The sequence below is a fragment of the Nicotiana tomentosiformis genome, chromosome 11, assembly GCF_000390325.3.
Source record: "Nicotiana tomentosiformis chromosome 11, ASM39032v3, whole genome shotgun sequence".
NCBI lineage: Eukaryota > Viridiplantae > Streptophyta > Magnoliopsida > Solanales > Solanaceae > Nicotiana > Nicotiana tomentosiformis.
This window is the reverse complement of record NC_090822.1, coordinates 81,881,873-81,953,961: the sequence shown is the minus strand read 5'-3', so window position 1 is coordinate 81,953,961 and position 72,089 is coordinate 81,881,873. Positions and strand designations below refer to the sequence as shown.

Below are 72,089 nucleotides of genomic sequence, written 5' to 3'. Positions count from 1 at the left end.
GACTATGTGTCTCAATTCACTCTGAAACCACTCTGAACCCGAACCAACTACCCCAGTATATCATAATATAGTTGAAGAACACAACAAGAAGCAGGAAATAGGGGAACATGGCTGTAACTCTCGAAACAATCGGCCAGGTCGTTACATCCTCCACCTCTTAAACAAATATTCGTCCTCGAACGAGTCTAGAAACATACCTGGAGCCTCAAATTGGTGTGGATATTTGGTCCGCATCTCCCGCTCGGTCTCTCAAGTGGCCTCCTCCACAGGCTGACATCTCCACTGCACCTTCACTGAAGCTATATCCTTTGATCTCAACTTCCGAACCTGCCGCTCCAAAATGGCCACCAGCTCCACATCATAAGTCCTATCACTATCCAACTAAACCGTGTTATAGTCCAAAACATGGGATGGATCGCCAATATACTTTTGGAGCATAGAAACGTGAAACACTGGATGCACAATCAAAAAGCTGGGCGGCAAGGCAAGCTTATAAGCAACCTCCCCTATCCTCTGAAGCACCTCAAAAGGACCAATGAACCGGGGGCTCAACTTTCCCCTCTTCCCAAACCTCAACACCCTTCATGGGTGATACCTTCAGTAAAACCTTCTCTCTTACTATGAAAGACACATCACGGACCTTCCTATACCCATAGCTCTTCTGCCTAGTCTGCGCCATGTGAAGCCGCTCCTGAATCAATTTCACCTTGTCTAATACATCCTGGACCAAGTCTGTACCCAAGAGCCTAGACTCACCCGGCTCAAACCATCTTACTGGAGATCTACACCTCTTTCCATATAAAGCTTCATACGGAGCCATCTGAATGCTCGATTGATAACTATTGTTATATGCAAACTCCGCGAACGAAAGAAAATGGTCCCATGAACCCCCAAAATCGATGACACAAGCACATAGCATGTCCTCCAATATCTGAATAGTGTGATCGGATTGTCCGTCCATCTGAGGGTGAATGGTTGTGCTCAATTCAACCTGAGTACCCAACTCTCGCTGCATGACCCTTCAAAACTGCGATGTAAACTGAGTGACCCTATCTGAAATGATGGAAATTGGGACACCATGCAGGCGAACAATCTCTCAGATGTAAATCTCAGCCAACTGCTCTGAAGAGTAAGTAGTACCAACTAGAATGAAGTGCGTGGACTTGGTCAGCCGATCCACAATAACTCAAATAGCATCGAACTTCCTCGAAGTCCATGGGAGCCCAACTACGAAGTCCATGGTGATCCGCTACCACTTCCACTCTGGGATCTCTAACCTCTGAAGCAAACCACCTGGTCTCTGATGTTCATACCTAACCTGCTAACAGTTGAGACGCCGAGCTACAAACCCAACTATATCCTTCTTCATCTGCCTGTACCAATGGTGTTGTCTCAATTCCTGGTACATCTTCGTGGTACCTGGATGGATGGAATACCGCGAGCTGTGGGCATCCTTAAGAATCAACTCTCGAAGCCCATCCACATTGGGTACACATATCAGGCCCTGCATCCTCAATACGCCATCATCACCAATAGACACATCTCTAGCATCACCTCGTTGAACCCTGTCCTGAAGAACGACCAGGTGGGGGTCATCATACTGACGCTCCCTGATACGGTCATAAGAGAGAAGACCTGGAAACCACACAAGCCAATACCCAACTCGTCTCTGAAATATCCAATTTGACAAGCTAGCCAGCTAAGGCCTGAACATCTAATGCCAAAGGTCTCTCTCTGCTGGAAGATATGCTAAACTCCCCAAACTCTCTGCCCGATGACTTAAAGCATCGGCCACCACATTGGCCTTCCCCGGATGGTACAAAATAGTGATATCATAGTCCTTGAGAAGCTCCAACCATCTCCGATGGAGAAAATTAAGATCCTTCTGCTTGAACAGGTGCTGTAAACTCCGGTGATCAGTATAGATCTCACAATGAAACCCATACAAATAATGCCGCCAAATCTTTAAGGCATGCACAATAGCTGCTAACTCAAGGTCATGGACATGATAGTTCTTCTCATGAGTCTTCAACTGGCGCGAGGCATAGGCAATCATCCTACTCTCCTGCATCAGAACACATCCAATACCTATCCTTGAAGCATCATAATACACGGTGTAAGAACCTGAAGCTGTCAATAGAACTAGAAATGGAGCTGTGGTCAAAGCAGTCTTGAGCTTCTGGAAGCTCTCCTCACACTCATCCGACCACCTGAATAGAGCACCCTTTTGCGTCAATTTGGTCAAGGGCAATGCAATAGATGTAAATCCCTCAACAAAGTGACGGTAATAGCCCGCCAAACCAAGGAAGCTCCTAATCTCTGTGGCCGAGGACGGTTTAGGCCAACTGTGCACCGCTTCTATCTTCTTCGGATCCACCTGAATACCCTCACTGGACACCACGTGCCCCCAAGAATGCTACTGAACCGAGCCAATACTCACACTTGGGAGAACTTTGCATAAAGCTTCTCCTCCCTCAATCTCTGTAATACAAACCTCATATGTGAGCATGCTCCTCCTGGCTATGAGAGTACACCAGGATGTCATCAATGAATACAATAACTAATGAGTCCAAATAGGGGTGTAATACGCTGCTCATCAAATGCATGAACGATGTTGGGGCATTGGTCAGCCCAAAAGACATCACTAAGAACTCATAATGGTCATATCGGGTCCTGAAAGCTGTCTTAAGAATATCTGAATCCCTAATCTTCAGCTGGTGATACCCAGATCTCAAATAGATCTTGAAGAACACCCTCGCCCCCTGAAGCTGGTCAAATAGATCATCAATATGTGGCAAATGATACTTGTTATTGACCGTGACCTTGTTCAACTGCATGTAGTCAATGCACATCCTCATAGTACCATCTTTCTTCTTTACAAATAGAGCCAGTACACCACAAGGTGACATGCTAGGCCGAATAAACCCCTTATAAAGGAGTTCCTGAAGGTGTCACTTCAACTCCTTCAACTCCGCCAGTGCCATACGATACGGTGGAATAGAAATGGGTTGAGTGCCCGGCACCAAATCAATACCAAAGTCAATATCCCTATCAGGCGGCATGCCCTGCAGGTCTACAAGAAACACATCCAGAAAATCACGTACCACAAGAACATAATCAATAGCAGGGACCTCTGCACTAACATCCTGCTTCTGAGACATCGCATGTGCGAGGCCACTTCTTCTCTTGCGCCTTGTTCTACTTATATGCCCAATGCTTCGCTTATGCACTTGCGATATGCGGCCAAACTCCGCACCTGCGGTCCTTCCCCTAGCTGACCTGCTCACTTCTGCGAACCCTGGGCCGCTTCTGTGGCCCCGTACCTTCGGCCAAAACCTCACAGGTGTGGTTACACCAGATGACAACAGCTTCTACAATTTCATAAGGCCAAATTCAATCCCTTAACCATCCAGAATCCACCCTACGCCCTCGAGACCTGAACCAAATATACCAACATGTACAAAAATATAATACAAACTTAGTCGAAGCCTTAAACCATGTCAAAAAATACCAAAATCATGAATCGTGCCTCGAATCAATCTAATAATTACTAAATTTCCAAATTCTATAACTTGTACCGGAACGCATCAAATCAAGTCCGATTGAACTCAAATTTTGCACAGAAGTCATATTAGACATTACGGACCTACTCCCACTCCCGGAATCAATATCCGATTCCGATATCAACAAGTCCACTCCCGGTCGAACTTTCAAAAAATTATCCAATTTCCAACTTTCGCCAATTGACGCCGAAATGGTCACAAACCTCAAAATCAACGTCCGAACACGCTCCTAAGAGCACAATCACCATACCAAATTATTTTCAGGCTCTGAATCCCAAATGGACACCGATAACATCAAAATCCACTTCAAGCCAAACTTATGAAATGCTAAAAAAATTTAAAATGTTAACTTTCCATAATAAATGTCGAAATGCTCCTGGTGATCTAATACTCAACCCGAACATATGGCCTAGTCCGAAATCATTATACGAACCTATTGGAACCTTCAATTCTCGATTTCGAGGCCGTTTACTCAAAAGTCAAACCTTAGTCAGTTCTCTCCACTTCAAGCTTCTGAAATTAGAATTTTCTTTCCAAATCAACTCTGAACTTTCCGTAATTCAATTAAGACCACATGTACAAGTCGTAACACCTAAAGTGAAGTTGCTCAAGTCTTCAAACCGCCGAACGACGCTCCAGAGCTCAAAACGACCGATCGGATCGTTACATTCTCCCCCACTTAAATATACGTTCGTCCTCGAACGTTCTAAGAACTGCCCCAGAGTTGCCCAAAATCATTATTTAACACCTCGTGCACCTGACCGTGCTGACACAACCCAGTTTAGCACATTAGCTCGAGCCAGACTGAAGATTTTCTCTTTTTATTTTGTCAATAAGCCTTAGAACCAAATTCCAACCTCCGAATTTCTCTATAGCGCCTAATTCTAACACACTAACGTTATGCCAATCACCACACACTGTACCAAAATATTATCATGCATCTACGCGAAAATCACACCACGCACCATATAAGTCGGTTTCCCATAATAGCATCCCTTAACCACAATAGCTGGAATTTTACGAATTAGATGCCCGCAATATACCTCATAATACAAATAAGCCTGGTTTATATCCTCACAATACTTCCAGGACATAGAAGATGTGTAGAAATCCATAATCACCTGCCGAATCAATCAAATCATGTAGTCGCTTGTCATGACAAGGACCATAGCCTCATTCTGAACCAAATAACGATATTCTCTCTTTAATATGCCTTATATAAATCTGATTGCACCGATTTCAGGTCAAATCACCTCGTCTCACCCAGTACAAGTTGTTCCGGTGATAGCAATCTCAAACGCTGCCAAGATCTCATATAACAATAACAATGCACCAACAAGCTATAAACTCTAATATAACTCACAAGGAAGAACGAACTTTGACGAGGGATTACCCAGCCCGCGTAATGAATAAAACGACTGAATAGGTGCTATGAACCTACCTCAGGGATGAAAACAAGGCACACAAAATAAGTTTAAAGAACCATGCTCAACATCTCACGGTTGCGGTGTGCAACCAGATCCAATGTGACACTATTGTGGTGTGAAACCCGATCCAATATGATATTGTTGCGGCGTGCAACCTGATCCATTGTGACACTGTTACGGCGTGTAACCCGATCCGCATAATATACTCGTGGTAGCGTGCCACCCAATACAAACAATACACCCGTGGCGACATACCACCCGATACGCACATAACAATCAAGAAGAAAACACACATCAAGTCGTAACACTTATACTCACGATATGCCCGAATATCAACCACAAGTATGCCAAATGCGTAATACAAATCATGGGGAGACAGGTAGCACCATACGCTACGAAACTAAAGCACAACCAAGGTGCGATATATGATCTGCATCTCGAGAACCACCCTACTCTGATAACACCACAACACCATAACACCCTACAAAAGCAAAATAAGATAGGCAACCCTTCTCAACCATCCGCTGAGCCTTCAAGTATGAAATCACTCTACTGGGGGACATAGTCTATAGAACCGCTCCACTCAACCGTCAGAAACCCCGACATCGCCAACATCACAGTCTTAGTGTGATAATGTAGAACAACATGACATGGAGACAACAAATCCATACCTAATATCACATCAAAATAGACCATATCGAGCAGCAAAAGATCCACTCTAGTCTTCAGATCCCCAATGGTCACCACACATGACCGATATACGTGGTCCACAATAATAGTATCACCCACAGGAATAGATACATGAATAGATAAAACTAAAGACTCATGGGGCATATACAGAAAATGAGCGAAATACGAGGAAACATATGAATAAGTGGACCTAGAGTCAAATAATATAGAGTCATCTTGGTGGCAAACTGAAATAATATCTGTAATCACAGCATCTGAAGCAATGGCATCTGGTCTGGCTGGGAGGGCATAGAAATGGGCCTGGCCGCCCCCTGATCGACCTCCCCCTCTCGGACGGCCCCTAGCTAACTGAGCTCCACCCCTAGCTGGCTGGGCGGGTGGTGGAGGAACTGGTGCTGAAGTTGAAGGCTGACTCCTCTACTAAGATGAACCTCTCATCAGGCATCCTCTATCGGCCACTGGGGACTGAAGGGAACCCCGAGCACTAGAATATCTGCTAGAAGGTCCTGACACATATGAACCCTAAGCTAATGGTTCATACGACGAACTATGAGCTGATAGCGCACAGAATGATGTCTGGCCCTGCTGATAACCATGGGGCCCTTGACCGGATGATGCACCGCGGTGCACTAGGCGAGCCGTCTGAGCATGCCTGAAAGGATGACCTCTACCGTGCTGTAACTGACCCATAGAAGGAGCACCAGTAAATCCCCCTATCCATGAGTCCTTTTGGCCTCTCTCTCGACCCACTCCTAACTGCGAACCACTTCAATCTGATGAGCAATGTCGACAAGCTCATCAAAATTAGAACCAGACACTCTCTCTGGTCATAAGCAATCGCAGCTGATAAGTGAGGCCATATATAAACCTCCTGATCCTCTCCCTATCTATGGGAACCAACCAGATAGCATGACAGGCCAACTCTGAGAATTGCATCTCAAACTGCATCACAGACATATTACTCTAACGAAGCTGCTCAAACTGTCTGCACAACTCCTCTCTACGGGACTGAGGCACGAACTTCTCCAGAAAGATAACGGAGAACTGCTGCCAGGTAAGGATCATTGTGCCAACTGGCCTACACCTCTCGTAAGCCTCCCACCAACTGAATGCAGCCCCAGAGAACTGAAAGGTAGTGAACGAGACCCCACTGGTCTCCAGAATACCTATTGTACGGAGTATCCTCTGACACCTGTCCAAGAAACCTTGTGCATCCTCTCCCTCTGCACCACTGAAAGATGGAGGCTGGAGTCTCCCAAACCTCTCCAATCTACACTGCTCATCCTCAGTCATAGCAGGCACCACAAAGTCCTGAGCAGATGTAACCGGCTGGGCTGGTGGTGCCCCCGGTGTCTGGAATCCCTGTACCACCTGCTCTGGTGTGCGGGCAGCGGGAGTTTGAGCACCTCCCCCGGCCTGAGAAGTGACCGATGCGGCCGGAACAGAGAACGCCTGATCAAGACTGGTACACGCAGTCAGAATCTGAGCTAAGGCCTCCTGAAGGCTTGGAATCACAATAGGCACAGGTGGTGCCTGAGCTGGTACACCAACAACTGGAATCTAGTCCTGATCTGGGGCAACTGGTGGATCTTCAAGTACTGCCCCAGCTGTTGTGCGGGCTGCACCTCTACCTTTACCACGACCTCTACTACGCCCATGGAATCTCGCGACCCTGGCTGGTAGTATTGGTGGTTGTCCATCCTGCCCGGTAGTACGAATCCTCACCATCTGTGAGAGAATGAAACAACAAATGTTTTGTTACTAGAATCAACAGATTCGCACGACAAAAATTTAAGAAAGTGGAGTTTCGTAAGGGTTCTGCAGCCTCTCGAAGATAAGTACAGACGTCTCTGTATCGATCCGCAAGACTCTACTAAACCCGCTCATGACTCGTGAGACCTATGTAACCTAGGCTCTGATATCATTTTGTCACGACCCAAAATTCATCGTCGTGATGGCGCCTATCGTGGAACTAGTCTAGCCTCAACTCAACAACCCAACACTAACAACAATGAGTTTGAAAACGTTAATGGAGGCATTTAACATTAAAGAAAAACTGTTTGAAACATAAGAAAATCCCAAAGTGATATAATCCAGCCCAAAACCAGGTTGTCACTGAGTACATGAGCATCTAGATCAGAAATACAGTCTACTATAGTGGCTAGAGATATAAACTGAAAGTACGACAAAGATAAAGAAGGAGAGTCAACGCCCGCGAATGCAGTGCAGCTACCTTGATAGTCTCCAAAACTCTAGGATCCTCAATCAGTAACAACCGCTACAACCGGTATCGCCTGGATCTGCACACGAGGTACATGGAGTAATGTGAGTACACCAACACAGTAAGTAACAAGTTCAAACTTTGGACTGAAAGGTAGTGACGAACTCAACCTCAATAGGTATAACAGAAATAAAATGTGCAAAAACGTAGGCATGCTTTCAATTCAAATATACAACTCAAACAGTAAAGGAAATACAGATCTAAACAGGGTAAGGTATACAACTCAGCAATCTCTACATGACAATGCACAGACTGTATGAAATGCACCATGTGCTCCACTCTCAAGTATTTAACCACTCGGTACTGTATATGGCCATCCGGCCCAGGGAAATCCATCCCGGAACATATACAACACTAACTATAAATCACCAATAGTGAGGTAAAAGGGCAATCCAACCCTGTGGAGAAATCCATCTCCAGGTATCAAGTACTTCAGACAAATCCATGTCTAGGGAAATCCACCCCTCAATAATATCATTCGCGCTCACTGAGGGTGTGTTACAGACTCCGGAGGGGCTCCTACAGCCCAAGCGCTATCATAATCATCAATATAACCACTGCGGCGTGCAACCCGATCCCATAACTGTCACTCATAACAAGGCACTTGGCCTCATTCAGTCATCAACCTCTCCAGTCTCACCATGGGCTCACAATGTTATGAAAACAACCCGGAACAATGATATGATGAATCAATAAAAAACTGAGACTGTGATATGATATAAAAATGCATGATCATGACTGACTATGGAATAGTAAGTTAAACTAGTGAGATGACAGAAAGAAATGATTGCTAAGGGTCCAACCAATACTGGCACAAAGCCTAAACATGATATCTAGCACAATCTACAACTCAACTACTTTATCACCTGATGAAAACATGGATATTAACATGATAGCGTCACTAAACGGTGCCATGGAATCACCCAGGTCACAATTCTCACGGTGCACGCCCACACGCCCATCACTTGGCATGTGCGTCACCTCAATACCAATTACATAGAATATAATATGGGGTCTCGAACCCTCAGAACCATGTTTGAAAATGTTACTTACCTCAAACCAAGCAAAGTCCTACTCCGGAATGCGCTTGCCTCTCAATTCGCACTCTGAACGTCCCGAATCTAGCCATAAGTAATACAATATGATCAATATAGGCTAAAGGAATCAATTTCACAAGAAAAATACCAAATTATAGCCAAAATCTGAAATTGACTCAAACTCTGCCACCGGGCACACGTCTCGGAATCCAACAAAAATCATAAAATCCGAAAGACCATTCACCCACAAGTCTAGTCATACCAAATTTACCAAAATCTGACCTCAATTACCCCTCCAAATCCCCAAAGTTCACTCTCCAATTCCCAAGCCCTAAATCCCCAAATTTCCAATTCCAATCCCTAATTATATGATGAACAAAGCCATAGATTCACGGAAATTAGACCAATACAGATTAGAATCCCTTACCCTATGTCCTCCTTGAAAACCTTCGAAAGATCGCCTCTCTCCCGAGCTCCCCAAGTCCAAAATTGAAAATGGAAGACAAAGCCCCGACCTGGGGTTTTCTGACCAGTTAAAACTGCTCCTACTGTCCTAGTTCCGCACTTGAGGAACCACATCTGCGAACCGGGCTCCGCTTCTACGGAAATTCATTAAAAACATGACTCCGCTCTTGCGATCACTTGACCCCATCTGTGGTCATCTCAAATACAGGACCCAAACCGCACCTACGATCTATCTGCGCATCTGTGCCTTCAAAACCATTTATGCGACCACCGCAGAGGCAGGATTTCCATCATACTTGCGGTCTGAGCCCAGGTCTCCCTTATCCACACCTGCGGCCTAGTACCTACGGTTTCCACTCCGCAAGTGCGGAAAACACCAGTAGCAACAACTTCAGGTGCACTTCTCTAACTCCAAACCTTCCGTTAACCACCCGGAATCACCCCGAGGCCTTCGAGACCACAACCAAACATACCAATATATACTATAACCTCATACAAACTTAGTCGAACATTCGGATCACTCAAATCAACATCAAAACACCAAATTACGCTCGAATTCAAGCCTAAGTACTTCTAAACTTCCGAATTCCACAAACGATGTCGAAACCTACCAAATCACGTTCGGATGACCTCAAAATTTACACACAAATTAGAAATGACACCACGAACCAACTCCAATTTCCAGAAATCCAATCCAACCCCGATATCAAAATTTCCACTGCTGTCCAAAATTGCCAAAATTCTAATTTTTTCCAATTCAATCCTAATTCTACCACGGACCTCCAAATCACATTCCGAACGCGATCCTATGTCCAAAATAACCTAACAGAGCTAATGAAACCATCAAAATTCAAATTTGAGATCATTTACATATAAGTCAACTTTCGGTCAACTCTTCCAACTTAAGCTCTCAACTAAGAGACTATGTGTCTCAATTCACTCTGAAACCACTCCGAAACCACTCTGAACCCAAACCAACTACCACGGTATATCATAATATAGCTGAAGGACACAACAAGAAGCAATAAATGGGAGAACGGGGCTATAACTCTTGAAACGACCGGTCGGGTCATTAAATTTCATTTATTAAGAAATTAAGGAGTAGAAAAATTTAGTAAATAAAAAAAAGGCAAATGAGTGGCAATCATAGTGATATAAATACTCCAAAATCATAAAGTCTACTAGTATGTGTGCCAAGACCTGGTGTCACAAGTGTATGAGCAACTAGTAGAATATATACAATACTCTAACTACTGTATGAAATAAAGTAGTCAGAAAAATAGATACAATATATACACTCTAGGTGCTGCAGAACGGCTCTGGAAGCAGCTCACCACTAGGCCTCAGGGTAACAGGGATGCGTGCCGGTATGACCGCCAGATGCACCTGCCTGAGATCCTGTACGGTTAGTGAAGAAGTGTACAGTGAGTATATAAATAACATGTATCCAGTAAGTATCTAGTCTAACCTCGAAGAAGTAGTGACGAGAGGTCGACATCGAGACTTACAATGGTCTAACAATAAAAATACATTAATTCTAAATAAGCATGGTTTGTGTAAATAATAATAATATATCAATAAGAAGAAGGAAATAAGTAATTCTTTCCCTAATGGTAAATCCCAAGTCTGTTTCTATCATATATAGTTCTAGCCTCATAAGCCATAAAATAATATCTAATATAATTAAGCTCCGGGTATTATCACGCACGATTATACCGAGGTCGTATAGCCCGATCCAGAATAATGTGTACATTGCCGAGGGTCGAGCGGCATGAACCACCGATGCATCTATTCTACTGCTGAGGCGTTCGGCCCGCTCCACAAGAAGAGAGGATACTTTATAAACATTCAGTTTAAAAGCTATTACAAGGCTAATACACAAAGAAGCACAATTTATATTAATGATCAAATATCCCGCCAAAACCCAAGTAATTGGAAGTCGGTATTTTACAATTCCTCTATCAAGTTTCAATATAATTTATGCACTTTAATTAACAAATAAGGTGCAAACATGATAAGTATTTAATGATTTGGGTCCTAAACTACCCGGACATAACATAAATAGTAGCTACGCACGGACTTTCGTCACCTCGTGCGTACGTAGCCCCCACAATTAGGAGCAAATAGTAATTTAAATCACCTATGGGGTAAATTCCCTCTTACAGGGATAGGCAAGAGACTTACCTTATCTCAAAGCTCGCCTGGCCCTCCTCAAATTCACTCTAAAGTCTCAACTCGGTGTCGAACAATCCGAAACTAGTCAAATGTTGTATAAATTAATTAATACATGTTCAAAAGTTCATAAACTAACTATTAGAGTGATTACCCAACCCCAATTGGAAGATTTCTAAAATTCATCCTCGGGCCCACGGACCCGGATTCGGGAAATTTCAAAGATAATTGTTACCCATAACCTCACAAATTCAAATATATAATTTTTACCCAATTCCATAACTATTTTCGTGGTTAAATCCCATTTTTATCAAAACCTAAGTTTTTCATCTAAACCCAAAATTTTCACAATTTTACATGTTAAAATCTATCCATAATCTATGTATTTAACTTACATTGGGTAGGAATTACTTACTTAAATATCTAGTTGTAAATCTCTCTCTATGAAGCTCCAAAATCACGCCAAGAAATGAAATAAATAAACCAAAAATGGCCTAAGTCCCACAATAAATGGACCTCACTGCCCAACGACTTTCGCTTCTGCGTAGCACTGGCCGCATCTACGGACATAGCCTCGCAGATGCTGTCCATGCCCCGGTCTGCCCTTCCCGCTTCTGCGGACAAAGTCTCGCATCTGCGAGCACGCTTCTTGGTCACGAGCGTCGCATCTGCGCACCAGCCCGATTCTACGATCTCTTCCTCGTATCTGTGTCTTCGTAGATACGGCTCCTCTCCTCACTTCTGCGATTACCAGGAAGCCCACACTAGGCCATTTCTGCGGCCGTTGGCTTTCTTCTGCGGACTCGCACCTGCGTATGGTCCTCCACAGGTGCGATTGCACCAGAACTCTGCTGCTTCAGCTATTCTTCCCAAGTCAAAATGAGTTATGTGCCTCGTTCGAATTGCATACGGGGACCCCGTGGCCCCACCCAACATACAATCAAGTTCAAAATCATAAAACAGACCTGATGGACCTCATGAAACACGAAAAACAACACCAAAACTAAGAATCACACTCCAAACCAAATCGAATCAACCTATGAACTTCAAATTCTTCCAATTTACTTCAAACGTGCTGAAACATACTCAAACTACTCGGAATGATACCAATTTTTTGCGTGCAAGTCTTAAATCACCTTACGGAGCTATTCCCAGGCTCGAAATCCCAAATAGGCCTCAATAACACCAAAACCTACTCCAATACCAAATTTAAAGAACTTTTAAAACCTTCAATAAACCATCTTTCAATTCTAGGTGTTAAAACGCTCCCGGATCATCCAAAACCTGATCCGAATGTACGCCCAAGTCCAAAATCATCATACGATCCTATTGGGACCATCAAATCCCGATTCCTAGGTCCTTTAGACCAGTCAACCTTATCCCTTTAAAGCCAATATTAAGGAACTGAGTATTTCAATTTTAACCTGAACTCTCCCAAACCCGAACTAACCATCCCCGTAAGTCATAAAACAGTAAAATCATATACGGAGAGTCTTATTTAGGGAAATGGGGATCTAGAAAGCAAAACGACTGGTCGAGTCATTATAGAAAAATGGCTTATTGGCTTATTGGTATCGGGTTATCAGGGTAACGATTGGTGAGCGGATTGAGATTTTATAACTAACGACTTAACAGGTTAGGGGTGGATTACTCAATTTACTTATTGGATAAACTGCTAACCCGTTAAGAATTTTTATATTTATACTTTTACCCCTATATATATAAAGTAATTTTTGAAATCGTAGGGTACTCTTGGGAACTTCAAGGCACTTTTTCTTGAATTCCCAACTATTGTTTATTCTTTATTTTGCAATCAAAACATGTTATATTTACAGTATATTGAAAAGCATGTATTCAAAATGATGCATGTTAACAAGTTACGTCCATCTCTTCTTTCTTTATCTGTTGTTGGTATACATATTCCTTGATTGTACGATTGTCCTGAAGAGTAAGGTATAAAGGGCACTTCTTTTTAGTGCTTTTTAATATAGTGATGGTAGGCTAGAAACTCGTATTTTATCCACAGTATTGCACTCTAATTACTGTATTTTACGTGTGTCTGAGCTTAAATGATAGTAAATTACACTTATTACAAATTTTATGCCTTGCAGGAAATGATCCAGAGCTATTATGGTAATTTGGAGATAAATCGAACAAGTTGGACCTTTGAAGTCTGAGTAGAAGCCCAAGCAATTAAGCGGGGATCATGTTCGGGGGTCAAGTACCAAGTCTGTATGTCAAAAAGTGTAACGACTCAATCGGTAATTTTGAGTATTTGCACTTCACTCGGTAGTTTGAGGGCATGAATAGCTCCGTATGATGTATTATGACTTGTGTGAATCATCGGTTTAGATTTTCAGGTTATTCAAAATTGATTTGGAAGAATGAATTTCATGACTGAAGCTTTAGGTTGGAAGGGTTGACCAAGTTTAACTTTTGTAAATTTGACCTCGGATTGGGGTTTTGATGGTTTCGTTAGGTCTGGATGGTTAATTTTGACTTGGGTGTATGCCCAAATTTGTATTTGGATATTTCTAGAAGGATTCGACACTAATTGGCGAAAGTTTAAAATTTGAAGGTTTGGAAAGTTCATAAGTTTGACCGGAAGTTGACTTTGAGGATATAGGATTCAGATTGTGGTTCCGAGAATTTGAATAGCTTCGATATGTCATTTGGGACTTGTGTGCAAAATATGAGTTCATTATGGGTTGATTTGATATGTTTCGGCGCGAGTTTTGGAAGTTGAAAGTTGAAAGTTCATTCAAGTTCGAATTGAGGTGCGATTCACCATTTCGATGTTGTTATGTGTGATTTGAGGCGTCGAGTAGGTCCGGGTCTGTGCTATGTTATGGGACTTGTTGGGATATTTGGACGGGGTCCAGAGTGGCCTGAGTGAGTTTCAGGCGAGATTTAGATCATTTTCGTTTCATGTTGCATTGCTGAAGGCTTAGTCCACAAATGCGGACAATTGGTCGCAGAAGCGCAAACATGGCTAGAGATCATCATAGATGCGGAGGAAGAGACGCACATGTGTGTGCGCATAAGCGAAATTCTTGGGCGCATGGGCATTCCTATGCGTAGATGCGCGTTCAGTGGTCGCACCTGCGATTGCGCAGGTGCAGATATTTTTCGCAGGTGCGAAGAGTCATTTTTCCATCTTTTTCTGCAGGATCAGGCTTCACGTCGCAGAAGTGACGCCGCAGAAGCGGGTCATTGTTTGCAAAAGCGAAGAGGACTATGCAGAAGCTTTAAGTTCGAGGGTTTGGTAATTTTATCATATTTGGAGCTTTAGAGCTTGGATTAGAGTAATTTTCTAGGCGATTCTCACCACGTGGATTGGGGGTAAGTGTTCTCTACTCGGTTTTGGATATATCTCATGAATCTATCCTCATTTTTGGCATGTGGTTGATGATTTCAAAATAGAAATTGTAGGGTTTGTTACTAAAGTTTCATAGAGCAAATTTTTGAGTTTTGAATACCGATATGGAGTCGGATTTGAATGAAACTAGTATGGTTGGACTTGTATTTTAATGGGTTATCGGACTTTATAAGTTTTATTGGGTTTCGAGGCGGGGGCCCAGGTTTAACCTTTTGGTCAATTTTGGGCTTTTGAATAAAGGATTCTACCTTTATCATTTGGAATTGTTTCCTTAGGCATTATTTGATATATTTGACTTGCTTTTGGCTAATTTCGAGTCGTTCAGAGTTCGGTACGTGCGGGATGGCATTTTTGGAGCATCATTTGGCTTGCTCGGTATCGGATTTGGCTTGTTCGTGGCTTGTGTTGAGTATTGCGCATGAAGAATGAGAATAATAGGGAGTGAGATTGAGTACACTGAGAGTGTGAGTACATGAGTTCATCACTGAGATGCATTGCATTTGACATGCGTAGTTGAGATACATGCATAGAGATGCATTTCCCTCTATTACCCGATTTTGGTGACATTCATGATTTCACCTGCGTATTGACATGTAGGTATAAAGATGTACTTTACTCATGCTAACTAAAAAATGAAACACCTTATTTATTGTTGAAATGTTTTTGGGAAAAATCAAAGTTTTCGAACTTACTCATATGTTTTTGGTGTTTTCGGTGTAAGATTTGGGATTTACTGTTATACTTGAATAGCATGTCTATTTTTCATAATTGTGAACGAGCTTAGCATCTTATATCTAAGTTATTTTCTCGTACCGTTTTTATTATATTATTATGAACCATGGCTGGTTATTGGAGTTGGACTCTGACCCTTGTCCCAGCTCGTCACTACTTTCAACCTAGGGTTAGGTTTGTTACTTATTGAGTACATGGGGCCGGTTGTACTCATACTATACTTCTGCACCTTACGTCCAGATGTTGGATGTTGATGTTGTTATGCACTGCAGGAGCTGGATTTGAAGATGTGCCTGCGTTCCGGTCATAGCTGCCTCTTGATCTTGGTAGCTTTAGAATTTTAATCTGTTCCTGTATATTTCAAATAGATGATGTACTTTATTTCATACCAGCTTTGTAAGTTCTAAATATTAGATACTCATGATTTTTACTACCAGTCTTTGGGAAATTCTCGTATAAAAGTAGTTGTATTATTATTTCTTCTCTTAATAAATCTCATTAAATTGGATAGTTGTTAATTGGCTTATCTAGTGGGTTGGGTTAGGTGCCATCATGACTAGTTGGGTTTTTAGGGCCGTGGCAAGTTGGTATCAGAGCTCTAGGTTCATAGGTTCTACGAGTCATGAGAAAGTGTCTAGTAGTCTTGCTGATCGGTAGGATGACGTCCATACCTATCTTCGAGAGGCTACATGGTATTTAGAATAAACTTCCCATTTATCTTTCCTTATCGTGCGGTATTGATTCAGCTTGAAGCGTAACTCTATGAATTCGTTCCAGGCATTCGTATGCGCATGTGAGCGCTCAGTATTAGTTGTGCATACACAGTTTTTTATTCCATGGATGAGGTACGAGATGTGATTTCTATGTACTGATGATGGGCCAGTCTGGAGGACTTAAGGTCGGGTTTTGACTGTAACTTGAGCACGGGGATTTCGGTTGTGTGAGCACGTGCTTTTGGACTTATATGTATGGTAGTGTCCCTATGAGTGGAATTTGTGGCTCGATGAGTGGCTGGATGGCTATATGACGAGTAGAATGTGACTACGAGATGTGTTCAGATGGGTTGATTGTGACGAGAAGAGTTTGCTTGGGATGTGAAAAGGACTACTGGGTGCCTGGTTTCTGTCTTGATGTGACGTATAGTCTCGAGTAATGAGTGTGTTGAAATATTTTTCATTTTGTTTAATTATGGAATGAAGTAGATTTTTATATCTTGTTGTGAGTTCAGACTCAAAGAGATTAAGCGATGGTGTAGTAGTTGTGGCTGTGAAAGGTTATAGAGAGATGTCAGTTTAAAGTTAAGCATGTCGGTTATAACATGCGAGGTAATCTATGGATGTGTGATACTTATGATGTTCTGTGGAGGCTTTCTTTTCTACTAGTGGGTAATATTTGTGTGATCTAAGATTGGATCAGTTGTAATAGTTGACCTGACTGTCACGAGGATTAATGCGAGAATTGCAAATGATTTGAGATATTAGATGGTTTGTGTTACACGAGCTTATGAAGGATTCAGTTGAATCTCATTGCGGTATTATGGTAGTAATTAAGTATGGGTGTTACGAGTTATCGAGTGTTTAGATCTATGGGTTTGAGCCATGTGGGGGAGTTTGCTATTACCGATTTGATTGCATGGTTATGTGTTGTGCTGGTTTCAGTTTAAGGCATACCTGTGAATCGGTTATGAGTTGTAGAGTCTGGTTTTGAGGATGACTTCAGAAAGGTAACTTCTGGATGTATGATGTATTACAATTTAGGGGTATATGGAAATCGTGGAATGATTTGAGTTTGTTATTCTTGACGGATGTGTTGTGCTTGGAGTAGGGGTTCACTCGGTTGTTGAGAGGTGTAGGTTACTTCTTTGGGTATTTTTGTGCTAATGGAGCACATATCATTTGGCCCGGTGGGGAGATGCGATTTAGATTTGAGCATAGTGGGTGACTCTCAAGAAGGTTCTAATAGATTCGAGATTTATAAGTAGCAATCGAGAATTTTGCAGATTTGTATATGACTAGAATCTGAGATTTAAGTTGGATGGTGTCGAGACTTGTGGCTTTCTATATCATTATGGATTATACATTTCAACATCAGGAAGGTGAAGGAAACGACTTTAGATTCACGAAAGGTCTCTTCTGAGTGGATGTCTCGGTTGTGGTACTTAGGGGTGCTTAAGAGGGAATACATCGACATATGTGCCTTAGGGCGGAGTTGTTTTATTCTAGGATCTTGTGGGGTGAGTTTTGGCTGAGGATTAGGGTATTATGGCGAGTAGGAGTGTCAACTTGAGGGTAATTCTGAAGGAACTCGGAGGAATAGGACAATTTGGTAGTAGGTTGGATCAGTATAATAATGGGTATGATTTGTTCCTCGAGTACCTATGATGTGGTGAGTCTCTACGAATTCTTTGTGGCAATAATCTTGGGTTTGGAGACCTGCTTGGTTTAGTTAGAGATATTCAGATCTGATGGCTTGGTTAGGTGAAAATGGTTTTCGAAGAGTTCTCGATAGTTCTTACCACGAATTGAGATGGATATTTACTACCAGCGCGAGGAGCATGTTGCGTATTATGATTTTCTCCTAGATAGGATCAAATGGGAGTTTTTTGACTGATCGGGTATGTATTCTGCTGGATGGAGAGTTGATTATGAGATTCTCATACTTTTCATATGATGGCAAGATATATGCGGTGTGTTGTGTGGGGTGAGATTTGCATGTGCAAGGTCACGGTCTGGAATTGGAGGGAAGGTCATGAATTTTGGACAGCATGGATAGTTTCAGATATTTAGATGAATGTTATAACTACTTGGTAATTCCTGAGAAGGGTGCGCATTTCCAAAGGCACACTGTGTGCTGACTTACGGATGCTTTATTAGTATTGTGGTACTTGCTTGGTTGATTAACTGCAGATATTCAAATTTTTGCTACGTGGCACGGAAATTTTTTAAAAGTATTCCTCGTGGGATGATCTTGTATGATAGATATGTTAGACATTCGGGAAATGGAGTTGGGATCAGATATGGTGAGTTGTGTGTTCTATGGATTTGGAGACCGGGAATTCTCAGAAGCAGATTGTTTCGTGGTTGTGGATTGTGAAAGTGTGGATAAAGCTAGCTAGATGATAGTATGTGTTATGGTTAGGTCATTGTGGACCTTCGTAGGGTTATTTATCTATTTAGGGATGACCAGAGTTGATTTGGGGCCCATTTGGTAGACCCAATGAGGATGTGTATTCTACACCAGGTAGAATTGGTTGATTCCGTACTGCTATTGTTGAGGGATGTGTCGTTCGGTTAGAGTTGAGCTTATTCGTTTTCTGATATCATCTATGTGTTACTCCTCTATGATACGAGGTGTTGTGATTTGTTGGTTATAGGCCCACATGGTGCGGTTCTGTTTGGGTCTTGTAGCGAGATTTGAGCAACATGGTTATTGGGGTGTCGAATGGTTGATTGCGCCTTGGTTATGTTCTCTTAGGACTGTGGTATATTGTGATAGTTGCTTCTCCATGGTTATGGTCATACACTTCGTGTATTTGATGTCGAATTGTGTGTAGTTTTTGATTTTGATCATGGTGGCTTGAGGTATTTCATACGGACTAGTGTTTGGATGGGGTCACGCATTATAGCGGGGTTATGTCGGGATATGATCCTTTGTGTTAGATTCGTTTGTCTTGGTTCTACTATGTATGATGGGTTTGTAGCATTGTGGTTGTGGTGGTACTTGTTGAGCTTGCGATGCGATTCTCTCATTTGAGTCATTTTCTATGTTTGAGCCCACTTGAATTGTTGCGTATTGGTGCACGGATTGCACGGTTTATGGCTTAAGGTTGTATTGGTGTGGCATGTCAGTAGGGCGGATGTATTTGATAAGATGAGATCATTGAGCCTAGAATGGATTCTATCAGATTTGATTGCGGTATATTTGGAAGGATAATATCGGGAGTCAGCTTAGAAATTTGGGTACAGTTCTTCTCGAAGGAGAGGGAGCTCCACGACTTGTTTATCTGATAAGTAGTTACGAGTTTCTGCGTGTTTCTTTCATCATCGACAGTGTATGAAAGTTTTAGAACGAGGTTTTTTGTTTGATATGAGGTTTATTACCAGTATTTGGTTGTCTTGAGCAGCTACTGTGATAAGAAGTTATTGCTATGAGTATTGGAGTTATGTGAAATATCATGTGATTGTGTCTTGGGTTATGGTTATGGCTTGATGCGGCTTGTTCAGGCTTATACAGTGTGTAGATGTGAGATTTGGGTCTTATAGAAATTCTGGATGTTAAAAATTGGATTCTAAGGTTTATGGGCTAAGATGAATTAAGGATTTTCAGTTAGGTTGCGTCGTCAGGCTTATATGGATTAGGGTGACGTGGGATCACCCCCGGGTATATGCATGGTAGGGTTTCACAGTGATTTGATGGCCTTGGAACGACTTTCGGCACGGTTGAGGATGAACGTATGTTTAAGTGGGGGAGAATGTAACGACCTGACCGGTCGTTTTGAGCATTTGCAGTTTGCTCGGTAGTTTGAGGGCATGATTAGCTCCGTATGATGTATTATGACTTGTGTGAATCATCAGTTTCGGCTTTCAGGTTGTTCGGAATTGATTAGGAAGAATGAATTTCATGACTGAAGCTTTAGGTTGGAAGAGTTGACTAAGTTTGACTTTTGTAAATTTGACCTCTGATTGGGGGTTTTTATGGTTCTGTCAGGTCTGGATGGTTATTTTGGACTCGGACGTATGCCTGAATTTACATTTGGTTATTTCTAGAAGGATTCGGCACTAATTGGAGAAAGTTTGAAATTTGAAGGTTTGGAAAGTTCATAAGTTTGACCGAAAGTTGACTTTGAGGATATCAGATTCAGATTCTGGTTCCAGGAATTTGAATAGCTTCAATATGTCATTTGGGACTTGTATGCAAAATCTGAGTTCATTCTGGGTTGATTTGATATGTTACGGCGCGAGTTTTGAAAGTTGAAAGTTCATTCAAGTTAGAATTGAGGTGCGATTCGTCGTTTAGATGTTTTTGTGTGTTATTTGAGGCCTCGCATAAGTCTGTGTTATATTATGGGACTTGTTAGAATATTTGGATGGGGTCCCGAGTGAGTTTCGGGCGAGGTTCAAATCCTTTTCGTTTCATGTTGCATTGCTGAAGGGTGTTGGTTCTGGTGGTTACGCATATGCGGAAGAATGGACGCAGATATAAGTCTGCAGATGCGGATAATTGGTCGCAGAAGCACAAACAAGCTTGGCTGAAGATCATAACATATGTGGAGGAAGAGGTGCACCTGTGTGTGCGCAGAAGCAAAATTCTTGGTCGCAAGGGCGGTCCCATGCGCAGATGCGCGTTCAGTGGTCGCACCTGCGATTGCGCAGGTGCAGATATTTTCTACATGTGGGAAGAGTCATTTTTCCTGGGTTTTCTACAGAAGCGGGCTTAACATCATAGAAGCGACGCCGCAGAAGCGAGCCATTATTCGCAAAAGTGAAGATGACTGTGCAGAAGCTTTAAGTTCAAAGGTTTGGTCATTTTAGCATATTTGGAGCTATGGATCTCGGATTGAAGCGATCGTTTAGGCGATTTTCACCACGTGGATTGGGGTAAGTGTTCTCTACTCAGGTTTGGATATATCTCATGAATCTATCCTCGTTTTTGGCATGTGGTTGATGATTTCGAAAGAGAAATTGGATGGTTTTTTACCAAAGTTTCATAGAGCAAATGTTTGAGTTTTGGACACCGATTTGGAGTCGGATTTGAATGAAACTAGTATGGTTGGACTTGTAATTGAATTGTTTATCGAATTTTATAAGTTTCATCGGGTTTTGAGGCGCAAGTCCGAGAGATTGGAGAGATTGATGATTGAGTGAGGCTAAGGTCTTGTTGCGAGTGATATTTATGGGATCGGGCTGCATGCCGCAGCAGGCTTTATTGATTCACGCCTGGATTTGGCTTATTATAGCGCTTGGGCTGGATTTGCCCCTCCTAAGTCTTCACATCCACAGTGGGTGCAATTGCTAGCAATCATTTATATTTGGGCTGGATCTACCCTGGTTCATTTGTATTGGGCTGGGTCTGCCCTGGTTTATTTGCATTTTGGCTCATTTGTATTGGGTTGGATCTTTCCTGGTTTTTCTTTTGCATCTTGGGATGGGTATGCCTTGGTTTATTTACATTTGGGCTGGATCTCCCCTGTACAGTATTGAGTGACTGAGTGTGCTGAGTATTGCACATGAAGAGTGAGAATGCACGACATTGAGATTGGGTACACTGAGAGTGTGAGTACATGTGTTCATCACTGAGATGCATTGAATTTGACATGCGTACTTGAGATACATGCATAGAGATGCATTTCCCTCTACTACCCGGTTTTGGTGACATTCATGATTTCACCTTCATATTGGCATGTAGGCATAGAGATGTACTTTCCTCATGCTATCTGTAAAATGAAACATCTTATTTATTGTTGAAAGGTTTTTGGGAAAAATCAGAGTTTTCGAACTTACTCATATGTCTTTGGTGTTTTTGGTGGAAGATTTGGGATTTACTATTATACTTGAAAAGCATGCCTATTTTCCGTAACTGTGAACGAGTTGAGCATCTTATCTCTGAGTTATTTTCTCGTATCATTTTTATTATATTGTAATGAACTGTGGATGGTTATTGGAGTTGGACTCTGACCCTTGTCCCAACTCGTCACTACTTTCAACCTAAGGTTAGGTTTGTCACTTATTGAGTACAGGGGTTGGTTGTACTCATACTACCTTGCGTGCAGATGTTGGATGTTGATGTTGCTGTGCACAATAGGAGTTAGATTTGAAGACGTACTTGCATTCCGGTGATAGCTGCCTCTTGATCTTAGTAGCTTTAGAATTTCAATTTGTTCATGTATATTTCAAACATATGATGTACTTTATTTCATACCATATTTGTAAATTCTAAATCTTAGAAGCTCGTGATTTTTACTACTAGTCCTTGGGAAATTCTTGTGTAAAAGAAGTTGTATTATCATTTCTTCTCTTAATAAATCTCATTAAATTGGATAGTTGTTAATTGGCTTACCTACCGGGTTGGGTTAGGTGCCATCACGACTAGTTGAGTTTTTGGGGTCGTGACAAAAAGTGGATGAAACAATTTACTTTGAGAAAAAGACACTACCACGCATAGGGCGCGGCACAGTAGTGTAAATTGGGTCTGACGGGCGTTTTGCATTCTCTTTGAATATCCTCACAAGCTCGGCACGGGGCGCAGTGTACCAATACAAATTTGTCAGAGGACCTTTGACCTACGAAAGATTGGAGAACCAACCAAGGCAAGAAGACTCAAGAATTCATCAAGATTTCGACAAACGATCGGTGCAATACGGGAGTTTGTATCGAATCATTAGCATTGATGTTTTCTTTGATTTTAAACCTTATTGAGATGACTTTTTCCATTGCTATGGAGTAAATTCCATTAGGGTGTTGACATATACGGTGTTTTGATAACTTGATTTGGGATTCGATTCTTGATAATTGTTGGAATTAATTGATAGAGTTTTAATTCATATTGTGGAGTTGTTTAATATTTTTCTTAACCAAAAGAGGACCTTCATATTAAATTTCTTTACATCTTATGCTCTAGTTTAAATTCATGATTCAAATAGGTAATCGAAAGACCCTCTTGAATTGTTAATCGAACTAGAAAATAGGAAAATATTCATGAGAAGTTACCTTTTAGACCATAACCATCATTTTATTCGTTGCAATTGTTTACCATGTTTTAATTGGATTAGTTACTGAAATTAATGTTTAATCGAAAGAGGAGAATTAACTTCAAGTGTCATCTAATTATCTGTTGAATTTGTGAGAATCAATAGTATTATAGAGTGAACTAAGTCAAGAATTGGATCCCAAGTCAATTATCTTGCACCTGCCTAGTCAATTACCCTTATTTCTCTCATTGATATTTCTTCGTTGATCATATGTTGTCTTTTGTGATCAATTGTTAATTGCTTAATTTTGAGTAGTTAATCGTAGTAATAGTCATCAAATCAAGTGTTAATTTTTCTGGATAGTAATCAACTAAAGATTATTCGAACACTGTTTAAATCTAATCCTTATGGAGATAATAATCATAACTATATTATCTTTGGCTAGCGAGCATTAATTTCGTGTTATATTTGAGCTCATCAAAATTTGGCGTCGTTGTCGGGGATTGGCAATCAATAGTATTTAAAATAGTTTTTAGTACTAATTCAGGAACTAATTTTTACTCTAGTTTATTCACGTTTTCTCACTTATGTGCAGGATATAGGGTTGATTTCTCTGGTGTATGACTCGATCTTCTTCAAAGGAAGTGATACCCTACGAACCAGAGTTGGAGAAACACCTGCAACAACTGAGAAAAGAAAGAGAATTAATAGAACATTTCTTGGGTCATACTTCGACTCAAGATAACATAGCAAACAAAGAGATTGATGGAGTAGACTTAGCTGCAAGAGAGGCATCACAACAAGAAGCTACAAGGATAGTAGCTTAAAAAGTCATCAGAGCTATTGAGGACACTATCGAAGATGATGAGGGTCGAAGATTCAATCTAAACCGACCTTTAGTTAAAGACGAGTTTGAGAATGCAGCACCTAGGCCTGGAAGTTCATTGGGTGACTATGCTAGACCAGTCTACAATCAAGGACTTTCAAGTGCCAAACCTCCACCCATAGCAGCAAGCAACTTCGAGTTGAAGCAAGGCTTGCTTCAAACCATCCAAAACAATTGTATCTTTAGAGGGAAGGTGAATGGGGATCCTAACACTCACTTTATGGACTTTGAAGAAATCATGAACACCTTCCAATACAATGGAGTATCAAAGGATGTGGTCTACTTAAGGGAATTCCCCTTTACATTGAAAGATGACACGAAGCACTGGCTTTGTAGCTTACCCACAGGTTCGATCAGGACATGGGAAGATATGACCAAAAAGTTTCTTGACAAATACTTCTCAGCTGCAAAAATAGGAAAATTCAAAAGGGAAATCCACAATTTCTGCTAGGAGACAAAAATGATTTTCGAAGCTTGGGAAAGATTCAAGGAGATAGTCGTATCAGTACAACTGAATTGATTTGTGGATGAAACTCCAGGATTTTTGGGATGGACTGACACCTTCCTCGTGACGAACTCTGAATACTGCATGTGGAGGTCCACTAATGAAGAAAACATCGGAGGAGGTTGTCTTAATCCTTGATGAATTATCTTTGGATGCTAACCAGTGGCCGGTTGAGAGTAATGACAGAAGAAAATCAGTTGGGGTTCACCAGGTGGACTCTAACACATCCATGCAAGCCCAGTTAGACACCATGGCCAAGGATAAAAGAAAGCTGACATTGGCCAAGGTACATAGTGTGCCAGAAGCAGCATGTGACTTTTGTCGAATGGGACACCCTACACATGAGTGTCAAGCTTCAAATGAGTAAGTCAATGCTGTGGGGAACTATACTAGAGGAAACTACCAAAGTGGAAACAACTATAATTCTATGGGGCAAAGACATCCAACCTTTTCATGGAGTTCACCTAGTGGGAGTTTGAACTCATGGCAGCAAAATAATCCTTGACCCAGGGTCAAGGACCACTAGGTTTTCAGAACCAGTAGAAGCAGCAGTACCAGCCATAATAATCAAATCAGTCTAGTATGAAATATCTCAAGAAGGCATTCATCAGCAAATCAAATGAAAATTTGAGACTTAGGGCACAACCATCCGGGAGCAGGACACGACTATCTCGAATTTAGAAAGGCAAATGGGACAAATTGCAAATTTGTTATTTGAGAGAGCTCCTGGGCTCTGAAACTGAAAAGAACCTAAAGGAAACAATCAAAGTTGTATCTCTGAGAAGTGTCAAAATATTGGCTGACCTAATGGTGAAAGATAGACTCGAGGTTCTTGAAGGAAATCATGTCTAGCAAGAGAAAATTGGAGGAGACAATAGTGGTCAAAAAGAATTCCCACTGCAGTGCCATATTGCAAAATAAAATTTCCCAAAAGTATGGGGACCTAGGAAGCTTTACCATACCATGCTCGTTGGGGAGTGAGAAATTCGACAAGACCCTCTATGATTCTGGTGCGTCTATAAATCTAATGCCTTTGTCCGTGTTTAAGAAACTGAAGGAAAACTTGGAGTGATCAAATAAATACCAATATCCCTATAACTGGTTGACCAGACCACTATTTTACCTGAGGGAATCATTGAGGATATTGTAGTTCGGGTGAACAAGGAGGTGCCTCTAAATCTGGGGGGCATTTTTATGTACAGGTAGAGCTATCCTTGATATCTATGAGGGGTAGCTTATGCTCAAAGTGGACAATGAGAAAGTGGTATTCCAGATGAAGAGGATGATGAAATACCCCAGTGATGAGGCATCTTCCCACTCGTGCTTCAAGCTAGATGTTGTTGGGGAATTGACTAAAAAATTCAAGTTTGACAAGCTTGTGGGGGATACTCTAGAGAGGTGTATTACTCAGTCTAGCACAATGGAGGATTAAGATCCTAAAATAAAAAAAGAGGTTGAAGCTCTTGAAACTGTGGATCAAGTGGTTGATGAGGAGGAACTAAAAGATGAGGCTTCTAAGCTTATAGTGGAATTGAAAGTCCTCCCTACTCACTTGAAATATGTTTTTTGTAAAACTAACAACTTTCCTGTGATTATTTCTGCTTACTTGATATCTACACATGAGCAAAAGCTGGTAGAGCTGCTGAAAAAGTACAAGAAGGCCATTGGCTGGAGTATAGATGATATTCAAGGAACCAGTCCATCCATTTGCATGCACAAAATTCTGCTGAAAAAAAAAAAGCAAGCCGATGGTGCAGCCCCAATGCAAGTTGAACAAAAACTTGGAGGAGGTAGTGCACAAGGATATCATTAAATTATTAGATGCAGGAGTAATTTTCCCCGTCTCTGATAGCCAATGGATTAGTCCAGTGCAAGTTGTACCTAAGAAGGGGGGCATGACAGTGGTGAAGAATGAAGATATTGAGTTGATCCCAACAAGAATAGTCACTGAGTGGAGAATGTGCATTGATTATAGAATGTTGAATGATTCAACAAGGAAAGACCACTTCTCACTTCCCTTTATTGATCAGATGCTCGAGAAAGTGGCTGGACATGGATGCTACTATTTTTTGGATGGGTACTCAGGCTACAATCAGATACCCATTGCGCTAGAAGATGTTGAGAAGACCACATTCACTTGCCCGCCAGGTATTTTTGCTTATAGGAGGATGCCATTTGGGTTGTGTAATGCACCTGCCAGTTTTCGGAGGTGCATCATGTCTATATTCTCCGATCTACACAGGCGGTGTCTAGAGGTATTCGTGGATGATTTCACCCTCTTTGGTGATGCCTTTGAGGATTACTTGAAGAATTTGGAGCTTGTGCTTGAAAGTTGTGAAGCCACTCACTTGGTTTTTAACTGGGAGAAGTACCACTTCATGGTGAAAGAGGGAATTGTCTTGGACCACAAAGTGACTGCACATGGCATTGCAGTTGATAGAGCCAAGGTTGATGTAATTTCTAGGCTCCCTCCACCGACTTCTATGAAGAGCATAATGAGTTTCTTGGGACATGTTGGGTTATATAGGAGGTTCATCAAAAGCTTTTCCAGCATTACCAAGTCGTTAACTACATTGCTAGTGAAGGATGTCAAGTTCGTTTTCACTATGGAGTGTTTAAGAGCATTCGAATTGATAAAGGAAAACCTTGTGATTGCTCCTATTATGGTGACACCTGATTGGAGCCAAACATTTGAGATAATGTGTGATGATAGTGTTGTAGCTGTGGGGGTAGTTTTGGGGCAAAGAAAAGATAAGATATTTAGGCCCATCTACTATGCAAGCAGGATGTTGAGTGATGCTCATGTCAACTATGCCACTACTGAGAAAGAGTTCTTTGTTGTGGTCTTTGCTTTTGACAAGTTTAGATCATATCTGGTAGGGAGTAAAGTAATTGTACACACTGATCACTCAGCCTTGAAATACTTGTTGAGTAAGAAGGAGTCCAAGTTGCGTCTGATGCGGTGGGTGTTGTTGCTCCAAGATTTTGACTTGGAGATCAAAGATAGGAAGGGCATAGAAAATCAAGTCGTAGATCATCTATCTCGACTTGAGAGACCTCCGATTAAAATAGTTGAAATAAGAGAAGAGTTCCTTGATGAGCAGATTTTCTCCATTATTGAGGTCTCCGAAAGGCCTCCTTGGTATGATGATGTAGCCAACGTTTTGGCTAGTGGATGGTTGCCTCATGACCTCTCTCGTAATCAAAGAAGGAAGCTTCAAGGTGAGGTAAAAAGTTATTTTTGGAATGAACCTTTCTTATTTAAACTGGGTGCAGATGGTGTAATTCGAAGATGTGTGGCTGAAAGAGAGATGGCAAGCATTATGTCTCATTGCCATGATGTAGCAGCCGGAGGACACTATGGTAGAAATCGCACTGCAGGAAAGGTCATGGAAGCCGGATTCTATTGGACTACTTTGTACAAAGATGCACGGGCGTATGTTGTTGCATGTGACAAGTGTCAAAGGCCATGTAATATTAGCAAGAGGGATGAAATGCCTCACAACTCCGTTCTGGTATGTGAAATTTTTTACGTTTGGGGAATTGACTTCATGGGCCCATTCCCATTGTCGCATTCTTATGAGTATATCCTAGTAGCCATTGACTACGTCTCTAAATAGGTCAAAACAATCCCTACTAGGACCAATGATGCTCGGGTGGTGAGTGAGTTTTTACGGAAGAACATCTTTACCCGCTTTGGGATACCTCGAGTGATTATCAGTGACAATGGGTCACACTTTGTGAACAAGCAGTTTACTGCATTGCTATCCAAGTATGGGGTCACACACAAAACAGGAACCGCATATTATGCCCAAACTAGTTTGCAAGTTGAAGTGGCTAACTGTGAACTTAAACAAATTCTTAAAAAGGCAGTTAGTGCTTCTCGTAAGGATTGGTTTGTAAAGTTGGATGAAGTTCTATGGGCGTACAAAACTACGTTCAAAATGACCATAGGGACTTCACCATTCAAACTATTGTATGGAAAGTCGTGTCACATACCTGTTGAGATAGAACATAAAGCTTATTGGTCAATTAAGGTGCTTAATATTGATCTTAGCCTTGCAGGTGAACACATGTTGGCGCAGATGAACGAATTGGAGGAGTTTAGACTGGACGCGTATGAAAATGCGTGAATTTTCAAGGAAAATACAAAGAGGTGGCATGATCGTCTGATTAAGCCAAAGGACTTTCATGAAGGGGACATAGTCTTACTATACAATAGTAAACTTAGGTTGTTCCTCGAAAAATTCAAGTCAAGATGGATAGATCTGTATGTGAAACATGTCTCATCGTATGGCGCCATTGATATCCAATATGAGCAAGGGAAATAAATCTTTAAGGTGAATGGGCACAGGTTGAAACTGTACCTTGTTGGAGGATTTGACAAGCAATCCTCTAGCATCGTGATCAAATGAGCCTAAGTGACAGAGTCAAACTGACGACTATAACTCAGAATTACTTCTAACCCTTTTTCTTGCTTTTTAGAAAAGTTAGATAATTGTTTGAACATGTATGAGCATGAATTGGACACAAAATAAGTACATAATAGAATAGGGGTGCAATCCGTAGGCTAAAACGTGAAAAAAATCAGAACTCTGAGAAATAGGGCCTACCGCACTGCATCGGGCACCGTGCCAGGCCAAACTGATCCTATGACAAAAACTTAGCTCTCTGAATATCTCCATTACCGCGCCGCACCCAGCGATGCGGTAGTACAGAAATGCGGCCAGAAATAAAAAAAATTGAAAAAGTTAAAAAAAAATAAACGCATGCTCAGTTTTACTCTGACCCCCCCCCCTCCCCCGTTCCCCTATCTCCCATATCTCTCATTCTCTCTCTCAAATCTCTCCTCTCTAACTCACCCCCAAATCCCCCATTCTTCTTCTTCAAATTTCTTCCACTCACATTCTCCCACATTCATCACTCATCAAGGTAAGTTCCTCTTCTAATCCCTTCTCTTTATTTTAGTATTTAGTTAGTTTTAATTTAGTTCAACCTAACCCTAGTTAGTAGTAGTTTTAATAATTTTGAGTTACTTTGCTTATTATGGCCAAAAATTGTGCTTAACTTGTAGGGTTTTCATTTTTATTATGATTGTGGAGGATGTTTTATGTGTATTGGTGCTTATTGCATTATTTTGTGATGGAGTTTGGCGGAGGTGCATATATGGCCGAAAATTGATAATCTTTGTGTCAAATTTGTGTACTTTGTGCTATTATGGAGATGTGGGGATGTTGTGGTTGTGGTGAGTGGTGTGTTTGATGTGATTGTGCGGTGGTTCTAACCCACTTTGTATTGAAATAAGATGGTGAAATATTTGCCCACAATATGTTTGATGAAATGTCTTAGTGACATAAAATTGTGTAGTGTTGCTAATTTAGAAGCAAAGTGCTTTGTGGGATGTATTGCTAGATGATAAGTGTGGGGTGGGAGGTTATGTTATTATGTTGTGAAAGTTTAACCTGTTAGCCCCGAGTGCTAATCGATTGACTACCCCATGCTAATGTGTTGCTAGGTGCTAATTGGGGTGTCCGATTCATGCTAAGTAGTTGTGTAGTATTATATTATAACTTCTTAATTTTGTTAGTGATAAATTGGCAGAATGTCCTAAATGGCACCTATACTTGTATCACTTTGTCATGACGGTCCTCATACTTCACTCTTTTTCATCCAGATACTTTAACTTGTTCAAAATCTATATTTTAAACCCCCCCTGATCGTGTGTGTATCTCACTTGCTTGACGTGGATGACACATCATATTCCCCGTCATTTTTTATATTCTATCTACTAAAAATATTTATTATATACTATTACTTAAAGAAAAAGAAAAAGAAATTCAATGCCTCCATATCATCTCTCTTCCCTCAAATTCATAGATTTCTTCTTCCTTGTCCATCTCATATCCCTTCTCCATTCTCATCTCCCTTCTCTGTCTTACTATTCCGTCGATAAATATTCATTTAGGTATTTTTTACTCAAATGATGAAATTGGTCAGACCAAGAAAGTGGCTATGCATGCATATGATCCAAATTTTGATAAACCAGAAGAGAATTAAACTCAATCTTGAACCTGGATCTTTGTTGAAGATTGACTTGAATAATGATTGAGTTTGTTTTTTCTTTTTGAGATGTAATTATATGAGAATCTACTAATGTTATGGTCATCTATACAGAAAGAAGGAAAAAGAGGAAGCATTTGTTATCTGGATTTGGGGGTGGGGGGGGGGAGATGTTCACAACAAGAAGGGGGAGAAAGAAGAAACTGGCGAGAGGAGAAGCGTACGGAGGGGGAACGAAAAGGGAGGGGGTTGTTGGGGGGGGGGGAAGTGGGGAAGAAGAAGAAGAATAAGCGTACAGGGAGGGAACAAAAAGGAAGGGGTGTTGTTGGGGGGAGGGGGTAGTATAGAATAAGAAGAAGAAGCGTAAGGGGGGATGGGGAATGAAAAGGGGGGAACAGAAAGAGAAATTTTTGGTTTTTTCTTTTTTTTTATACTTATTTATTTTTCATTCTTATTTTACTGATTTTTTCTTCTTATTTTAATTATTTCTGGTTCAAAATGTTCATATTCACGCTCATTATCTCCGTGAATTACACCCACTTTGTCCAGCTCAACCATTATTTTTCCACATATGCTTGGTCAACGGTCAGATGGGTTTAAAATATAGATTTTGAACAAGTTAAAGTGTCTGGATGAAAAAAAGTGAAGTAGGAGGACCGGCATAATAAAGTGACACAAGTATAGGTACCATTTAGGCCATTCTGTCGTGGTAAATTAGTATAACTTCTTAATTTTCTTTTCTTAGTTACTAGTTTAACTTCTTAATTTTGTATTTTACACTAGTGTAGTCCATAGTTCTATTGTTGTAATATTATGTTGGTGGGTGGGTGTCGATTACTTGTGGCGTGCTTTCAATGGGGTAGTTTGAGTCCTTGATATACATTGTACTTGTGAACATGCCAATAATATAAGTGTGGGGTGGTTACCCTGTTTGGTCTTGCTTGTTGTTTTAAGTATTGTGGCTAATTGTGTTCGTCTTGTGCAGGTACAATGTCTCGTCATCCTATCAAACGTGCTAACACAGGTTCCTCAGGTTGCCACTAGTATCCATAGAGAAGGTAGGTGGGAACCTCCTCCCGCCCCAGTGGAGGAGGAAGTGGAGCGCATTGATCCATATGCGGATGTAGCACCAGGCTGCAAGTATGGCATCCGGGCTGTGCCGGCTCTTGCTAGGATGTGGTATCGGACCTTTATTCCGGGGGTGAGCCCCGACCAAGAAGTTAGTATTGACAATGGTAATCTAGCCAGGAAGTACTCGGGGATTTACAACAACATCAGATACCTAGGTTTTGAAAGCTTGTTCCGTCCCAGTGAGTCGGTGAACGTGAACATGGTAAAGGATTTCTATGCCAACTAGCAGCCTGAGGCCAGTTTGGATGCGGTGTATTAGGTGAAAATGAGAGGCAAGATGATCTACTTTTTCTCACAGGTGATAAATCATATTATGGGGTTCACATAGATCTCTCATAAGTTGTTCCAGAGGTTACTGCGTCGGCTTCCCTATCCTGATATTAGGTGCCAACTGTGTGGCACTAATTCTTCTTCCACGTGGACGCGGGATGCTAATGAGTTCCACAAAGACATGAAGAAGAGAAATTTCCAGCGTCCCGCCAGGATCATTGTCTGGTTGATTAATGCAAAGATCATGCCTACTCAAAACTACACTGATGTCTCCAGGTTGAAGGTGTGTCTCATTTATGCCATCGTGACTTGGATAAAGTTTGATCTGGGCAAGATTATGCTTGAGTGCATGGCTCGAGTATGACTACTTGGGGCGGGCCCGCCGCCTGTATTTCTCGAGCATGATCACTCGGCTTATGCGGATGCACCATATGGAGGAGGAGTTCCATTATGATCGGATGATTTCGGTGATGCGGCCTCTTAAGGCCTTTGATGTCACAGTTGTGACAGACCCCCCTTCTGCGGCTAATCTTGTGGATTAGAGATTACTTCGTATCGAGGAGACACTGCAACTGCTATTTGCTGATATGCGCCTTCACGTTGCGTGGGGGGAGACTAACTTGGCAGAGCTACAGGAGGACCACCTCCTCTCCGCAGTCACTCAGCAGTGGTTTGGCTGGGCCGATGGAGCACAGATTCCACCGGATGAGAACGTAAACTTTGTTCCCTTCGATGATAAGGAGTACCTGCACACCTTTGAGGGTGTTTATGAGGAGTAGGCCAAGGGCCTCAGGGAGTCACTTTTTCACTCTTGTTTTACTGTTTTGTATTGGGGACAATGCAGAATCATAAGTGTGGGAGGGGTGCTCTTATTTGTTTGTATTTGTTTGTTTTCTATTTGCTAATTGGCTTTGTTTGATTTGTGTCTTGCTTTCTTAGATAATATGCTTTGTAAATTATAACTCTGAATTCTATCGGCCTGTAATAGTTAGTAATTAATTATTTAGTTTCGACTCTTCCCGACGATGGATTTCGTCGACTAGTTTCTTGAGGGATTTGAAGCCGAACGAGAAAATACAAAAAACAAAAAAAATTGAAAATCCAAAAATATATCTTTTATTTGTGTTTGATTTTATTTTACTTTCTTAGGTAGTGTAATAATTCTCCTTGATTTTTTTTTGTGCCACAGTTCTTTTCCAAGTGTTTTACTTGAACGGGGTGTAGTTAGTTTTTTTTAGGAATATAGAATCTTGAGTCATAGCGCTAATTTGAAGCAATTTTCCTTGACTGCATATGCCTTGAGAGTGGTGAGTGCCTTAGTTGTGACACCTAGACTCAGTTCTGGACTCACGAATAAGTACCTTAAATTGTGTGATTGTAACTTTACTTAACTGCTTTGACTAGAGAGTCGGGATAGATCCGATCCTAAGTGAGTTATGTGCCAATGTGAGAGTGCAGTTTGTGTTGATATTCTGTGCATGTCAGCTGATGTCTAAAACTTTCCCCGTGTATTTGCAAAGCAAAACAGTAGTCTTGCTCAGTCTAGGAAGTGATATAGGCATTTCTTTGTTGAGCCAGATATATGCTTTTACCCACCTAATTAATGTGTATTTTAGTTAGCCTCTTTGAGCATGTAATCCTATTTCTTGGCAACCATAATACAAGCCTGACCTCGTCGTTCGAATTGATTATATGTTTGTATATCTTAGCTCTCTTAAGCACTTGAAATTGTTATGATCTTGTTGGAAGCTAAGTAGAGGTATGATTAGTTTTTTGAGCGGAACGGAAAAAAATGGAGAAAGGTGCACTGTTTGAAAATCGTAAGAGCCACTTGTAGGGAATTGAAAAAAAAAGAGTTTGTATATGTATTAAAAAGAAGAAAAAAAATAATATTAATTTCTTGCTAGTGGTAGGTTCTCATTTTGCTTATTCTTAAAGAAATTAAGAGCTTGATGTTGTGAAGGTTGGGGTTTGGTTCAACATAAGTGTGGGGTTTAAAGTTGTAAAATTATATGTATTAAAGTACTCAGGGAGGTGTAGCCACTATTATCCAAATTGTATCCTACCCATCTCGCAGCCTACATTACAACCAAAATAAAGTTGTACTTGATTCTTGACTGAATAAGCTCAATTAGTAAAGTATTACACTACGGGAAAGTCTATGGTACATTCTCTGTGGCGCATGAATTTATTTTTGAGAGTGAGTGAATTCTTTCTATCTTGAGTTACTATTTGTTCTTGAATTTTAATGTGTGTGAAACTATTATCTATTGTTTGTGTGAGGGCACATGACTTCTGAAGGTAAGGTAAAGTCTTTGACCTTTGTGTTAGAGTAAGTGAGCAGGTTGTAAAAAATGTGTAGTACTTTTAAGTCGAGTCTTGAGGCTAGGACGTTATGAAATGGTGCTTAGCTATTTTAAATATTCTTGAAATGATATATTAGGGAAGTTGTTTGATGAAAATGCCGTCCTTATGTGAAGTGTAGCTTGATTGCTCAAGGATGAGCAATAGTCTAAGTGTGGGGTGTTGATGGTAGGCTAGAAACCCGTATTTTAGCCATATTATTATACTCTAATTACTATATTTTATGTGTGTTTGAGCTTAAATGATAGTGAATTATACTTTCTTTACATCTTATGCTCTAGTTTAAATTTGTGATTCAAATAGGTAATCGAAAGAGCCTCTTGACTTGTTAATCGAATTAGAAAATAGGGAAATATTTATGAGAAGTTACCCTTTAGACCATAATCATCATTTTATTCATTTCAATTGTTTATTATGCTTCAATTGGATTAATTACTAAAATTAACGTTTAATTGAAAGAGGAGAATTAACTTCAAGTGTAATCTAATTATTTGTTGAATTAGTGAAAATCAATAGTATTATAGAGTGAACTAACTGAAAAATTAGATCCCGGGTCAATTATCTTGCACCTGTCTAGTCAATTACCCTTATTTCTCTCATTGATATTTCTTCGTTGCTCATCTGCTATTTTTTGTGATCAATTGTTAATTGCATAATTTTTAGTAGTTAATCGTAGTAATAATCATCAAATCAAATGATAATTTTCCTAGATAGTAATCAACTTAAGATTATTCGAACACTGTTTAAATTCAATCCATGTGGAGACGATAATCATAACTATACTATCTTTGGCTAGCGAGCACTAATTTCGTGTTGTCTTTGCACTCGTCATATAGCAGTAGTAATTAAATCTGACAACTTATAGGAAAATATTCTTAGGTATGCAACCAAAAGAACAAGGGATCAAATTATTTTTATTTGATTTAGCCGATAAACCGCCCGATAATCGTTAATCTGATACCAATCCCCCCATTGTCTTATTGGATGGCTAGGGGATTACTACATTTATAATCCGATAAGCGATTAGCCGAACCGTTAAGCATAATAATCCGCCCGATAAGTACCCCTAAGCTAAACTATGTTATCCGATAATATTTTTCAATGAAGTGGCTACTCTCTCTCTCTCTCTCTCTCTCTCTCTCTCTCTCTTTGAACTCCCCAATCTTTCAATATTTATCCCAAATCTCTCACATTATACTCGTCGAAACAATCTTTAGGTTGTAATCCTCATTAATTTCTAGTATTTTTCAGTGTTTTTAGTGCTGAAATTATATAAATTTTAATTGGATGTGATGTTGGATTTTCTTGAAAACATTTTAAGGAACTTGAATATCTATTTTGGAGGTGATTTAAAGATGATTTGAGGCGAATTTCAAATGATAATCATATTGAAAATCCAAGGTTGAAGAAGACTCAATCCGTATACCCCCTATATATTTATGTATATTACCTTATATATAGTATTTTTCACCTCGTATATCCGTTTATCTTTCATAAATCATGTATATTTATGTATATCAACGAAATTCTTTGTGATATGCACAGATATATAACGAGAATATTGTCACGCCCCCAAAATGGGGTGGGACGTGATTGGCACTCAACCCTTACCACTCGTTGAGTGAACCCTGTACTATTTGTATCAAACTTTAAGTTCAATAGCAAAGAATCTAACGTGCTTAATATTAATTCTAATCAAGTTGCAGTTCTTAAGCTGACTGATAAAAATAATAAATAAAGAATAAATCCCAAAATATTTTAATACTGACCCACTAACAAGTCATGACCCTCTAAAATCTGGAAAACAGAAATTAAAATACATAGCCTATGGGGGCATCCCCCGAAAATAAAATAAATGTAAAAAATATATAAATAATAGTCTGAAAAGGGTCCCCTACCGTTGGGATGAATCAACGGAGTCTGTAAACTGAATCTAGAATTTTTTTCTCTAGCAATGTGCCTCGTTACCTGCGTCCTCAATATTTGCCACATGACGTAGCAGGCCCAAACGGGCTAAGTACCACCATAGGGTACCCAGTAAGTCTCATAGGCTACCTCCTAAAAAGGTGGAGCGAGACCTTCTGGGAAATATTATATAAAGCATATAAATTTTACAACCAAGTAATAAACTGGAAACTAAAAATATAAGCTGAACTGTAAGCTGAAACTGAAACTTAACATAGAAATTGAGTCCATAACTGATATCTGAAATAGAAACTAAGTTATATATATATATATATTAAGGCATAACTTTGCTAAAAATTGTTACGCATAATGGCCCTGCGTACGTGAGCATCTGGGAACACGTATGGGGGAGTGTCGGCCTATCTCCCCAACAAATAGTTGGCACCTGCGAGCATGGGGTAGGTAACCCTGACATCATAGCACTCACACTGGGGGAGGTTGGCCACTTCTCCCTACTGAATATGATTGCATTGATGCATGAACTAATGTTGAAACTGAATACTTAACTGAATGTGAATATCACAAATAAAGGCACATACAATTGGTAATACACATAAGCATGTATTCATGTCAGATATAATGTCGTACTGAATAAGAATAAGTGAACTGAGTATTGGATCACTAGAAGACATGACTTAGTTTTATCTAACATATGGAGCACAAGGGTTCTAACTGAATTCCTTACTAAAAAAGTAAACCTCAGCTCACCTCAATTTGCCTTTCGGTCCAATCGTAAGTTCAAGATGACCAGCAATTCAATTTCGAAAGCGCCACAATTACGTTACTGATAAATAAAATAATTAGTGAGCTAAGGAAAAAATCTTTCACGAGCAAGGGACAAAAGAACCTTTGCTGGTTCAAAATATATTACATTGCCTAACAAGGAAAATCATACCAATTAAATTCTTTACTTCTCTGCCCACCATATTTATATATGTTTTTTTCTCAACAAGGTTTAGTCCTTTAGCAAATTCCTCAAAAATATTCTAAGACCACCAGTACAAAAGATCATGACCAAATACCTTAATTTTTCTAACATCTTCTTTTCTAATGTATTATGGATGTCATCTATTTCTTTGAAGAAGAGTTAATTCATCTCAATCTTATCAGTTCATTATTTTAAAATTTCTTCAAATACACACTTAAACTCTTGTCTACAACTAGAATATTTATCTCCATATATACTTGATAATTAAAGAACAAAGGAGGAAGAACTAATAAAGAATAAAACCTAGTGCATTGTGTCAACAGAGAGATGTTACCTGTGTAACTTGTTAGAAGTTGTACGTTGTTCTCCTTAAGCTTCTGTTTCCAATCGTTAGAAAAGAGCTTCTTTATTTTCTCCTTTTTCAATTGCCTACACTTATTAGGGTTGCTAGTCCCGTGACCCATGGGCTTGGACGAAGGATTTTATTAACATATGTCATTCTCTTTAATTTGATCCTTTAGATAGTGGCCCACATAGATATTACTTAAATCCATATCTTAGTAAAAGTGGACATAAACTACTTTAGAAAGGCAACCAACATATGATTAAATTTGTTGTCAATGGAACTTAGAGAAACGTGACTTTCATTCTTCTTTTTAGTATAATGTAAGTCTAATCATATTCATTATATTTGCTACCTATGCTCTCCATGGACATTGGTCTAAAATTTACTATTCGGTGATATACCCCTAGACAAATACCACATACTACGATCACGATAATAAACATATCTCATTCATGTTATTAGGCTAGTAATCGGCGTATTTAGAGTCTAAATATTCTCGGGGCCTTACATTCTCCCCTCTAAGAAATATTCATCCTCGAATATTGTGTGGCGTCTGTTCTTAAGTCTAACAAAAAGATCTTAGACATTGCGCTACTCACACCATCCCTTATGACCCCCAAAATTTGACTGCCTTCTACATTTTTTAAAAATTTCGGCAGAGTTTTCTTTGTAACTGGAGCTATCCAAAATATTTCAACTTGTCCAACCAATCGAACAATATACAATCCAGCTACTCAATCCAATAATATACAACATCAAGGCACACCCATATACCCGCCAATCTAAATATTTTAAAGCTTAAAATGAATTATGTATCTGAAATCTCGAACAAATAAGGATATGTTTTCTTCATGGCTTCCTCGGGATCCCACGTAGCTTCCTCAGCTGAGTGGTTGCTCCATATTACTTTCATCGAAGCAATGTCTTTGGTTCGAAGTCTACAAATCTGCTCGTCTAGTATAGCTACAGGGACCTCCTCATATGTCAGAGTATCATCAACCTCTATCTCCTGACTATCAAGTACATGACTCGGGTCGTGAAAGTACTGTTTCAACATGGACACATGAAAAACTAGATGCGCAGAAGATAACTCTGGAGGTAAAGCTAGTCGACACACCACAAGCCCAATCTTTTTAAGAATTGGATAATGCCTATATATCTTAGGCTAAGCTTCCCTTTTATACCAAACTTCATGATACCCTTCATTGGAGACACCTTTAAAAAAACATAGTTACCCTCTTTGAACTCAAGATCGTGGCGTCTTATATCTGAGTATGACTTTTGTTGGCTTTGAGCTATTTTAAGTTGTTCTTGAATAAGTTTCACCTTTTTTAAGGCATCTTTTATTATGTTTGGCCCAATAAGCTTCGTTTCATCTATCTCAAACCACCCTATAGGCGAATGACACCGCCTTCCACATAGGGCCTCGAATGGGGCCATCTGAATACTTGCTTGATATACGAACTTAATCAAAGGTAAATGATCATCCCAGTTTCCTTTAAAATCAAGAACACATGTTCATAACATATCTTCCAAGGTTTGAATTGTCTTCTCAGCCTGCCCATCCATTTGAGGGTGAAAAGTTATACTTAGATTAACTCGAGTACCGAGACCTTCTTGAAAACTCTGCCAGAACTGAGCAGTAAACTGTGCACCCCTGTCAGAAATAATAGAAATAGGAGAACCGTGAAACCGAACAATCTTCTTTATGTATAATGCTGCATACTGGGGTGTCGTGTAAGTTGTTTTGATTGGCAAAAAGTGAGCTGACTTAGTGAGTCGGTCTACTATGACCCAAATAGAGTCATGTTTCTTAAAAGTTTGCGGCAAGCCAACTACAAAATCCATATTTATTCGTTCCCATTTCTATTCTGGTATTTTCATGACTTGAGATAAGCCACCTGGCCTCTGGTATTCAGCTACTGACAGTTAAGGCACCGTGATACATAATCTGCAATATCTCACTTCATATAATTCCACCAATAAATATCCCTCAAATCATGATACATTTTAATAGAACTTGGATGTATTGAATATCTGGAGCTATGAGCTTCTACCATAATTGCCCTTCGAAGATCATCTACATTAGGCACGCATAAGCGGCCATCAAGTCTCATCAAATCATGCTCATCAAGTGCAAAATTCTTAATCTTTCCACTGAGGACACCTTCCTTGAGCTTAAGCAAACTAGCGTCATCAAATTGTTTGGCTTTAATTTGCTCTACTAAAGTAGACTTAGCACCCATACTTGCTATCAACCTTTCATCATACTTCTCATCGAGACGAACCCCTTGGCTAGCTATTTGTTGGGCTTCCTTAACTATTGGACGTTCGACCATAGACAACCTGGTCAAACTCCCCATGGATATTCTCCTCAGAGCATCAGCAACCACATATTCGCTTTGTCGGGATGGTAAAGGATATTACAATCATAATATTTAAGCAACTTCAACCGCCTGCGTTGTCTCAGATTCAACTCTTTCTGCTTGAATATATATTGCAAACTTTTGTGATCTGTATAAATGTCACATTGCTCTCCATAAAGTTAGTGACGCCATATTTTTAGAACAAAAATAACTGTTGCTAGCTCAAGATCGTGGGTAGGATAATTTCTCTCATGATTCTTTAACTGCCTAAAAGCATAAGCAATTACCTTGTCATTCTGCATAAGAACACATTCTAACCCTACTCTGGAAGCATCATAATAGATCACAAATTTACCTGTAAGGGTATGTAGAGTCAGGATTGGGGTTGTAGTCAACCTGTTCTTGAGTTCTTGAAAACTTTTCTCACAAGCTTCAGACCATTGGAACTTCACATTTTTCTGAGTTAACTTTGTCAACGGGGTAGCTACTGAAGAGGACGGTAGTAACCTGCCAATCCTAGAAAACTAAAAATCTTTGTAGGGGTCGTCGGCCTAGGCCAACTCTTAACTGCTTCTATATTATGTGGGTCTACTCTAATACCTTCTTTCGAGACCACGTGTCCCAAAAATGTAACTGTATCGAGCCAAAATTCACATTTAGAAATTTTGGCATAAAGTTAACACTCCTTGAGTATTTGAAGAACTGTTCTCAAATGATTCTCATGCTCTTTCCGGCTACGGGAATATACCAAAATATCATCGATAAATACTATGACAAAGGTATCTAAGAAAGGCTTGAAGACTCTATTCATTAAGTCCATAAAGGTTGTTGGTGCATTGGTCAACCCAAAGGACATCACTCAAAATTCATAGTGATCGTACCGAGTCCTAAATATTATTTTCGGGATGTCTGCTTATGTGATTTTTAAGTGATGGTATCCCAATCTCAGATCTATTTTTGAGAAATACCTAGCACCCTGCAATTGATTAAATAAGTCATATATCCTGGGCAGTGGATATTTAATTTTGATAGTAACCTTATTCAGTTGGCGGTAATCTATACACATCCGTAGGGAACCATATTTTTTCTTTACGAACAACACTGGAGCACCCCAGGGTGAAATACTAGGTCGAATAAAACCCTTATCTAAGAGGTCTTGTAACTGCTTATTGAGTTCATTTAGCTCGGTTGGAGCCATTCTGTAAGGAGTCATCGAGATTGGTTGAGTTCTTGGCAATGTGTCTATGCCAAACTCAATCTCCCTATCTGGTGGTATCCCTAGAAGATCATCCCAGAGCACGTCTTAAAACTCTTTCACAATCGGTACTAATTCAAGCACTAGGGAGTCGACTTTCATATCCCGCACATGTGCTAGATACGCCAAACACCCACTACTCACTAGTTTTCTAGCCTTAAGGTAAGAAATAAACTTACCCACAAGCGTACCCACTTCACCTATAATTATAAATGGATCTTCCCTTATAAATGAGAATTTAACCGTCTTTGCATGGAAATAAACTGTAGCATGACAAGAAGATAACCAAGTCCATGCCAGCTATGATATCAAAGTGTATCACATCTAACAAGTTCAAATCGGCTAATGTTTCTCGGCCCTAAACTGTGATAATGCAATTTCTGAATATATACTCAACTTTAACAGATTCCCCAATAGGTGTGGAAACCTCAAACAGAACCCCTAATTTTTCTGGTGCTTTTCCAAACTCAACATAAAAATAAGGAGACACATAGGAGAAAGTTGAACCAGGATCAACTAGGCGACCACAAACAGAGAGAATACCTATAATAACTCTGTTAGACGCCTCAGCATTCTGCCTATCTAAAACTGCATAGAATCTGGCCGGTCTGTCTCCTCTTTGAGCTTTACCTCTATTGGCACCATGCCCAGTATGAGTATGAGGTGCCCGAACTAGAGGAGGTGCAACTATAGAGTTACCCGTGGATGCTGCCTAAGTGGTTGGAGCTTTCCCCGGAGCTTGTCCAAGTTGTGGAAAGTCTCTCTTAATATAAACCGGATTGTGGCAGTGGAAACAACTTTTCTAACCCAAAAGGCATTTCCCTGGATGTCTTTTGTTGCACGAAGGACATATAGGATAGGAGAACTGAGGTTGGCCCTAACTAGTTGAACTTTGCCTCTGAGGGGCCTGACCCTTACTCTGCTGGCCATGTCTGAGTGGAGATGGATAAGGAGATGAGTGAGTTGTTGATTGAGTGTGAGCTGAATGATTCGTGTTCTTACCCCCAACTGAAAATCCACTATAACTACCTATTGTTCTAGCCTTCTTGCTATTATCTCTAGCTTCCCTAGCGATTTAATCAAAAGCCTTCTTACGCGTAGCGATATTGACAACCTGAAGATAGTCTTGTAATCCTAATGTAAAGTTATATCTTTTTCCATATGTGGATTCAAGCCTTCAATGAACCTTCTCACTTTTTCTCTCTCTGTTGGTATCAAATTAGGTGCATACTCTGCCAAATTTGTAAATTCCATCTCATATTAAGTCACTGACATAGTACCCTATTTAAGATGTTTGAACTGATTTAGGAGCTCATCCATCCGATTGCTAGGCAAAAACTTGGCCCTGAAAGCTTCTTTGAACTGTGGCCAAGTAAGTGACGGTAATGTAGAATCTCTTGCCTTCTTGTAACCTCTCCACCATTGTCTTGTTGTACCCTTCAATCGAAACCCAATCAACTATGTGTCTTATGTTTCAAGACAACCCAAAGAAACAACCATTTCCTCTATCTCTTCCAAAATTAACATTGGTCCATTTGGTTTATATGTACCATTATAAGTATGAGGTTCTAATATCATAAAGGCATGTGGATCAATTCTTCCTACCGGTAACTGCACTAGCTGCACAATATTTGCACGGACAATTGGTGGTGATACTTCGAGTGGAGCTTGAAAATCATCTCCTATAACCTCTTCATCTGAATCATGAGAGTCCTGAGGAGGAGCATGAACATGTGCAGCCCTACCACTAGCCGGAGGGGCTAGGGACTCCAGAAAGTCTGAATTTCAATCAATTCGATCATCCTACTGATGTGGTTGATTCGCCCTGAGTGGGTTGGGGGTGTGATCTCAACCTGATTATTAACAACCTGCTGAGGTGGAGCATGTGCCTATTTAGTGGCCCTACCACGAGCTTCATTACCGCTGGCATTTCCACCTCTACCCCTAACATTTTGACCTCTACCTCTGCCATGTCCTCTAACTGCAGCTGGTGCTATTGGTGTGGCTTGCACCTCTGGTGCTGCTTCTTGATGATTAGTAGCTGATATCCCAACATTGTTAGCAGCAGAGGATGAAGTAGATCTTATTCTAACCATCTTGTTCACTGAAATGAGAGATAAATGAGTGTCAGAATTCTGAAACATTGAGCTCTAAGGCACGATATGAGAATAACTTCAAGTACAATAGCAAGGGTGTGACGTGATTGGCACTCAGTCCTTACCACTCGTTAAGCGAACCCTATACTATTTGTATCAAAATTCAAGTACAATAGCAAAGAATATAACGTGTTTAAATATTAATTCTAATCAAGTTGCAGTTCTTAAGTTGACTAGTAAAAATAATAAATAAAGGATAAATCTAAAAATATTTTAATACTAACCCACTTACAAGTCATGAGCCTCTAAAATCTAGAAAACAAAATTAAAATACATAGCCTACGGGGGCATCCCCCGAAAAAAAAACATAAAGAAAAATATAAATAATAGTCTGAAAAGGGTCTGCTACCGCTGGGATGAATCAACGAAGTCTTTAAACTGAGTCTAGAATATCCCCTCTAGCCATGTGCCTCATTACCTGTGTCCTCAATACCTGTCACACGACGTAGCGGGCCCAAACGGGCTAAGTACCACCAAAAGATACCTAGTAAGTCTCATAGGCTACCTCCTAAAATGTCGGAGCGAGACCTTCGAGGAAAAATAAGAAGAAAACGGATATACAAAAAAATTATATAAATCATATAAATTTTTACGACCAAGTAATAAGCTGGAAACTGAAACTATAAGCTAAACTGTAAGCTGAAACAGAGACTTAACGTAGAAATTGAGTCCATAACTGATATCCAAAGTAGAAACTGAGTTATATATATTTTAAGACATAACTTTGCTAAAATTGTTACACATAATGGCCCTACATACGTGAGCATCTGGGAACACGTACGGAGGAGTGTCGGACCATCTCCCCAACAAACAGTTGGCACCTGCGAGCGTGGGGTAGGTAACCTGGACATCATGACACTCACGCTAGGGGAGGTTGGCCACTTCTCCCTACTGAAAGTGATGACATTGATACATGAATTAATGTGAAAACTGAACACTTAACTGAATGTGAATATCATAAATAAAGTCACATAACAATTAGTAATACATATAAGCATGTATTCATGTCACATATAATGTCGTACTGAGTAAGAATAAGTGAACTGAGTATTGGATCACCAGAAGACATGACTTAGCTTTATCTAACATATGGAGCACAAGGGTTCTAACTGAATTCCTTACTAAGAAAGTAAACCTCAACTCACCTCAATTTGCCTTTCGGTCCAATCGTAAGTTCAAGATGACCATCAAGTCAATTTCGAAATTGTCACAATCACGATACTGATAAATAGAATAATTAGTGAGCTAAGAAAAAAATCTTTCACAGGCAAGGGACAAAAGAACCTTTGCTGGTTCAAAACATCTTACATTGCCTAATAAGGAAAATCATACCAATTAAAATTCTTTACTTCTCTGCCCACCATATTTATATATGTTTTTTTTTTTCAACAAGGTTTAGTCCTTTAGGAAATTTTCAAAAATATCCTAAGACCACCAGTACAAGACATCATGACCAGATACCTTAGCTTTTCTAACAATTATTTTTCCAATGTACTGTGGATGTCATCTATTTCTGAAAGGAAATGAAGAGCAGAATGCAGAAATTTTCTCTCTCTAATTGTATTGAATCTGTCTGGATACATTTATAATAGTATTTGCAGTAAAAGAAAAACTAGTAAATGTAAAAACGACTGTACACTTGTACTCTTCTTATTGCCTACTCTATAACTGAAAAAACAAATATTATTCCTTTACTATGTATGTGCATGTGACCTACACGTGAAGGAAGCTTCCTAAATATTTTATCTTTCCAGCTCATCTACTCAAAACAATGGTAGGGATTAAAATTTGTATATGGTTGTGATTCTGCCATGTGTAGAGTCAAGAGCCAACTTAATAAGAGAGATTAGAACATAGGATTGTCTGAAAACCCTATCTCTTATGTTCCAAACGTTTCTTTTCTTTTTCATATCTGCATCTACCTTTCTTCTTCTTAGAAATTTCATCAGAGGAATGAACAATGTTCCTCACTTCTTCAACATCCCCCCTCAAGTTGGAGGGGAGAGAAAGAACCCCCAGTTTGTTCTAAATACTTTTATGAGAAACCCCATATAAGGGCTTTGTAAAGAGATTAACGAATTGGTATTCTAAAGGAATGAAAGATAGACTAATAAGACCATAAAGAAATTATTGTCACACGAAATGGCAGTCCAGCTCTACGTGCTTCATTCGTTCAAGGAAAATCGGGTTTTGAGCAATGTGGATGGCTTGGCTGTCAGAGTGAACAGGAACAGGTAAGGACGGTGGGCTTAAAGATCTGTGAGAAGACACACCATCTAAGTTATATTAGCAGTAACACATCGCATTGGCCGGTATTCTGACTTAGCTGAGGATAAAGAAATGAAAATCTGTAATGGGTGCACCACCAAGAATAATTTAAAATCCACTGACAGATCATCGAGAATCACGGCAAGATGCCCAATCGGCATCACAAAAAGCAAGCAAATCAAATGAGGGATTTGAAGATAAAAGGACCCTCTGGTGCCGGATCAGAGCGCAAATACCTCAGTACGCACAGAGCTTCTAAAAAATGAGAAACGCAAGGGCTTTGCAAATATTGGCTGAGACAGAGGACAGCAAAACAGAGAACTGGGCGAGTATTGGTGAGATAATTAAGCTTGCCGATCAAGTGATGATAAACAGTGGCATCTACTAGTAGAGGTCCACCATCCGCTTGCAATTTGGAGTATGGATCAAGTGGGGAAGAAACACTAGCACCTGGACAATCAAATTAATCCAAGAAATCTAAGGTAAATTGTCTTTGTGTAATGATAAAACCATGTGGTTCCCGCAGAATCTCCATTCCCAAAAAATAAATAATATCCCCTAGATTTTTTACTTTGAATTTTGATTAAGAAAATTCATAATCTGATGTATTTTTGTTGTATCACTGCCTGTAAGTAGGATATTATCAACGTAAACTGCTAGGATAGAAATGAGACCATATGTTAGCTTGTAAAAAAAAGAGTAATCATTGAGGGAACTTGAGTAGCCTTTGTAGTTGAGAGCCCCAGCAAACCTAGAATATCATTTCCTAGATGCTTACTTTAAACCATACAAAGATATTCTTAAAAGACAAACTTGATTAGTTTTGGGAGGTGTGATGCCTTTAGGAAACTTCATATACACTTCTTCTTGCAAATCCCCATGTAGAAACGTATTGTTAACGTCAAGTTGGGAAACATTTCATCCTTTCTTGACTGTCACAGCTAAAAGTCACCTGATGGTGGTCATCTTGACCACAAGTGAAAAGGTCTCAGAGTATTGTGCTTCACCTTGTAAACTCATTTACAAGGCAAGGCCTTCTTTTCCAGTGGTAACTCTACCACATCCCATGTATGGTTCAGCTCAAGAGTTGTAATTTCTGCTTATATAGCTTATTTCTAGCTTGGATGACGAGCAGCTTCAGAATAATTAGTAGGTTCTGAAATAGAGGACATAGTTTGAAGAACATGCTGGTTCGGTAGTGAGAGTGACCCAAAGGAGAACACATTAGGTTTGAGGGGTTGAGAAAAGCAAGATTAGGTAAGATCAGAGAGAACTATACTCCCACAAATGTAATCATTTAGGTAGGCTAGTTTCCGAGAGATTCTATCAGACTTTCTGATATGAGGGGGTGGAATGGGAATAGGTGTGCCGGCATGGATGTGAGTGGAATTGGTGTCCTGTGAAAATGAGGGGAGTGCATAACTGAATTTCTCATGAGATGTGCATTAGTGTTGTGAGTGTTGTCCAGAATGGGGGACTTAAAATAAATAGGACTAGGACTAGAGGACTGATTAGGTGTGTGAGTATGTTTGGGAGAAGATGGGTGAATATATGAAGGAGAAGGGGAAATAGGTACTTGGACAAAAGGAGGATTAGGTACTTGGATATCAGGTGTAGGCATTTCTATATCAATTGTATCTAGTAGACTTGAAAGGACCCCAAGTATCAATATGAATTAGATCAAAATTCTCTCCTGACTTAATTTGACTGGTTGGAAAGGGAAGTCTAGTTTGCCTAGCTTGGTGAAACATGATCAAAATTCGATGGAAAATGAATGAAACTGAAAGTTTTTGTTACTGAAAAGGGCAAATGCCCTAGCCTGATATGTCATTGTCTTACATTGGAAACATAATTAACAAAAACTGGAATTTGAAAAGAAACATCACTAGAAACAAGTTTGAAATTGCTTCCTTGTTGAATTGAAAATATATTTTGTTTTGACAAAGTTCTAGACTCTAAACTAGTATGATGGAATAGGTACAATCCATCTCTTATCACCAAAAGCTTGTCCCCTCCTCATTAAAGGGACCTGCAACACACACCCACTAGAGGTTATATTGAGAGAGCAACTAAATTGTACGCATAATTTATGAACAGATAGTAGGTTATATTTGAAAGAAGGGACATGAAGTACCCTCTTTAAAATCATATCAGGCTGAAGATATACACTACCTACATGTGTGACATACAACTGGAATGAGTAGGGAAGATTGATATGCAAGGGAACTGGGAGTGGGGTTAACTCTAGGAAAGAACTTGAATCAAAATACATATGTTCAGTGGCTCCTGAATTAATAATCCAAGTGTTAGTGTTAAAAACAACAAGACAAGTCCCAGTGTATTTAAGAACTGTACCAGCTACAAGATTTGCATTAATTTCATTTCCTGCATTTCCTGTGTTTCCAATCTGGACCTGTTTGATGATATTCATTAATTCTGAGACTTGTTCTTTGGTGAAATATTGATTGCCATTGTTCATATCTCCATCATTAGGAGAGTGAGTGGTAGCTTCAACTTCATGTCCTATAACACCTGCATTGGCCTTTACTTGTCCCCTGATAGTTGTTTGATCTAGTGAATTGAAAATCATCTTGAAAACCTATCAATCTGTAGCAATCTGCTCTGACATGTCCAGTCTTCATACAATGTGTGCAACTGACATTTGGATTGAATTTGGTATTCTTTCCTTTGAACTTATTTTGTGTGTTTCCAAACTTTTGTGGTGCATTCCATGTGTTTTGCCCCTGATTGTTAAATTTCTGCATGTTTTTCCCTTGAGTTCCCACCATAAATGATATACCATCAATAGAGAACTCAGGACTCGTGTATGTCTCTTTCTGGCTCTCATCTTGCAACAGAAGAGAGTAAGCAACATCTATACTAGGCAGAGGATTCATCATGAGTATGTTTCCTCTTGCATGTGCATAGGCATCATTCAAACCCATGAGAAATTGAGTGATTCTTTGATCTTGAAGGAACTTAGCTAGTTTCTTATTTCCTTCACACACACAGGTGCAAGTACAACCTAAGTGTGAATTCAGGGAGTCTAGTTCATCCCATAATTTCTTAAGTGAAGTGAAATATGCAGCAATATTGTTATTTCCTTGGACTGACCTTGCTATTTCTTTTTGTAGATGATAGAACTTGGCCCCATTTGACTGGCCAAATCTATACTCAAGGCTGGTCCAAAGCTCCTTTGTAGTTTTTGAGTAGATAACATTGTCCCCTATGTCTTTGGATAATGAATTGAGCAGCCAAGAGGTCACCATATCGTTTCATCTGCTCCATTGTGAATATTCTTTAGAGTCTAGACTTGGTGCAACAAGATTTCCATTGATGAAGCCAATCTTGTTCTTGGCTGAAATAGCTATGAGGATTGACCTTCTCCGTCATGAAAAGCCTCTCCCATCAAATGGTGAGTTCACCAGTGTTTAACCCAGGAGTATCTGAAGAGTGCAAGAAGTAGGGGTGATTGGAGTCATGACTGACTATAGTAGTGGTTGATTCGGATACTGAAATAGTGGGGGAAGCTTCTATTCCTACCATGATTCAGTGTGATTGAAGAAAAGATTGAGAGATGATTTAATTATTGAGCTACTGCTCTGATACCATGAAAGGAAATGAAGAGCAGAATGTAGAAATGTTCTCTCTCTAATTGTATTGAATCTGTCTGAATACATTCATACAAGTATTTGCAGTAAAAGAAAAACTAGAAAATGTAAAAGAGATTGTACACTTGTACTTTTCTTATTGTCTACTCTATAACTAAAAAAACAAATAATATTCCTTTACTATGTATATGCATGTGACCTACACGTGAAGGAAGCTTCCTAAATATTTTATCTTTTCAGCTCATCTACTCAAAATAACGGTAGGGATTAAAATCTGTATGTAGTTGTGATTCCTCCATGTGTAGAGTCAAGATCCAACTTAATAAGAGAGATTAGAACATAGGATTGTCCAAAAACCCTATCTCTTATGTTTCAAATATTTCTTTTCTTTTTCATCTCTGCGTCTGCCTTTCTTCTTCTTAGCAATTTCATCAGAGGGATGAACAATGTTTTTCTCTTCTTCAACAATTTCTTTGTAGAAGATTTAATTCATCTCAATCTTATCAGTTCATTATTTCAAAATTTCCCCAAATATACACTTAAACCTTAACTCTTATCTACAACTAGAATATTTATCTCCATATATACTTGGTAATTAAAGAACAAAGGAGGAAGAACTAATAAAGAATAAAATATATTGTACTATGTCAACGGGGAGATGTTACATGTGTAACTCGACAGAGATTGTACGCCGTTCTCCTTAAGCTTATGTTTCCAATCCTTATAAAAGGGTTTCTTTCTTTTCTCCTTTTTCCAATTGCCTACACTTATTGGGGTTGTTGGTCACGTGACCTATGAGCTTGGACCAAGGAGTTTATTAACATATGACATGCTCTTTAATTTGATCCTTTAGCTAGTGGCCCACGTAGATATTACTTAAATCCACATGCATCTTAGTAAAAGTGGCCAAAAACTTCTTTAGAAAGTCAACCAACGGATGATTAAATTTGCTGCCAATGAAACTTAGAGAAACGTGACTTTCATTCTTCTTTTTAATATAATTAGTATTAGTAGCCACGCGATGCGCGGACACAAATCTTGTCAAATGGTTATGCAGATTGTTTGAATCATATGCGAATAACCTTAAAATATAAACCTCTCAGATAAAAATTATATAACATTAATAGATATTAACTATAACGTAGGATATGAAATTATTTTTCAAATCTCGTAATGGACAACCTATTTTTTATATATATATTTGTTGTAATCTAACCCTTTGATTTTAGTACTTGCATTTCGTTTCATTGTCAATATTAAAGAATACTAAACATGTCATGTTGTGATCTATCTTGTTTGAGCATAATAGATCATATTATTTTAACCAAATTCTTACTATCACTTTGTTTTTATCTGAAAGTCAAATATGTCTTACTTATCACATCATTTATCTGAACAATAAATATTTATTTTGTTTTAAAAATATTGCTTGAAAATTTAAAATTATTTAAATTTTAATATTATTTTTAAGTATTGTGTATTTACTTTATATAATTTTCTAAACTTATGATTTATAAATATCCTCGCATTATCTCTAATTTATTTTTATTATTCAATATTTTTAGTTTTTAATTTTATCTATTGGACTTGAGTTACGTGGACTTATCCATATTATGACTTTTCTTATCACAGTATAAAAAATTTCTCATCTCAATTTAAATAAGTTTTACCCCTTTTCTCTATGATAAAGAAAATCTGAAGTTTTATGTTTTCTCTATCTATTCTTTATTTTTGATATTATATTATTCAATACCTAATATTATTATATTGTCATGTGAATTTTTATTAGCTTGTTTGAATTTAATATCTATTTCTACCACATTCATTCAAATATAATATAGATAAATAATAAATAAATTTCTAATCAAATTCAAATAATTTTTATCATTCTATTTTCTAAATTGGACCACATTTTCAAAATATTATGTTATGCTTTCAAACTTAAACTAACTGCACTCAATTCAAATATTAATCGTACAAAAATATTATATTAATCGTTTGAACACATTATATCTAAATATTGTAGTAATATTTAGGTATAAAATATTTTTTCCCCAATTTATCAATATTAATATGACTTTATTATTTTTGTTATTAAAATATTTTTTACTAATTATTTAATTTTTTTTCTTACCTTATAAATAATTTGTATATTTTATGTAAGATCTTATTTTACTGTTTGAATTTATTTAACTTTTAAACTCAATAAATCTTTAATATCTTAAATAAATTTTAGTTTTATTTTATATTTTAACTTACTCCAAAGTATAAATAATCATAGGTTATCTCAATTTATGTATTTCTATATTTTTTTATTTTTTTCTATTATAGATTTTCAATTAATATTTTACCTCCATATTTCTAGATAATATAGAAGAAAATCTATGAGTGGATCAATATATAGATATAGATACAATATACATATAAATATAGATATATAGATTAGATTTGTCTAAGATCTTTTTAGATTATATATAAGATTCATTATAATTAAACTACTTCCATTAATTATGTTTTTATTTATAATTCCTAATTATTAATATTATCCTAAAATTACCAAGTGGCTTCATTTTAGCTTGCCACTTGGCTTAATCACAATGCATACTACCCTCCTTTTAATATAACTAGTATTAGTACCCGCGCGATGCGCGGATACATATCATATTAAAATTACTTGAGTTATTTGAATTATGTGCAAATAACCTTAAAATATAAATATTCTAGATAAAAAGTTAGTATATATAATCATTAGATATTAATTAAGAAGCAAGATATGATATTATTTCTCAATTATCGTAGTGGACAACATATTGTTTTTCTATATTTATAACATTTTAACCTCTTGATTTTAGTACTTATATTTCGTTTCGCTGTCAATATTAAATGATACTAAATATACCGTGTTGTGATATGTCTTGCTTGAGCACATTAGATCATTATATTTTAATAAAATTACTACCCTATTTTTCATTTCAAAGTCAAACAAGTCTTATTCATCACATTTTTACACAAATTCTTCTTTTTCTTCTGTTCTTTACTTATATTTATTGTATTATTTATTATTTAATATTGATATACCATCATATAATCTTTTATTAGCTTACTAATTGACTTAATGTCTTTCTTATTACCCTTTTAATAGTCATCAATAAATATAAAAAAAATTATTCTTAATATTTAATATACTTTTATACTTTTATCCTCTTACTCGGAACGTTTTTATCATTTAAATATATTAGTAATATTTTTAAGTATTATTTAATTATTTATTTTATTTATTTTTATATTAAATTAATGTATAAGTAATCTCACATTATCTTTATTTTCTTCATTATACATTCTCTTTCCTACAATAAAATTTTAATTAGTTTTTTACATTAATATTTTGCCTATAACCAAAATAATATCACATTTTATTTTAAATTGTAACTTTGAATCAATCTAAATATTAAAACATAAGTTCTTCGATTATTATGTTCCAAATCTATTGAGTTTTCTATAATTAATTTTTGTATTACATGTAATTAAATTTTCTTTCTATTTTAATTTTAAGATACAAATTTAATTTTTAATTTTTGTTAGTAAAATTACCTACTTTAGACATTTATTTTCTATTTTTAAAACTTAACTTGTTATCAACTTTTTAAATTTTTTTAAGAGGACTTTAATTTCGTGGTCTTATCGATAGTTTGAGCGTTCTCATCATAATTTTAAGAACTTTCTAATTTCAAATAGTCCTTCCCTTTCATTTCTAATAGTAAATTATTAATTATTTTCCTCAATTTGGTTATTATGTTATCTAATATATAGTATTATCATGTTTTATGTGGCTTTACACTAAGTTATCACTTTATTTAATATTATTATCCACTAATATATTTTAATATAATATAGATAGATATATAAATTTTTTAATCCCGAAATAAGCATTTATTTTATTATAAAATATTGCTTAAAATTTTTAAATAATTTAAACTTATTAATACTAATTTAAGTATTGTTTATTTACTTTATTTTATTTTCTAAACTAATTATTTATAAATATCCTCACATTATCTTTAATTTATTTTTATTAATCTTTATTTTTTATTTTTTAATTTATCTATCAGACTTGTCATATGGCTTTTTATTGTCTTGTTTGAATTTAATATCTATTTCTATAACATTAATTCTAATATTATATAGATAAAAATTAAAAATTATTTCAATAGTAACTTTGACTCTATTTCTCATATTCCAAAATATGATTTTTCTTACCATATTCAAATTTGTTTTAATCTCAAATTCAAATAAATCTTATCCTTCTATTTTTTAAATTGGACCGCATCTTAAAAATAATTATGTTATGCTTTGAAACTTAAACTAACTGCACTCAATTGGGATATTAAATCATAGAAATATATTTTCTTAATTTTTTGAATGCATTATATCTAATTGTTGTAGCAATATTTCCGCTATCATTGTTTTCTCTATATAACATTTTAAAAATATAAAAATTATGAAATAAGGAAAACCGGTGATGTTGATAGTGAATAACTATTAAATAAGAACTCTTACTTTTGGAAAGCTTTAAAAATCTATTTAATATAAAATTATGAGTCAATCTTAATTGACTTTCCACTATAATTTAAATTTAATCAAATCCAATATGTCTTAATCCTTATTAGATTTGTCTAACTCTATTTGGGTTATACTTTAAAAGTTTCAAGTGACATTTTCTCAATATGCCACTGGCTTCTTCACTACCCTCTTTTTAATATATTATAGATAATAAACCTTCATGGTTTTAAAAGAACGTTAATTTTATTATATTTAAAAAATATCTATTTATATTCTTAAGAAAAGCTATTTATCTTTTAATTGAAAATATAATTCTTTTCTATTTCAATCCAAATTAATTAAAATTATCTTTTAGTTTAAATTTATTTTTATTACATAGTTTATTTTTAAATTGTCAGGTGGCTTTTTCGTAAACTTGCCACTTCACTTATTTACATTGCAAATGATATATATATATATATATATATATATATATACACTATTTTTTACACTCTTTTCTCTAATTAATTATTGCTTACTTTATTTTCTCAAACCATTAATATTGATTTCCTTATACTCGTTTCTCTAATTAATGCTTACTTGATTTTCTCACTTTAAAGGAAACCATGACTGTTGCTTATCATATAAAACTACTCCAAATATAGTAATATAAGTCACGGACAACTCTAATTTGCATTTCCCAACAGATTTGTTTTCCTTCCAATTATTGATTTGATACAAAAGAATATCAATTAATAAATTATTTCAATGTTATACAAATAGAATCCAACAAATAGATTCCATAACAACGCCAAGTGGCTTGTTCTCGTTACGCCATCTGGCTTAACCACAAGCTTCACTACCCTTCTTTTAATATAATAAGTATTAGTACCGGCGCGATGCGCGGACACAAATCATGTCAAATGGTGATGTAGGTTGTTTGAATCACGTGCGAATAACCTTAAAATATAAACCTCTCAGATAAAAATTATATAATATTAGATATTAACTATAAAGAATCATATGAAATTATTGTTCATCTCATAGTAGACAACCTATTTTTTATATATATTTATAGTAACCTAACCCCTTGATTTTAGTGCTTGCATTTTGTTTTACTGTCAATATTATAGAATACTAAACATGTTATGTTGTGATCTGTCTTGTTTGAGCACATTAGATCATATTATTTTAATAAAATTCTTACTATCACTTTGTTTTTATCTGAAAGTCAAATATGTCTTACTCACCACATCATTTTTACACAAATTCTTTTTTTCTTTTGTTCTTTTCTTATAGTTATTGTATTATTTATTATTTAATATTACTATACTATTATATAATTTGTATTAGCTCAATAATTAAATTACTATAATGACCCAATCGGTCATTTTAATTTTTTACAACCCCGTTCCCTAAAATAAAATTTCTCGTATGTGCTTTTAATAATTTATGACTTGTGGGGATGGTTGGTTTGGGATTTGGAAGTGTTTGGGTTGAAATCGGAACACTTGGTTCCTTAAGTTGGCTTTAAAAGGCCAAGTTTGACTTCGATCAACATTTAGAGAAAACGACCCCAGAATAGAATTTTGACGATTGTAACAGCTCTGTATGGTGATTTTGGACTTAGGAGCGTGTAATGACCCGACTTGTCATTTTAAGAATTAACGCCTCGTTCAATGACTTAAGGTCTCGAGCAACTTCATAATGTGTATTATGACCCGCGTATATGGTCGAGTTTGATTTACGGATGATTCGGAGTGATTTGGGACACTTTGTCCCTAAGACAGAAGCTTAAGTCTTAGGATTTTAACTGAAGACGACTCCATAATGGAGTTTCGACGGTTCCGTTAGCTCCGTTGGGTGATTTTAGACTGAGGAGCGTATCCGGACTGTGAATCTGAGGTCTGTAGCCAATTTAGGCTTGAAATGGCGAAAGTCAAATTTTTGGAGAATTGGACCGGAAGTGGACTTTTTTATATCGGGGTCGGAATACGATTCCGAGAGTTGGAACAGCTCCGTTATGTTATTTGGGACTTGCCTGCAAAATTTGACGTCATTCTAGGTTGGTTTGATAGGTTTCGGCACGAGTTTTAGAAGTTGGAAGTTTTTAAAGTTCATAAGTTCGATTTGTGGTGTGATTTGTATTTTTGGCGTATTTTGATGTGATTAGAAACCTCGAGCGAAGTCTGTGATATGTTATGGGACTGGTTGGTATGACTGGATGGGGTCCCGAGGGGCTCGGGTGTGTTTTGGGGTGGTTTCGGACCAAATTGGAGTTGTTTGGACTGATGTGGCTGTAGTCTGGTTTCCTTCTTCGCGAACGTGAAGGAAGTCCCGCATTCAAGAGGAGGAATTTGAGGGGCTAATGATTCGTCCTTCGCGAACGCGAAGCTGTGAATGCGAACGCAAAGAAGAAGCAGGGCAAGCCTTCGTGAACGCGGCCCAGGCAACGCGAACGCGAAGAAGAAAGGAAGATAGGGGTCTGGGGTCGTTTGGCCTTCGCGAACGCGAAGTGTGGAACGCGAACGCGAAGGTAGTTGGTCAGCTGGTCAACGCGAACGCGACGAGAGGTTCGCGAACGCGAAGAGGAAATGATGGGGAAGAAATAATTGGCCTTCGCGAACGCGATGAAGGATTTGTGGCAGTTAGATTTTGGCCTTCGCGAACGCGAGCCAATGGTTGTGAATACGAAGAAAGCCTATCTGGGCAGAATTAAAAGTCCCAAAAATGGGGGTTTGAGTTCATAACTCAAAAAATCAAAGTTGGAGCTCAGTAGAAGGTGATGTTTGGAGAGATTCTTGCGTGGGTGTTTGGGGTAAGTGATTCTTATCCAGTTTTGATTAATTTCCATGATTATGTCTTTTAATCCATCGTTTAATTCGGAGTTAATGGAGGAAAAATCAAGATGTTTATAAAATCTTCCAAAAACGAAAATTTAAGAATTGGAAGTCGAGTTGTTATTGGAATTCGATAAAATTGGTATGGTTGAACTCGTATCGAAATGGGTATTCGAATTTCATGAAAATTATGTCGGGTTTCGAGAGGCGAGTCCTGCGTTGACTTTTATTGACTTTTTGGAATAAATTTTTAAGTCGACATATTATTATCCGGAATTGTATCCGATGAATTTTAATGAAGTTATACAATTAATTTGGATAGATTTGAGCTATCAAGAGGTCAATTCAAGCAAGAAGGCAATTTTGGAACATCGGCATAACTTCAAAGAGGTAAGTGTCATGCTTAACCTCGAGTGGGGGAAATTTTCCTTAGGCATTGAGTCTTATGTGCAACTTGGGTAATTAAAAATTATGTACGTGAGGTGAGGAGTACGTACTTGGTTTATATGTGCAAATTTTATTGAGTTAAAAGTCTTGAGCATATTGTGTAGTAAATTGGATCATTGTTGGCATGTATTTAATCATCTACTTGTCGTGCCTAAACCCTTGTTGTTGACTCTATTGTTATATGACAATGTGATGTGATTGTTATTTGATTATTTATGAAATTTTGTGAATTTGCTAGTTTGATAATTATTGGAATTTAATTTCATTTTGGATTTTTTCTTCTGCAAATAATTAATTAAATGAGCTTAAAAAGAGGTGTTTATATAATTATTGAAAATTTAATCTTTTATGAAGAGTTTGCTTTATGTTGAGTAATTTCTATCTCTATTGATTATTTATGGGTATTGTACACATTGTGTGGAGCATTTGGCTATTTGCTGTGAAATTAATTGACTTGGTTGTAGCTTTGAAATTTGGTTGTGGCCATTGGGCAAATTATGATATGAATTGATTTTTGTTATGTTGTTGTGATAATTTCCCATGTAAAATATTGTGTTGTGTGAGTTGTTATTTTGGGGAGATTATGGTGGCATTTTACCGTTGATATTATGTAGTTATAAGGGTGGCATTTCACTGTTGTGTTTGTTGGCTATTGATATTGTCTGGGCGGAGCGATAAGGGTGACTAAAGGAGCGGTAAGGGTGGCAATAGGAGCGATAAGGGTGGCTACTGATATTGTCTGGGCGGAGCGATAAGGGTGGCTATAGGAGCGATAAGGGTGAATAGGAGCGATAAGGGTGGCTATTGTCAGGTACGATATGTGATGATGTGGGGTTGTGGTGTTGACAATTTTCATGTGATGTTGTGATTTTTCTTGTGTTTATTTTTTTTATACCTTGTGTAACTTGTCTTGTTGTTAGTAAATTGATAATAATCTGATTTATGTATAAATTGGGAGCCTGTGGCTATTGCCACACAGTTTATAAAATAAAATATGGGTATGAGGTGCCATGAATTGTGATATGAAATGGGGATATTGGCATGTGAATTGTCCGTGCAGTTGTGATATAAAATATGGGCACGAGGTGCTGTGATGAAATGATAATGATATTAGGCACGTGAATTGTCCGCGCAATTGTGATATGAAATGAGGGCACGAGGTGCCGGGCAAATATGATAATTTAATTATGGGCACAAGGTGCCGTGGAAATATAAAAATGGGCTGAGACCCGTATTTACGAAAAATATGAAAAATGGGTTAAGATCCGTATTTTGATGATTTTGAAATGAGGTATCACATGGTGACTTTTTAATTGAAAGAATTATATTCAAAATATTTATTTGGAAGAATTTTTACTTAGAAAGTATTATATAAAAGAATTGTATTTTGAAAGTTATTTATTTGAGGAAATTGTATTTGAAAAGATTTATTGAAAGAATTATATTTGAAAAATAATTATTTGAGAAAATTATATTTGAAAGAAAGTTATCTGGAAGAACTATGTGAAAGACATTTATTTGAAGGGCTTGATTTAATTGGGTGTAATTGTGTTTATTAATTATTGAGTGATATTAATAGTATTCTTGTTGTCTGTTGTGCATATCACTAGCTGTTTTATCTTGTCTTTATTATTATTTGTTTCCTATTAGTTTGTATATCATATTGCATAGGTTATTAGACTAGTGAGTGTCTTGACTGTACCTCGTCTCTACTTCATTGAGGTTAGTCTTGATACTTACTGGGCACCGTTGTGATGTGCTCACTCTACACTTCTGCACATTTTTATGCAGAGCCAGGTATTGAAGATATCGGACTTGAGCATAGTTAAAGCGCAATCATAAGGATTCAAGGTAGAGTTGCTTGGCCGTCGCAGTCCCTTGGAGTCTTTTCATTTCATTGTACTGTTAATTTGTAATCAAACAGTATTGTATATTCGGTCCTCGTGATCATTCCATGTATTCAGTTAGAGTTCGTGACTCAGTACTACCAGTCTTGGGAGGTTGTGTATTGTAATTATTTTCGCTATTAAATTTTAATTCAAAAAAAAAAGCTTCAAAATATAATAGAAATCGGCTTACCTAGTCTTAGAGACTAGGTGCCATCACGACGCCTGTGGTGGGATTTCGGGTCGTGACAAGTTGGTATCAGAGCTCTAGGTTCATAGGTTCTACGAATCACGAACGAGTCTAGTAGAGTCTTGCGGATAGGTACGGAGACGTCTGTACTTATCTTCGAGAGGCTACAGAACTGTTAGGAAATTTCCATTTCTTTCATTCGTGTCATGCAGAATTTTTTGAATTTTGAATTTGAACCTTTGTATCTCCATTCTCTCACATATAGTGAGGACACGTGCTACTGGGCTAGCTGAGCAGGCATCCGCACATACTTCTAGGGCTGCAAGAGGTCGGGGCCGAGGTAGAGGTCGAGGAAGGGCACGTGCTGCGACTAACGCACCTGTCAGAACAACAGTTGAGGAGCCACTAGTAGCTCCAGTTGGGGGACAGGTACCAGAAGCACATGTTGTTACCCCCGGACTTCAGGAGACTTTGGCACAGTTCCTGAGTATGTTTGGTACATTAACTCAGGCGAGATTGATCTCTGTTGCACCAAACATTATGTATATTGGGGGAGTAGCTCAAACTCCTACCACAACTCCAGAGCAGCAGGTTCACGTTGGACAGGTTTCGGGTGTAGTACCGGTACAACCTGTTATTCCGGTTTGGCCTGAGGTCAGGCCCGAGGCATCAGAAGAAGAATAAAAGAGAGTTGAAAGGTTTAAGAAATATGATCCACCAACTTTCAGTGGCACAGCCACAGAGGATGCCCAAGGATTTCTAGAAAATTGTGACTGTATTCTCCGCACCATGGGTATTGTGGAAGTTAGCGGAGTTTCCTTTACTATATTTCAACTGTCAGGCATAGCGTATCAGTGGTGGCAAATCTATGAAGAAGGTAGACCAGCCGATGCCACACCACTAACTTGGGCTCAATTTTCAGAAATGTTCTTGAAAGAGTTTGTTCCCCAGACTCTCAGAGATGCGTGGCGCACAGAGTTTGAACGGTTGCGTTAGGGCACTATGACAGTGTCATAATATGCTATCAGGTTCAGTGAGTTAGCCCGTCATGCACCTATCTTAGTTCTTACAATCAGAGAACGGGTTCGTAGATTCATTGAGGGGCTCGATTATGATATTAAAATATGCATGGCTCGAGAGTTGCAAACTGATGCTCCATTGCAACAAGTAGTGGAGATTGCAAGGAAGATTGAGGGTGTTTTAGGCGAGGAAAGGGAGTGTAAGGAGACCAAAAGGTCTCGAAGGTCTGGAGGATTCAGTGGGTTTTACTCTTCAGCTAGAACCCATTATAGTGGAGGCTCGAGCAGTCGGTCAGCTCAGTCCGCACATCAGATTAATCGGAGTACTCCAGTTGACAGTGCACCACCGACACGAGATTCTTATAGTGGTTATTCTAGTTATCCGGCACAGACTCAGTATGAGCAGGCACGACCTCAGAGGGGTTGTTATGAGTGTGGTGATACTAGGCATATCATGAAAGATTGTCCCAGACTTGGGGGGTGGATTTTATCTGAGCACTCTAGCCACAAGCTTTATTCCAGTTGATACTCCACGTGCACAGTCAACTAGAGGTGGAGGACAGGCGGGTAGTAGGCGCCTAAGAGGTGGAGGATCGACCGATTGATCTAATCACTATGATATGGCTAAGGCCAATACACCAGATGGTGTCGTTACAGGTACGATCTTGATTTTTATTATAAAAGGATATTTTCCTTAATTTGATTCGGTTCTGAATATTGAGGTGAATCCTCCTATTATGCTCCACTCATGGGTGAGCTTCATAAATTTGCGACCTACTTATATGTGTATCCCTGTTCGGAGATTTAAAGATGTGAGCCCGTGTCTGTTATTTTATTTCTATACACCATTGAGGGCTATAAGTCCAAAAGTAATTTTTATTATTCATTACAGTGGGTTTAATGTGTTTCGGAATAATTGATTCTAATTTTTATGAATTATACGCCCTACCGGTATGAGGGTTCATTATATGTTGTAAAAATTGTTTATGAAATGTATTGAAAAGAAGAAATAAAGGAAATTGAAATTTTCAGTTGGCACAATGTGCAACATAATTGTGACTCGGATTTGAGGACGAGATCCTCGCATTTTTATATGATGTGAAATATTTAAACTGGGCTGAAAGCTGCGATAGAAGTTATATAAGGACGAGGTCCTTGTGGTGAAATATTTATTAGTTTAAAATTCTCCCTTGTGAAATGTAATTTGCGCAATAACATTAATAGGGAGTCATGCCTGTTAGGCTTATTTGATAATGCTTGTATATTTTCTGTTCATATTCAGCCATTTTCGTGCTGTAAATATTGAGTTTTAGCCTATGAGGTGAGTGCCCAGGTGGCGTTAAATGTGACTCATTAATCCAAGTAAGTAATCATGAGGTCTTCAAGCCTCACGTTCTATTTTCAGTATTGTGAAAATTTGAAACGAGGTGATGGTTAATATGAGATTAATTGATGATGCTGGAATTAATTATGAACAGCTTTTAAGACCAGAGATGTGGTGATTAGCATACATATGATGTGCTTCATGTCCTGATATCATTATGATAAGGCAATGTTGAGATTAATGTTATTAATATATATCTTGTGGTATTTTGTTGGGTTGTGGATATGTTGTTAGGAGTTGTTTGGGTGTTACTCTGGCAGGTGAATAGACCCAATTACAGGGGAGACTCTGCCGAAATTTCTGAAAAATATTTGTGAGTTAGTAAAATTTGGGGGATCGAGATTTTCAAAGGAAGAGATGAACTATGTTATGTGTTTGAGGGCGAATGATCCTAAGCGGGGAATAATGTAGCACCCCAGAGAAAGTTTTGAATTACTTCAATACTATTGAGAAAATTTATATGTGAATAGGCACGAGTTTCTATAACTAGTTGAGACTAATACTGTGCGTTGTTGTGAGAAATCAGGAATTTTGGAAATGATTGGAGAGTTAGGGACTTTGCTTTAAAGCTTATAAGAATGGAGAAAAGAAATAATCTCAATTGAGATGGTGTCGTCAGACCCGTGTTAAATTTTGGGTACGTAGAATCACCCACAAGTATGTGTGTAAGAATACACTCAAGTAATTTAAAGTCCTCAGAAAGCTTCTTGGCACGTTCGAGGACGAATGTATGTTTAAGAGGTGGAGAATATAATGACCCTACTTTTCGTTTTAAGAATTAACGTCCCGTTCAATGACTTAAGGTCTCGGAAAACTTCATAATATGTATTATTACCCGCGTGTGTGGTCGAGTTTGATTTACGGATGATTCAGAGTGATTTGGGATACTTAGTCCCTAAGACGGAAGCTTAAGTCTTAGGATTTTGACAGTAGTCAGAACTGTATAAAGATGACTCCGGAATGGATTTCTGACGGTTCTGTTAGCTCCGTTGGGTGATTTTGGACTTAGGAGCGTGTCCGGACTATGAATCTGAGGACTGTAGCCAATTTAGGCTTGAAATGGCAAAAGTCGAATTTTTGGAGAATTGGATCGGAAGTGGACTTTTTGATATCGGGGTCGGAATGTGATTCCGAGAGTTGGAACAGCTCTGTTATGTTATTTGGGACTTGTCTGCAAAATTTGACGTCACTCCGAGTTGGTTTGATAGGTTTTGGCACGAGTTTTAGAAGTTGGAAGTTTTTGAAGTTCATAAGTTCGATTTGTGGTGCGATTTGTATTTTCAGCATAATTTGATGTGATTTGAAACCTCGAACGAGTCTGTGATATGTTATGGGACTGGTTTGTATGACTAGATGGGGTCCCGAGGGGCTTGGGTGTATTTCAGGGTGGTTTCGGACCAAATTGGAGTTGTTTGGACTGTTGTTGCTGTAGTCTGGTTTTCTTCTTCGCGAATGCGAAGGGAGTCCCGCGTTCGCGAAGAGGAATTTGAGGGGCTAATGATTTGTCCTTCACAAACACGAAGAAGGAGCAGGGCAAGCCTTCACGAACGTGGCCCAGGCAACGCGAACACGAAGAAGAAAGGAAGATAGGGGCCTGGGGTCGATTGGCCTTCGCGAACACGAAGAGGAAATGATGGGGAAGAAATAATTGGCCTTCGCGAATGCGACGAAGAGGTCGCGAACGCGATGAAGAATTTGAGGAAGTTGGGTTTTGGCCTTCGCGAACGTGAGGCAATGGTCGCGAACGCGAAGGCTTATCTGGGCAGAATTTAAAGTCCCAAAAATGGGGGTTTGAGGTCATAACTCAAAAAATCAAAGTTGGAGCTCGGTAGAAGGCGATTTTTGGAGAGATTCTTGCGTGGGTGTTTGGGGTAAGTGATTCTTATCCAGTTTTGATTAATTTCCATGATTATATCTTTGAATCCATCATTTAATTCGGATTTAATCGAGAAAAAATCAAGATTTTTGTAAAATCTTCCAAAAATGAGAATTTAAGATTTGGAAGTCGAGTTGTTATTGGAATTCGATAAAATTGGTATGGTTGAACTCGTATCGGAATGGGTGTTCGAATTTCATGAAAATTATGTCGGGTTCCGAGAGGCGAGTCCCGCGTTGACTTTTGTTGACTTTTTAGAATAAATTTTTAAGTCGACGTATTATTATCCGAACTTGTTTCCAATGAATTTTAATGAAGTTATACAATTAATTTAGATAGATTTGAGCTGTTAGGAGGTCAATTCAAGCAAGAAGGCGATTTTGGAACATCGGCATAACTTCAAAGAGGTAAGTGTCTTGCTTAACCTCGAGTGAGAGAAATTCCTCTTAGGCATTAAGTCTTATGTGGAACTTGGGTAATTGAAAACCATGTACGCGAGGTGATGAGTACGTACTTGGTTTATATGTGCAAATTTTATTGAGTTAAAAGTCTTGACCATATTGTGAAGTAAATTGGATAATTTTTGGCATGTATTTAATCATCTACTTGTCGTGCCTAAACCCTTGTTGTTGACTCTTGTTATATGACAATGTGATGTGATTGTTATTTGATTATTTATGAAATTTCGTGAATTTTCTAGTTTGATAATTATTGGAATTTAATTTCATTTTGGAGTTTTCCTTCTGTAAATAATTAATTAAATGAGCTTAAAAAGAGGTTTTTATATAATTATTGAAAATTTGATCTTTTATGAAGAGTTTGCTTTATGTTGAGTAATTTCTATCTCTATTGATTATTTATGGGTATTGTACACATTGTGTGGAGCATTTGGCTATTTGCTGTGAAATTAATTGACTTGGTTGTAGCTTTAAAATTTGGTTGTGGCCATTGGGTAAATTATGATATGAATTGATTTTTGTTATGTTGTTGTGATAATTTCCCATGTAAAATATTGTGTTGTGTGAGTTGTTATTTTGGGGAGATTATGGTGGCATTTTACCGTTGATATTATGTGGTTATAAGGGTGGCATTTCACTGTTGTGTTTGTTGGCTATTGATATTGTCTGGGCGGAGCGATAAGGGTGACTAAAGGAGCAGTAAGGGTGGCAATAGGAGCGATAAGGGTGGCTACTGATATTGTCTGGGCGGAGCGATAAGGGTGGCTATAGGAGCGATAAGGGTGGCAATAGGAGCGATAAGGGTGGCTATTGCCAGGTACGATATGTGATGATGTGGGGTTGTGGTGTTGACAATTTTCATGTGATGTTGTGATTTTTCTTGTGTTAATTTTTTTTTATACCTTGTGTAACTTGTCTTGTTGTTAGTAAATTGATAATAATCTGATTTATGTATAAATTGGGAGCCTGTGGCTATTGCCACGCAGTTTATAAAATAAAATATGGGTATGAGGTGCCGTGAATTGTGATATAAAATGGGGATATTGGCATGTGAATTGTCCGTGCAGTTGTGATATAAAATATGGGCACGAGGTGCTGTGATGAAATGATAATGATATTAGGCACGTGAATTGTCCGTGCAGTTGTGATATGAAATGAGGGCACGAGGTGCCGGGCAAATATGATAATTTAATTATGGGCACGAGGTGCCGTGGAAATATAAAAATGGGCTGAGACCCGTATTTACGAAAAATATGAAAAATGGGCTGCGATCCGTATTTTGATGATTTTGAAATGAGGTATCACATGGTGACTTTTTAATTGAAAGAATTATATTCAAAATATTTATTTGGAAGAATTTTTACTTAGAAAGTATTATATAAAAGAATTGTATTTTGAAAGTTATTTATTTGAGGAAATTGTATTTGAAAAGATTTATTGAAAGAATTATATTTGAAAAATAATTATTTGAGAAAATTATATTTGAAAGAAAGTTATCTGGAAGAACTATGTGAAAGACATTTATTTGAAGGGCTTGATTTAATTAGGTGTAATTGTGTTTATTTATTGTTGAGTGATATTAATGGTATTCTTGTTGTCTGTTGTGCATATCACTAGTTGTTTTATCCTGCCTTTATTATTATTTGTTTCCTATTATTTTGTATATCATATTGCACAGGTTATTAGACTAGTGAGTGTCTTGACTGTACCTCGTCTCTACTCCATTGAGGTTAGTCTTGATACTTACTGGGCACCATTGTGGTGTGCTCACTCTACACTTCTGCACATTTTTATGCAAAGCCATGTATAGAAGATATCAGACTTGAGCAGAGTTAAAGCGCGATCATAAGGATTCAAGGTAGAGTTGCTTGGTCGTCGCAGTCCCTTGGAGTCTTTTCATTTCATTGTACTGTTAATTTATAATTAAACAATATTGTATATTCGGTCCTCGTGATCATTCCATGTATTCAGTTAGAGTTCGTGACTCAGTACTACCAGTCTTGGGAGGTTGTGTATTGTAATTATTTCCGCTGTTAAATTTTAATTCAAAAAAACAATAGCTTCAAAATATAATAGAAATCGGCTTACCTAGTCTTAGAGACTAGGTGTCATCATGACGCCTATGGTGGGATTTTAGGTCGTGACAGAGCATGTTCGGAATTTTATTTGGAAGTCCGTAGTTAAATTAAGCTTGAAATGACTAAAATAAGAATTTAAGTTTGGAAGTTTGACCGCGGAGTTTACTTTTTGATATCAGGGTCGAAATCCAGTTCCGGAAATTTTTATAGCTCCGTTATGTCATTTATGACTTGTGTGAAAAATTTGAGGTCAATCGGACTTGAGTTGATAAGTTTCGACATCGAATGTAAAAGTTGGAAATTTTAAGTTTCATTAAGCTTGAATTGGAGCATAATTCGTGGTTTTAGCATCGTGTTATGTGATTTGAGGTTTCAAATAAGTCTGTATGATGTTTTAGGACTTATTGGTATATTTGGTTGAGGTTTTGAGGGCCTCGGGTGAGTTTCAGATGGTTAACGGATCAAAACTTGGACTTAAAATAGCTGCTGCAATTTTTCCTTTCTGCTGGAAATTCTTGGTCAAGATCGAGACCAAGATCGAGGACATGATAGAAGTCACGATCGAGGCCATGATCGAAGCCACGATCGAGGCCGAGGATCGAGGCCATGATCGAACCACGATCAAGGCTGAGGATCGAGGTCATGATCGAGGGCTGCCTAGGCAGAATTATAAAAGACGACATTCGTCCCATTCACCATTTTTAACAAACTGGAGCTTGAGCAGAGTCGACTTTTGATAGATTTTCAAGGAAAAGATATTGGGATAAGTGATTCTAACTCGTATTTGGTCAATATACACGAATATATCATTTTTTAACCATTTAATTAGTGTTTTGAAATTGAAATTTGGGAAATTTTTAGAAATCTCATAGAAATAAATTTTTGAGATTTCGATATCGATTCGGAGCCGTATTTGAGTGAAACTGGTATGGTTGGACTCGTAATTGAATGAGTTGTCGGATTTCGTATCTTTCACCGGATTCCGCGATGTGAGTCCCACGGACAAATTTTTAATTAATTTTGGATATTTATTGAAAAATATAGTATTTTCTTATGGAATTGATTCCTATAATTTTTAATAATTGTATCGAATTATTTTGGCAAGATTCAAGTCATTCAGAGTTCGATAATCGAGGAAAAATCCTTCTAGTGGATTAAATTGGAGCAAATTGAGGTAAGTCTCTTGTCTAATCTTGTGAGGGGAAAATTACCCCATAGGTAATTAAAGCATTAATTGTTGCTAATTGTGGGGGCTACGTACGCACGAGGTGACGAGTGTCCATGCGTAGCTACTATAAATGCTAAAGTCCGGGTAGTTTAGGACGTAAAACATGAATTATTTGTTTTAATTATATTCTTTGTTTAATATATATATATATATATATATATATATATATATATATATATATATATATATATTGTGAATTGTTAGATAAAAATATTAAAGGATGGAAATCTCGTATGTTTAATTTTCTATGTAAATTAATTATTTGTTAAAAAGAATTTGTTCATCCTCCTGAATTTATCTTATAATGAATATACTCTCTTTCCGGAGGTACATAGGAAAAATATCCTCTTTTCTTGTGGAGCGGTCCGAACGTCTCAGTAGGATAGATGCATCTATGGATCGTGTCGCACGCCCCTCGGCAGTGTACAAGACACCCTGGATTGGGTCGTACGACCTCGGCAGAAATCGTGCTTAATAATAATAATTACACGATACTTTGATAGTTTATTGCAGCTTGTGAAGCTAATTGATAAATTGAAAATCTTTGGAATTTAAAGAATTATTATCCCTGCTTGTTAAGGAATTATTGTTATTTCTGTAAATGAGACTAATTGACAAATTGAAAATTTATTGGAATTGAAGGAATTTAATTATTTCTGCTGGCTAAATAAGTTATTGTTATATTCTATGAATCATGCTGATTTAGATATTCTAGTTTTATTTCAATTATTATTATTGACCCATAGTGAGTGTCAAAGTTGGCCATCTCGTCTCTACCACTTCGAGATTATGTTTGATACTTACTGGGTACACGTTGTTTACATACTCATACTACACTTGCTGCACTTTTTGTGCAGGACCTGAGGCAAGTACTAGTGGGGGACCTATCGCCTTACACCCACATTATCCAGAGGCATAGTGGTGAACTGCCTTTTTGAGTCGGTCTGCAGCTACCAGTGTCTCTTCTTATATTTACATTCTGTCTATTTTTATTTCAGACAGTATTTGAGGTTTTGTATAATCTACTAGAATGCTCATACACTTATGACACCAGGTCTAGGCACACACATTGGTTGAATTAAGAGTTGCTTATTTTCTTGGTTATTTTAAATTACCGGTTGGCTTGCCTAGCTGTAGTGTTGGGCGCCATCACGACCTATAGGTGAAATTGGGTCATGACAATTAATATCTTGCTTATTATCCTTTTAATAGTTTTTGTTAAATATAAATGTTTTATTCTTGAAATTTGGTATATTTTTATGCTTGTATCCTCTTATTCAGATTTTTTAATCATTTAAATCTATTAGTAATATTTATAAATATAATATAATTATTTTAAAATTAATTTAAAGTATAAGTATCCTCACATTACCTCTATTTCTTCATACATTCTCCCCCCTACTATAAATTTTAATTAGTTTTTTTTTTCCTATAACCAAAATAATATCATACTTTATTTTAAATTGTAACTTCCAAATAGTCTAAAATATTAATGCATAAGTTATTTGATTATTATGTTCCAAATGTATTGAGTTCTCTTATAATCATTTTTGTATTAGATGCAGTTAATGTTTTTTCTTTTTTTAACTTTAAGACACAAATTTAATTTTTATTTTTCATTAGTAAAATTAACTATATTAGAAATTGTAATTTTATTTTAATCATAGAAAAATATTTTCTTAATTATTTGAACATATTATATCTAAATATTGTAGTAATATTTTCACTGTTATTTTATTTCTTTACATAAATTTTCTTTCTTTTTTAGTTTTAAGATACAAATTTAATTTTTAATTTTTATTAGTAAAATTACCAATATTAGAAATATATTTTGTACTTTTAAATTTTTATTTTTATTATTTTTTATTTTTAATAAATAAGACTTCAATTTCGTAGTATTATCCATAGTTTGAGCATTCTCATCATAGTTTTAAGAATTTTCTAATCTCAAATTCAAATAGTCATCCTTTAATTTCTAATAGTAAATTTTTAATAATTTAACGTAATTTTGATATTTTTTTAATATAATATATAGTCTTATTACTTTTTATGTGACTTTTCATTAACTTGTAACTTTATTTAATATTATTATCAATTACTATTATTTAATATAATATAGATAAAATATAATTTTCTTAATCATAAAATAAATATCTATTTTGTTTTAAAAATATTGTTTCAAAATTTTAAATTATTTAAATTTAATAATACTTTTAAGTAATGTATATTTACTTTATTTTATTTTATAAACATATGATTTATAAATATCCTCACATTATCTCTAATTTATTTTTAATATTTAATATTTTTAGTTTTTGATTTTATCTATTAGACTTGAGTTACGTGGACTTATCCATATTATGACTTTTCTTATCACAATATAAACAACTTTCTCATCTCAAATTTAAATAAGTTTTACCCCTTTTCTCTATGATAAAGAAAATCTGAATTTTTATGTTTTCTCTATTTATTCTTTATTTTTTATATTATATTCAATACCTGATATTTTTACATTGTCATGTGGATTTTTATTAGCTTATTTGAATTTAATAACTATTTCTACCACAATCATTTTAATATAATATAGATAAAAATTAAATAACTTTATCATCTCAAATTCAAATAATTTTTATCATTCTATTTTCTAAATTGGACCGCATTTTCAAAATTTATGTTATTCTTTCAAACTTAAACTAACTTCACTCAATTCAAATATTAATCACAAAAATATTTTCTTAATTATTTTAACACATTATATCTAAATGTTGTAGTAATATTTACGTATAAAATATTCGTTTACCCGATTTATCGATATTAATATGACTTTATTATTCTTGTTATTAAAATAATTTTTACTGATTATTTAATTTTTCTTCCCTCATAAATAATTTTTTTTACTTTATGTAAGATCTTATTTTGCTGCTTGAATTTATTTAATTTTTAAACTCAATAAATCTTTAATATCTTAAGTAAATTTTAGTTTTATTTTAACTTACTCCAAAGTATAAATAGTTATAGGTTATCTCAATTTACGTATTTCTATATTTTCTATTTTGTTTTCTATAATAGTTTTTTAATTAATTATTTACCTCCATATTTCTAGCTAATATAGAATAAAATCTATGAGTGGATCAATATATAGATATAAATATAGATATAGATACAAATACATATAAATATAGATATATATATTAGATTTGTCTATGATCTATGATCTATTTAGATTATGTATAAGATTCATTAAACTACTTTCTAATTATATTAGTTTCTAATCGCGCATCCACGGTCAAACTACAATTTATTGAAGATTTGAGAGATGTAGAGAGAGAGGCTCTGGCGAAAGTTGAGCAAGGCAGCTAACCTATGCCATCCATGATGACTCACCGGAATAATCACCTTCCACTCCCTACACAATCACCACTCCCAGTAGATAATAAGAATTGAATGATTACTCCTGAAACTGGTATTCCCCAGAAATTGGCCCCAATGCAACTGTTACATTGGATTCCAGGTACGGGGAATGCCCCTACTGTCATGCAAGCCCCACCGGAGACGGAGAAGGAGGAATCGCAAGTAATGGAACCAGGATTGCTAATAGCGGGGAGAAAACTAACCTACTCAGCTGGGTCTCAGAGTACAAAGTAGACCATGGCAGAGGTAGCTAAAGGTAACAGAGCACAAACACAGGGAATGCAACTGAAGTTCTATCCTCCGGTGATCAAAGATGGAGTGAAAGTGGCCAAGCTGAACCCAAAAGAGATAGAAGAATAGTGTGAGCGACGAAAAACAACTTTAATTGGATATGTTCTAGGGGGAACCCTTCATTCAAGGAAATGCTCAAATTCGTCTATGGGGTGTGGAACTCAGTGACGACACCAACGATATTTCTTCATGACGAGGGTTATTTCATTTTTCGCTTTGGAGGATAAAATTGCAATTGTACAAAACAGACCTTATACCTTCAATAATAGACCCATGGTCTTGAAGGATTGTGATCCTGATTTTTAGATTCAGAACGAATCTATGAGAATTGTTCCTATATGGGTTAACCTTCCTGGGCTGCCTGTCCAGTGTTGGGCTGAGGAAAACCTAGGTAGGATTGCTAGTCTACTACGCAAACCTATTTGCACTGATAAGCTTACAGCCCAGTGTGAAAGAATTTTATATGCTAGGATCCTTATTGAAATAGATATCACCCAACCACTACAAGATGAAGTAAACATTGAGAAACCAGATGGAAGTAGCTAGGTGCAGAGAGTGGACTTTGAATGGAAACCAAAAATGTGTTTGAATTGTAACAAGTTTGGACATAGTACTGGTGATTACCAGCAAGACATACAACAATAGGAGGACCCAAAACAGCATAAAAGAAAAAGGAAGAAGAGGACAAGAATGGAATGGAAGCCTAATGCTGGCTCCTGTTGTGCAGGTTCCTCCTGAGGCAGAACATTTGTCCTTTTCCAGCTATATAACTTTTATATATGGATTGCACATTATTCATGATAGAACCTCACTTTGGAGAAGCTTGAGGAACATACAGACTAATGGACCTTGGCTTATAATAGGTGATTTCAATAGTATGCTGCATGTGGAAGATAAA

The 72,089-nt window shown here is 37.6% G+C and overlaps 1 protein-coding gene across 1 annotated transcript; it reads right to left on the bottom strand.

The window, feature by feature from the left end:
- Positions 1 to 39,406: 39,406 nt before the first annotated feature.
- Positions 39,407 to 40,251, bottom strand: LOC138901751 (uncharacterized). The gene is made up of 2 exons (XM_070189539.1): positions 39,854 to 40,251; positions 39,407 to 39,545 (listed from the first exon to the last, which is right to left on the bottom strand). Exons 1-2 carry the CDS (start codon positions 40,249 to 40,251, stop codon positions 39,407 to 39,409), a joined length of 537 nt encoding a protein of 178 aa, XP_070045640.1.
- Positions 40,252 to 72,089: the final 31,838 nt, after the last annotated feature.

What these genes read in the sequence shown, in the direction of transcription:
- LOC138901751 (XM_070189539.1), bottom strand. Translation starts at nt 40,251, where the DNA reads ATGGGGAGTTTGACCAGGTTGTCTATGGTCGAACGTCCAATAGTTAAG. An exon ending in TATTGGTGGAATTATATGAA is followed by an intron (nt 39,546 to 39,853) that starts GTGAGATATTGC and finishes TATTTCTGACAG; the next exon opens with GGGTGCACAGTTTACTGCTC.